Raw genomic sequence first — 54,990 nt, forward strand, 5'->3', positions numbered from 1 at the left:
TAATGTACCCCAGGATACCGCTGGGCTTCCTGGCCGCAAGGGCCTGCTGGCTCAGGGACAGCCTGTTGTCCCCCGGGCCGCCCGGGTCAGACACCCGCGGGGCTCCTGCGCGCCGCGGCCCCGGCGGCTCCGGCCTCCGCTCCCTCAGCGCCTTCCCAGCGCGGCCTCCCGCCGCCAGGGGGCGCGCCCCTCCGCCGCGGCGTGCGCGCTCCCCGCCCCGGCCCCGCCCCGCTTCCCGCCCGGCCGCGGCGCGAGCGCGGCCCCCGCGCGGCGCCCATGGCCGGCGTCATCCGGCGGCTGGATGAGGCCGTGGTGAACCGCATCGCCGCCGGCGAGGTCATCCAGAGGCCGGCCAACGCCATCAAGGAGATGATCGAGAACTGGTAACGCGGGGTGCGCCCCTCCCGCAGCCCGGCCGCGCTGCGTGGGGCGGGGGGGCTCTGCCGGGGCTGACACCGCGTCCCGGCCCCGCGTCCCGGCCCCGCGTCCCGGCGGGCAGCGAGGGGCGAGCGGGAGCCCGGGTGCCGAGGAGGGGCGGTACCTGTGTGTGCTCGTACGGAACGCGCGGGAGGGCAGCTCCGCTCGGAAAGCCGCGTTCCTGTCTGCGTTTGTGCTCCGGCTTGTTTTGTTCTTGTTTGAGAAACTTATGAATCGTTTGGTTTCGGAGCCAAGTTAGCATTCACAGAATCATTTAGGCTGGAAAAGACCCTTAAGATTGTCAAGTCCAGCCATTAACCCACCACTTCAAGTCTACCGCTAAGCCATGTCCCTAAGCACCACATCTTCAGGTCTTTTAAATACCCCCAGGGTCAGCGACTCAAACACTTCCTTGGCTGCCTGTTCTATGCTTGGCCACCCTTTCTGTGAAGACATGTATCCTAATATCCAATCGACATCTCTCCTTACGCAAGTTGAGGCGGTTTTCTCTTGACCCATCACTTGTTCCTTGGGAGAAGAGGCCAATCCCCACCTTGGTACAACCTCCTTTCAGGGAGGTGAGAGCAATAAGGTCGTTCCTGAGCCTCCTTTTTTCCAGGTTAAACACCCCCAGCTTCCTCAGCCTCTCTTCATCAGACTTGTGCTCCAGACCCTTTACCAGCTCCACTGCCCTTCTCTGGACATGCTCCAGCACCTCAGTGTCTTTCTAGCAGTGGGGGGCCCAAAGCTGAACACAGGATTTGAGGTGCGGCCTCACCAGTGCCAAGTGCAGGGGAACACTCATTGTCCTGCTGGTCACACTTTTGCTGATACAGGCCAGGATGCCTTTGGCCTTTTTGGCCACCTGGTTACACACTGGCTCATGTTCAGCCAGCTGTTAGAGCAGCACCCCCGGATCCTTTTCCATGTGGCAGCCTTCCAGCCACTCTCCCCTCAGCCTGTAGCATTGCATGGGGTTGTTGTCACGCAAGGGCAGGACCTGGCACTTCATCTTGTTGACCCTCATACCATTTGCCTCAACCTATCAATCCAGCATGACCAGATCCCTCTGCAGAGCCTTCCTACCCTCCAGCAGATCAGTGCTTCTGCCCAGCTTGGTGTTATCTGCAAACTGACTAAGGGTACACTCAATCCCATCATCCAGGTCATGGATAAAGATATTAAGCAGAACTCTGGGATTGAAATTGCTTTCTTGGTTTTTTGGTTTCTGCAGTTTGGATGCTAAATCTACGAGTATCCAGGTAATAGTTAAAGAAGGTGGTCTGAAGTTCATCCAGGTCCAAGATAATGGCTGTGGTATCAGAGTAAGTAAACAGAGTTGACAGGTATATGCTGTTGTTTAATACTACCTTTTAAAAATTATTTCAATTGGTGTTTCTGATCTTGAAAAAACTCAGAGAGTGACTATTGCTTGTCCCTTTCACATAGAAAGAAGATCTGGATATTGTATGTGAGAGATTTACTACGAGTAAACTGCAAAAATTTGAAGACTTGGCTAGTATTTCTACATACGGTTTTAGGGGCGAGGTAAGCTCTTCATCAAGGTTTTGAAACTGTTCATTGTTGTTACTCTGCTGTAGTGGGCTGTACATACTGTCTCATTCCCAGTACTTTTTACAGAAGCTTCTGTTTTCTGAGAGAGTCTGCTATGTGAATATAGTATTCAAAATACATTTCAGTGTCTTCCAAGATTAGGTGGATTCCTATAGGGAGGTATATATTCTTTTTGCTTTCTGGATTAAGATTTTTTTTTAATTGAAACAAAGCCTGTCTTCTCAAATGATGGTTCAGGAACCTACAGATAAAAGTGGAAGATTTGAGTTGAAGGTGAATCTTTGATGTCAGACATTTGTCTAAATACCACATTTAAAACGAAATGTTCAAAATGTACAGTGGTCTTCCTTTTCTTTTGCTATTAGACAAAGTTAGTATCTCTTACCCTTCAGATATACTGTTTTTTCATACTCTTATAGGCTGTATCTAAACTCTGGAAGAACAGTCAAGGATGAGCTTAACTTTCTCCTCTGGATGAACAAGATATATAAGTGTGTGTCCTGTGCTCAGATACAGAGATCCTCACATGCTCCAAAGAGTAGACTACTTGAGTCCTCTCCTCACACACTTTCAACATAGTCATCTCCACAGTCAGTGGAGTCTGGTCCTGAGGCTGGTTTCATCTGTATGGACATGTCCATTGAGTTTTCCAGGAAAACCATTATGACCTAACTTTGTAATGTTACTTGCAGTCAAGAGAAAGACTTGGGCAGGAGTGAGAAAGTAACAGCTAAAACCTTCCAACTGCTTTCTTGTTAACATGAAAAAGGCACAACTGTAATAATTTTGCAAATTTCTTTTAGTTATGCTACGTGGTTAACCACTTGCATTGTCAGTGATAATGAAATATTAGGGAAGCCAGAAGGATCTCCTGGATTAAATTCAGTATTATAGATACTAACATTTTTTTAAGCTTTACTGACCAGCAATTTCCTTGTAAGGATTTTTATTAATTACTTGCAAGTGGTATATTGAAATTTAGTGATGGTGTTTAAAGTGTGGACATGCCTCAGTGTTCTCCAGAGCAAGGTTTACAAAGATGCTTTCTCTTTTCCTAGGCTTTGGCCAGCATCAGTCACGTTGCCCATGTTACAGTAACAACTAAAACAGTTGATGCAAAGTGTGCATTCAGGTATGCTACCTATTATCCAGGTGACTTCTGCTGCATGCAGTAACAGATGTATCTATTTCAGAGCTCCTATTACGGAAGAGGGTATGGTAAGAGTAGGTACCAAAAAGGCTTGGAATATGAGAAAATGTATTTTTCCAAATTGTAAATGGAAGCTTGAGCTAAATAATGTATTTTAAAATTGGTGGAGGTAGGTTGGGGAGGCAAGAGATCTTGAAGGAACTTCTACTTCAGTAGTTAATGTAGGCTAAACATTTGTCTTTTTCTCCATTTCAGGATAAAAGGTTATACATATATATTATGGGCATTGTGTCAAGCAAATTTCGGATGTCTCAGCATAGGAACTTACAGCTTAGTTTGTTATCCTGTGGTGCTTTATCCTATCCAAAAAGAGTTTTGAATGTTCTTTTGAAAACTTAATCTAAATTATAAGCAAGCTTTTCCATTAATTTCTTAACTACTTTTAAGAAAAGGAAGTGGTAAAAAAGAGATGTTCTGAATCTTGGTTTTTCAAAAGATTGTGTGGCTGTTGTCTTTCTTGCACTAAATACACAGGGTATGTGAGACAGCACAATAAAGTCTGTCCTTTGAATTTATGCATCTGTGTAACTTGCTGAAAGACCTACGTGGGTCAGAAATCTCTTATGCTCAAAATTCTGTTAGTGTCAAAAAGGAAACAGACTAAAGTCAAGAATTTCTCATTAGCATAATTGAAGTGTAAAGTCTAGTGAGAGAATTGTTATTAGGCCATGTCTACCTATTAAAGAAAATTGCAGTAATCCTGCCTTTAGAGGAAAAGTCTCAGTAATACAATTTCAAAACACATATGCCATGACCTGCCTCCTTTCCTCTGCTATTATTCCCATCCCCCCACTGCCCCTCTGGCTCTTAAAATCAGCGAAGACAGTTTTGCTCTAGCGGAAAGGTGTAGAAAGCTAATTCTCAGGGTCCCAAATTGTTTGCTGGGAGGAGTGTGACAATGATGGGATTTCTTTTGTTTTCTTCCTTTGTTGTCATCTGTCCATGTCCGCCCTCCTGTAAATCTAGATGTCTGACAACTTTTATTTTCTGCCTAGAGCTACTTACAGTGATGGAAAAATCAAAGCCCCTCCAAAGCCCTGTGCTGGAAACCAAGGAACTCAGATCACGGTAGGTTTTAGTGCCCGTTTTCTCTTGTTCCTTTTCTGTTCCTTGCTTGTTAGGCTTGCACCAATTACGTTGTAAGGTACATGACAGTATCACCTCTGGAGCTGCAGTTTGTCAGGTGAACGTAGGGAGGCAAGGAATAAATTGAATGTTGATTCTTCATAAACTAAAGTATTCTCAGAAAATTTATATATAAAATAAAAATTAACAGGATGGATTTAGATTAATTCTATAGTAAGAGAGAATTTTAAAAATTGTTTTTAATTGTGAACTTTTTCTCTGTAGGTTGAAGATCTCTTTTACAATGTAAATACAAGGAGGAAGGCTTTAAAGAATCCAAATGAAGAATATGCAAAAATACTAGAAGTTGTTAGCAGGTAAACTGAAATAGGAGGCTCCCAATTCTGTATACTGCTATAGGGAGTACCAGGGTTTTTCAGAGGGACTGGCAAGTGTATGTTTGGTGTCATTTTGTTGGTGGTGGTGGTGATTTTGTTTGTTAAGGTTTTTTTAAGCTATTTTTTAGTGTGCACTACCAGATAACAGTCTGTCCAATTTGATGTGAAAAATCCACATAGGAAGTAGTGTATTCTATCTGTGACTATTAATTATTTCTAAGAATTCCAGCAAAGAAATGGTGATGGACTTGAACTCAAGTGAACTTTAAATGTACTTGGGCTGAATAGAATTAATGTAAAATCTGCTCAGGAACATTGAGATTTGGCTGAATACAGAAAAGTTGAATGGCGACTTAACATCCCCAAAAAGGAGTAATGTCACTTTAGCCACTAGATGTTCCTTGCCTGGGCCCCTTGGTTGCATCTTTTGCCACGTGCAGAGGCTTTGCAAGCAGGATCTGCACAATTTAAGCAAAAGAACTGCTTTAGACTTTCAGAAGACACGAAAGGTAGCAAAGAGTAGCAAGACTGTATACCAAGGTTTAGCCTACTCCCCAAATGAACTATTTAAGAGTCTTTACTGGATCAGGCAGACTTCAGCCAGGAGGTGGAAGGTCAGCTCCTGCTGCTCTGTCAAACAGAATGATCTGAAGTCTTCCTGAGTTACAGCCCTCCAGCTCATTGGTTGTTGTTTTTCATTAGGATTTTTCTGTTACTTAATTTTGGTGGTTTTTTCCACTTGAATTTTTGAGTTCACAGTCACAGCAGTCTAATCTTTGTCTGCATTTTTACATTTCTCATTGTGCAAGGTTCTGTGGTGTTTTTTTTATGCACTATGCAGTAATTTCCCTGGAAGTTTGAGCCAACATTGTGGAGCTGTAGTGTATCAGATCTCAGCTGTGGGATCACAAATAGCTGAACTGTCTGGGTAGGGGAAGTTATAAGGGTGGGCCAGCCATTATTCAGATGCTTCTCCCTAGTAGTTGAGACTTGCTTCTGTTGTACTTAGGATGTTTTGGTGTTTTTATTTAGTTAAACCTGTGCAGTGAAACTGAAAAAACAGGTCTGTAGGAGCCGATCCTTTTTTTTGAGAAATAAGCTAAGCTAATCCTTGAATTTCTTATGGTTACAGTTGAGTTATAAATAGGACACGCTTTTTTTTTTTAGCTATGCAGTCTACAAAAGCTCAGGTTGGCTCAAATTGCATTACTGTCTAACAGGAAGTGAAATTGCTTGCCCCTATTACTAGCTGCTTTTCAGCAATCGGGGGAAACAATTAACTTTTCTTCCACATACTGCAGACTTACATTTACGTGTTTTTCAGGTATGCTATCCATAACTCAGGCATCAGCTTTTCAGTTAAAAAGGTGTGTAGATAAAGTCTTTGTAACTTCACTGTGTGTCTGTATGTGCCTGTGTATATATACATAATGTGTGTATCTGAAAATGCCAGAAAATTTGCACTGCATCTTTTGGAGCAGGGACAGCACGCAGAGCCTTCCCTTGTACTGCACTGTTGGTGCAGTTTGCCTAGAAAGCACATCAGTTAGAAGTAAGCAAGACAAAAATATATTTGTCAGGAGTTTGTATGTTTCTGTGCGGTCAGTGCTGTATTTGGTTTAGCTTTATGAGCTGTTTCAGCTTCTCTGGAGAGGCTGGTTACTAAGTACTATATGAAAGAGGCTGGGGTAGATTACCCTCATTCTGTGCCGTTCTTGATAATTATTTACTGAACTGAGTGTGTTCCTCACTTTCCATGGTAGAGTTACTAGCCTCAGTGGGTCTGATGTGCTCCAGCTGATCTTGTAAATACGTGCCATTTACCATCCATTGCTTTTTGAACATAAGTAAGTAAATAAGAATACAAAACAATATAATGATGTTATGTTGTTCCCTGCCTTTGTTTTAGAAATGTTATTGTGTAGTTTAAAGTATTTCTTAAACTTTGTCCCGAAAGGTGAATTGATTGACACTCATTTCTGCCCTCTTTAGCAAGGTGACACCGTGTCAGATGTTAGAACCTTATCCAACGCCTCAACAGTGGACAACATTAGGGCCATCTTTGGAAATGCTGTTAGCAGGTATGTTGATGTCAAGTTTCCTTTTGATATTCCAGTGAATCACCCTCCCTTTTCTCTTTAAATACCATGGGCTATGATAACTTTTCTTGCTTCCTTCAAGGTTAATTTCAGAGAAGAGGGAGTGCAGCAATTAGAGAGCTCTCGCTTCTTTTCAGAATGTGTGACTTTTTTTGTGCACCGAAGGGAAGAGGAAAGTTACAAAGTTGTTCCTTTAATGTACTGAAAAGGAAACATCTGCTTGTAACTTTCCGAGTGCTCATGTAAAAACAGCAAGCTGAACCTGTGTTCTCTACAAGTTCATATTCTCTTCCTATACCATGAAAATCTTACCTCTTCTTACTGTCTGCTACCTCATAAATTTTGAAGCTACTCATATTGTTTTTTCTGAAATCTTATGGTTTCTTATTTTGACAAAAGCTACATTAGCTGAGGCTGTGTAAATCAGGTAGAAAAGTTAAAAAACTAAAAGATTGTATTTTGAAGATGTATCTGCCATTGTAGGAAAAATCCTCTTTATGAGACTTTCAGCTGTGAAGAATTCATGTTATGAATTTGTCCCATGAATAGCTGGGTGTCATTTTGATTCTGTTCTGTTACTGACTGAAGTCAAACTTCACATTTAATGAATGTAATTTCTAATTAATGAAAACACCTTTAGGAAACACAGCAAAATAGAGAGGCTACTCAGTAATAAGGTTTGCAGCTTTATGTATTTCCTTGTTAAGTATTCGTTTTTTCCTACTATGGATGCTCCTTTGGCAAGAGTTTTTCCTTTGTACAGTTCAGGATAAATTGCCCACTTCACAATAAATGTTGTGATAATTTATTTTCAAACAAAACTTTTAATTTACCCAGTTCAAGGTGGTGTTAAAAACTGAACACAAATAAAAATGGCACTTGGTATATATTTAAGTTGAATTGGAAAGAAGTTTTTACATTTTAACGACTACTCATAAGACCACCAAGACATATTAGACTGACAAAAGTGGACAAAGTAGTCCAAGAAATAATGTGCTTGTTCTTCCCTGACTGTAGACAATTTTGAAGTGTTCTTGTCAATCACTGTCAATGACTTAAACAAAGAAATGCATGTTAGAATTATCAATAGATTATAATGCTGTGGATACTGTAATATGTTGCAGTATTAAAAAGATAATGGAGGTAATTTTACAAACTCCAACCATACAACATTACCAGTTTACACTTAGTTGAGAAGAGGAAATGATACAGTTCAGGTTGAATAATTATTGTGGCCCAGCAGTCAGTGTTTGAGCTCTGAAATAATTCTAATGTTTTCATTAACTGGGATAGAAGATAGATCAGTATATGAAGTAGTGAGATTGAGGAATAGGCCCTGAGCCAAAGTTGACCTTTAGATGAACCTTCCAACCATATGTTATATGATATTTTTATCTGCTCATTAGCAAAATATGCATGATCATTAGGAAAATATGTAGTGTAATAAGAATATATTTATCTTTCCAAATTTAGAGGATGGACAAGGCAGTGAAATCAGACATCTGACCTTGTTTGGGGGTGTATGGTCAAAGCCAACTCCCTTGGTTCCTCCTTGAGCCCTGGCCAGGCTTTGGGTGGAACCCAAGAAGAGAATGAAACCAGATGTTTCTGCATTAGGGTTATGTGGGCTTTTTTAGTCAACAGTATAAAAGCTGGACCCTCTCACAGCGAAGGTGGAGTCTTCACCTACAAATGAGCTCACTGTGTAGGATTTCCCAGTTACCAGGAGTGGTTCTGCTGTCCTGCACTGTGACCAGGGCTCCCCAGCTGATGTGTGGATCTGGGTGATGGTAAAGTGTTAGGGTAACTGGTGATGTATCTTCTTAATCACTGTAGGCAATCTTCTGTAGTAATGAGTAGGTGCATTACTTAGGTTATCCCTTTGTAATTCTTTGCTGTTTTGAACTACAGGTAATTACACTCATCCCTTAGAGCTGGTGTCTGTATCTTTTGTGCTGACCCTGCCAGCTGGCGAAACAGAGTATCATGTACTGTTCAAAATTTGCAGAATTAATTTTTTGATTGTGTTTCTGTCAAACTTAATAGGGAACTGATAGAAGTGGGCTGTGAAGATGCAAATCTGGCCTTTAAAATGAAAGGTTACATCACGAATGCAAACTACTCAGTGAAGAAATGCATATTTTTACTCTTCATAAACCGTAAGTTAAAAAAAAGGCAGCATTATGTACAGTCATGTGTTGCTTACATAAACAGAAGAACAAAACTTTCTGAAGACCTACAAAGTACCTGAACGTTCTTAAAAACATTTTTAAGAATAAATATTGCAGTTAATTGTAAATCTTAAAGTGTTTTTTGATTTGTAATGTGCATCACACTTGGCACTGTATTTAGTGGAAAACAGCTAAAACTGGGCCTAAAGAAGTACCGAGGAGTATCGAGGTTATGGTTGTGTCCTGCCAGCTTACACTGAGTGATCTCTCCATTCTGTACCAACACTGGCATCGGTTGCAACAAACCTTGACTGTATGAAATAATGAAAAGGTAGTTTGGTTATTTCAGCATTTGTGGAAAAAATACTTCTGAGTATAAAACATGCTAAGAAAATATTGTCTATTCCTGGTTTTATATGAAGAATAAATAGGTCTTGGGGGAAAATGTGCTTAACAGATACCTTTTGAAGACACGAAGCATGAAGATGTCTGAAGGAGCAGCTGGGCACTGTGCAGTGTGTTTTAGCTGGGCTCTTTGAAAACAGCGCTGTGTTCTGTGTTTCAGATCGGTTGGTAGAGTCAGCCGCTATGCGCAAAGCCATAGAAACTGTGTACGCTGCTTATTTGCCAAAAAGCACGCACCCATTCCTATACTTAAGGTAAAGTAATAGGAAGATGTAGCCTTTTCATGTTGTAGGATATAACTAGGGTGAGTAGTTTAGAAGGACATTTCTGTTCCTTGTAATAGTGTTAAGCATTGCACTGAGGTAATTAATTGCGAGACAGGAGATTATTAAGTAACATCAAGGAAATCTTAAGAAGGCAGACCTTGTTTTTAGAAGTAGTGAGTATCTGTAATTTCAGCTGAAGTCCTTTCCTGTTAATTCATGAGACGCTGCAAGTAAAAGATATTTGTAAAAATGGGTTTTTGTAGTTGTACAATGACGATGTTGGTTTAAGCTTACCTATGTAAGCTTATTTTGCCGAGTGATTTTGGATTATTTTCTAATACACGAAACAAGTCTGACTGTAATACAACTTTAGCAGGTTTCAGGATCTTCTTGACTTCTTTGTATGGAATTTGTGTGGACAAATTTTGTCAAATTTGAACCAATTTTTGCTTTCTCTGCCATCCATGGGGTATTTTAGGTTAACTTCTTTTAAAATGTTTTCCAGCCTGGAAATAGCTCCCCAGAATGTAGATGTGAATGTGCATCCTACAAAACACGAGGTCCATTTTCTTCATGAAGACAGTATTCTGGAACGTGTGCAACAACAGGTAGAGAGCAAGTTACTGGGCTCTAATTCTTCGAGGATGTACTTCACTCAGGTGAGAACGTGTATGGAGTGATGGCAGTTCTGCATTATTGTCATGATCAGGGATACTTTTACTCTGTTCAATAGTGCAATCTTTGCAGATATGGCACTTAAAAGTGTTGTACTGGTACCTTAAGATATTTGCTCTATGTTTCAGGGATGAAGTCACTTTAATATACCAGTATGGCAAAAGAGAGAAAAAAAAAGTATGGAAACACTTTAAGTATATTTCTGTCAAGTACCTGTTCGGTTGTCTTGATTTTATAAGTATGTTAGCCTTCACATGTGGTAAATTGTTTTCTTATTCTGCCCTGGTTTATGTGAAGATGATGTGATTGAGGAAACTGTTCTGTGTATTTGATAACACTTTGGATTTAATCTAACCAGAAAAAAAGTCAGGAAGATATTCTACTCTCTCTTTATGTAAAGCATAGCATGAGAACTACTATAATTTTTATACAAACTAATTTCCTTGTGATTTTTTTACCTTAAAGATTTTTTTCCTTTGAGACAAAGGAATGGTAACTAATGATTTTAGCTGCCAAGATGATGACATTCCCTTTATGTGGATAGCAAGTGCAAAGATGGTGGCCTTTTAAGCAGTTGACACTGTGTTGGTGGGGTTTCAAATTTGCTCCTGAGCAGTAAGAAGTGTGATTGATCTTTCTGGGTTTTTTTAAATGTTATTCAATCTCTTCTCTTTGTTTCCCCATATCTGAATGAAGACGTTGCTTCCAGGGGCTGACTGCTCTTCCAGTGAGGTTGTAAAATCAGCAGCGAACCCTTCTGTGGTTACGAAGGGAACCAGCGATAAAGTTTACGCGCACCAGATGGTCCGCACTGATTCCCGAGAGCAGAAATTGGATGCTTTTCTTCAGCCAGTGAACAACCCCCTAAGTGCAGGCCCCACTGAAGTGACAGCAGAGGTTAATGCAGGACCTCCAGAGGGTGCAGGCAGACCCCAGGATGCTGAAATGGAAGAAGTCAGCGACCTGGTTGAAATGGCTGATGTTCAGGAGGATGCAGTGAAGCCTGGGGGGCCAAGCGAGAGTCGACACCTGTCTCCTGAGACTGTGCCTTCTAGGTGAGTCTCACCTTTCGTCAGGTGGTGCAAGGCTACCTATTCATTTCATGGCATAGCCCTGAAACTATAGATTTTTCTGATCTCTTTGGACTTCTGCTTTTCCAGAGGGGGAAAATTCTCTAGAATAACTTTTCATGACATTTTATTGAGAAATTAAAGTTAATCTGTGAACTGTGAATTATGTAATTTGTGATAAATTTTGTGACTGGAATAGGATTTCCATGCATACTGAAAGGCAGGAAGCAATATACATAATGGCATTAGTTTAGGGAGATCATACTGGTCTGTCTCTTTCTGGAAGCTTCCCTTTTGTGGAGGGATAGAAACTACATCACTGAATTTGACAGGCATTACCCTAACAAAGGTAAAAGTGCTGTTATTATTGTTAGAGCTCCTGGAAGAGCTGTTAGGAGAGGCCAAAGTCTTCTGAGGGAATCTGATTCCCTCTCCCCGGTATAACAGAAAAATGGGCATGGAAAAAAAATCATTAGAAATACCAACATATTTAGACATGTCCTTTAGAGCCCAATTTGCTTGGTGCTTAAGCAACAATTGCCTAATATTAGAGTCACAAATTCTCTTAAAATTCTGAACTACCCTTTCCTAACAAATTATTCCTCAGAAGCAAAATAAAACTGTCTTTCTGGGAAACTGTCTGCATTTCCTGTGTTAACATACAGCATGTGAATTGAGCATCCCATCTGTTGCTGTGTTTAGCCTAAGTGATAGGAGAATTGAACATAATTCCTTTTGTTTTGGTATTGCAGGAAGAGACCACGGGAAGACATGGACATAGAATTGGAGAAAGATCACACCAGAAAGGACATGACTGCTGCTTGCACCCCTAGAAGAAGAATTATCAACTTGACTAGTGTGTTGACTCTCCAGGAAGAAATTGAGAACCAGGCACATGCAAGTAAGCAAGGCTTGTTTCTCAAAATTACTGTTATTCCACCAACTAAATATGACTGTTTGAACTGGAAAAAGGTATTTAAAAGGAGGCCCAGTGAACTTACTGTGTTGCTAAGCAAGTTTTTAACAAAAGTTTTTGCTTTTCATTTTTATTTGTATCTGTCCCACTTATATGAAATGGTGAGACTTGTAAAATATTGTCTCTTTTGTAGAGAGTTGTTTTAGACAAAGGTAAATGGTTTGCGATTCTTTCTAGGGTGTTTCCCTCTTAGCTCAGTTGCCTCTGAAGGCAACTTACCCTGACTCATACCCTTATTATTCATATGTCTAAATGCTAGGAATATCACATCCTGGGGGCTCTGTTGGATTTGTTTTGATTTTTCTGCTTGTAAGAACTGGGGACACTCCACACAGACATCTGTAATAAATAACTTTATAAACTGCTAAGAATCTTAAACTTTAGAAAGCATGAACTTTTACTTTACTTGTGCTGCGGTAAATGTTTTGAAGAAGACTGGTAATTCTGAGCCAGTAATTCCATATGTGACTGTCACTGTTTAAATACTGAAATCAAAGAGTTGTCCCTGAACCATAAAATACCCAAAAATGTCTCAAAATGCGTGATAGAACTTTTGAAGCTGCCTATGGTTGTGTCTCATCTTCACATCTGTAAGAAATACCTAGAAGAGACTTTGGAAAGAGAGAAATCTTTTCTCAGACTGTTACCCTCTTTTGGAAAACATAAGAGTGGAATTAGGATAGCGTAGTGCTTTGTACATGCTGTGACTGCAGTGCCAAACATCTGTAACAAAGCTGCTACCAAGGATGGCAACTAGTGAATTTTTTTTGTTGAATGCCTAAAATGAACTCTTTTATGAAATCTGACATCTCATACCCTTCCCAGCCTTCTCATTCATATATATATATTTAAAAAAACTTTGTGAGAGAAAAACAAAGAAATTATGAAAAAAAAATTACGGACCTATTCTATCACACTTTTAGAATTTAGTTTGACAATACCTAGATTGTGCTGCAAAGCTGGTTTACATCTGCAGTTTTTGAAGTACATGTATGCTCCTCACCAATCTCCTGTGGCTGGAAATTAATCTTGGAAGGTATTCAAACACAGGGGTTTTAATTTTAATTTTTTTTTCTAATTTGCATTTGTAGTTTAAATGTTAAATAACTATTCTCCCTTATGCTTTAATAGTATGAGTATGCACAGAAGTTATTAATATTTCAAAACTTGTGAATAATTGGTCATACAGGGATATAAGAAGAAGCAGGGGTGTAGTAGGACTGAACAGTAATCTGAGACTTTCATGCTAAGAAGACACAAACCACTCAACTAAATAAATGAGGGCAGGGTTGTGTCTCGGTTTTGGAGACAAAACTTCAGGAGGAAACACTCCAGAGTGTCTGCTCCGAAGGGAAAAGGGCCTACCCTTTTCCTCCACCAATAAGACAAGTGGGTCACAGCAAGTGAAAGTGGAAAAAACAAACTGTTTATTAACACACAAACAAAACAGGGTAGAACAGGATAAAAATAAAACCTCAAAATACAACAAATTCCCGGAGAGGGAACAGACACACAGGCTCGGACCAGCCGGGGCCACCCCGCAGGCTCCCCGGACTGGCGAGGAGGGAAGGGAGGCAGTGAGGCAAGGGAGAGAGAAGGGAAAAAGAACAAGAAAAACCAACAGAACCTTTTCCCAGCTATGCGGAACACAAAAGAAACCCAAAGAGCAGCACAGCGCTCCCGGCGCACTCCCTCCGAGCCCCGCAGAGCCCCAGAGCCCCCCGAGCCCTTGGGCTGAGCCATTAAAGTGCCCCGCACTCGGTCCCACGGCCCCACCCCCCGGGCCCATCTGAAGGCACAGCGGCCTTGGGCGGTGAGCGGGCGGTTTAGGAATAAAGCGGCTTCATAACATCACCCCAGGACAGGCTGCAACTATGAAATGACTTCCTTTTGTTTCTTCCCCACCTCTCTATTGTTTCAGAACTTCAGGAGATGCTACGTGATCACTCGTTTGTTGGTTGTGTTAGTCCTCAGTGGGCTCTGGCCCAGTATCAGACAAAGCTGTACCTTCTCAATACGACAAAACTCAGGTAAAAGAGTTGTAAGACCTGTTGGCAGCTGAAATAAGTACCAGTTGTGAAGCTAATTAGAAGAAGGAAGGAAATTACAGAGAAAACAACATCGTTCTCGTTGCCTATCTGAAAAGTCATGAGGCTAAAGATTAAGCACAGTTCAGAACAGTGGAAACAAGTCTGGCACACTTGGGAAAAGTTGCAGGGAATCAGTGTAACTAAAATGCCAACTACTGTATTCTGCACTCACAGAGAGTGGGAAGGGAAAGAATTTTTCTTGCTTCATGATGCTCTATGATCATCATCATAATTTGCTGCAGGATCATCTACAGCACACTGTATAGAGCAGAGTCTTCAGAAGAGTCCCGTAAAACATTGTATCCAGCTGGGTTAAGAGTATCTGCAGGACTTGATTGTAATACAAAATGTGTAATTTTGCCTCTGCAGCCTTACAGGGCCAGCTACATAATTTTTTGTAACAAATCAGAGAATAGACTTGAGGTAGATATGTCTATTAATTTCACAGTTCCTTTGCATTTCTTACAGTGCAGTAAAGGAGTAAAGAAGTGGAAATATAAACTATCAGGGAATAAATTGATAGGGATTGGATACTTGAGTATGTAACCTTTCTGCACCAGTGTGGCTGATGAGGTCAGAAACCAAGAAATAGACTTGTAAATATCTAGATAGTGCAGGTGAACCCTTACACTCTTTAGTTAAAATAAGATCTTTATTAATAGGACTGAATATATACATCTGATGTTTCCAGGATGATACTTTCCCTTCTTAATTATGGTAACTTGTACATATGGTATCCTGTCCATATAACTAATTTTTATGCTTCAATTTAGCCAAGAACTTTTCTACCAGATACTTATTTATGACTTTGCAAACTTTGGAGTCTTAAGGTTGTCTGTAAGTATAATTTTACATTATATCCTATATAAAAAGATTTTAAAACAATGTATTTACAAAATGTCTGTCCTTTCAGACAAATGCATGGTTTTTGGTTGCACAGTCAGGTTGGCTTTTGTCCACTACAAGAGTATTGTTTTGTTTCTCAGTAAGAATGTAGAAAATTCAGTAATTTTGTAGCTCCTACTGTTAAATTGTCATCCTGGCTGCTTGTTATTAGTGTCAGTTGTAGTTGTTCACCAAGTTTTGCTGTTGCTCATTACATTGGGACAAATAATTAATTTGAATATACAAATTACAGAAATACAGTGTTTTGCCAGTGTTCGTCCTGTAAAATATCACAGTGCTCAGCAGGATTGTGGACTGCAGGGAAAGAAGAAAGAAATTCATACCTTTTTAGCCTGGTTGTGATAAACAGAACTGTTAGTTCTGCAGGCCAGATGTCGTGTATTACAATTAGTTAGTATGTGAAGGAAGAAGCTATAGATTTCCAATAGGGTGTGCTGATCATTAACCAAAGTTTTGCTTTCTTCATTTTTTAGGAGCCAGCTCCTTTATATGAGCTTTCCATGCTTGCTTTAGAGGATCCCGAAAGTGGCTGGACAGAAGAAGATGGCCCAAAAGAAGGGCTTGCTGAGTACATTGTGGAGTTTTTGAAAAAGAAGACTGAAATGTTGAAAGATTATCTTTCTCTTGAAATTGATGAGGTGACTGCAGCTATTACTTCTGACAGTAAATGAATGGTGGATTTGACAGTGTTAGGTTTATGGCTGGATTCAACCTTAAAGGTCTTTTCCAACCTAAATGATTCCATAATTCTACATTTTGGTGACAGATAACTGCAGTAGTTTGCTTGCAGTGCTTACCATCATTAAGAATTAGTTCCAGTAAGATTTTAGGTGGCATAAGCCTTTCGTTAAAAATGCTCAGCACTTACGCTGCCTCTAAGAAGGGTGCTACACAAAGTTTCTGTTTAATTAGTTACCAAGTCACAGAAGGGGTTAGGTTGGCAGGGACCACAGCGGGTCATCTGTTCCAGCCTCCTTGCTCAGGCAGGGTCATCCTGGAGCACACGGCACAGGATTGCATCCAGGTGGTTCTTGAATTTGTCCAGTGAGGGAAACTCCACAGCCTCTCTGGGCAATCCAAAATTTAGTCATTGCTTCCATAACTAATGCAGATCTCTTGACCAACAAGGTGTGAATCTTAACCAGTTTTCAAGTCAGACAGGGCTGCAGCACCACTGTGGCTCTTAATGTGTCTTTTTTGTGTGGCTTTAAGGCATCCCTTACTTTATACAAAAGTGAACAACTTCATCAAGCCCAGGCACTTCATTTGGATGTTTGCCCGGGAAGTGGTGCCTGTGTATCCTAGAGCTAGAGGAGAAGGTTGAATTCAGCCACTCCCTGAGCTGAGTGGCTTAATCCATGCCTTGTGAAATTAAACTCTGCCAATAACTCTCTTCCTTCCAGGCAATGTCTGCCTGGCATCAGGCTTTAGAAACTTGTAAGGCTCACTGAGTTTGGTAAGAAACAGTCTTACAATATGTAACAGTTTTGGTGCTTTTACTGCAAGGAAGAACTTTCTTTTTTTACTGAAGTAGCAGTGTTGCCTTGCAGGAAGGAAATCTTACGGGGTTACCACTTCTGATAGACAACTACGTCCCACCACTGGAAGGACTGCCTATGTTTATCCTGCGCTTGGCCACAGAGGTATATTCTCTTAATTATTCTAACAATGCACAATTACTTTTTTTACTTTACATTTAAGCAATTCCAGCCTTCCTTTGCAGTTTCTGGTGCAGCTTAAGTGTACTGTTACGTGTTCCAGATGCTTTTCTGTGGTTACTGATTAGTTATGCTTTGCCTCTGTATTTATAACTACTGACTGAATGAGCCTCTATTTTGATTTAAAAGCCTGCATTCCTACCCTCTTTTTTCATTCTATAATTTTACCTTACCAGGACAAAAATGGCCAATACATTAATATGAATTTTCCATGTTAAGAATCTCTATCAAGTCTCTTACTGCTACCCAGATTCTGTAAGATGACTCTTTTTTTTTTTGTAACAGGTAAACTGGGATGAAGAAAAGGAGTGTTTTGAAAGCCTAAGTAAAGAACTATCCATGTTCTACTCCATCAGAAAGCAGTATATAATAGAGGAAGCCAACCCGGCAAACTCTCAGGTACAAGAATACTGTAACTAGTCCTGTGAGCAGATAACTAACAACATACAGGAAACTGCTGCTCTTTCAGATATAGACTTATAATCCCAGCTCTTTCAGTGAACTGAGTCAAGTAGCAGTGTGGCAAGATTCTGAAAGAATGTGGCTTAAATTTTCTGAAGTATTACAGGTATTGAGGGAACCTTTTAACTTTGGGCATTGCAGTGTACTTAATATTATAACAAGCCTCCTTGGCCTCCAAGTTGGAAATGTATTTTTTATGCTATATTTCTACAGAAGAACAAGGATGCATATAAATTTAAAATACAGCCTGTGTCTAAATATCTGCCCAATCATTCAGTTAAGCTCACCCATTCTGCAAGTGACTTCACAGAGCTTAGAATTTACTGTATAGAATGAACTTTTCTAATACCAGCAGAATTTTACAATTGCTGTAGTCTTACATAGTAAAGTTTTTAAGGAGTGCTGTCCTCTAGTTAAACAGAACCTCGGTTTAATTGTTTGTACTTTTCTTCCTGTATTTCAGAATGAAGATTCTGAGTCTGGTTCAACAACATGGAAATGGACTGTGGAACATGTGCTTTACAAAGCTTTTAGGACTCATCTTTTACCTCCTAAACACTTTGCAGAAGATGGCAACATTTTGCAGCTTGCTAACCTGCCTGACCTGTATAAAGTTTTTGAAAGATGTTGAGCACATAGTTATTAAAGACTGTTTTTTTAGATAGACACCATTTATGTTACCTTCAATTTTACTTAGTAGAAGATAAAGCTGGAATCTTGATGGAAGAAAAAAAGAGGGGATTTAGTATCATACTAAACTACTAACATGGCAGCAAATGGTCTATTTTCCTTCTGTTGATCAAAGTATAAAAAGCATAATTTTTGCTTTGTCTAAACCCACCAAAATCCCTACAATAAAATCTCCACTTACACTCTGAGTTTCCCTATTAGCCAATCTGCTGACAGAATACACTTCTACTGAAGAAAATTAACTGGGTTAAGTGATTGTGGAAGAAGATAGAGCTTAATTTAGTTGAAATGTGAGTGCTTTAACTTCACTGCTTTTGGAAATCAAATTAGGTTACCTGCATTCTTTTAAGCATGACTGTTGTCTGACAGTACCTGCAATGTGAATGTACATGCAAAGCACTTAAAATCATCCATAACTGCAGGAGTTAGGCTTGTAATATTTCAGGACCCTTGCTGAAATAAGGCAAATCTCTTCCCTTTTAATCAAGGAGTCAGAGAATAGAAATGGGAATGCTCTGGCAGGTAGTAAATGAGCATGCACACATAATATTAATTGTCTCCAATTTAATGAGTAGGGCTTAGGAGATCTGTTACTTACAAGGCTGTCCCAACAGAGAAAACATTTTTCTAAGTCCAAGAGGCATCTAGCATCCAAACCAAAAAGGAAAGCAAGCTTCATTTTTTACACTGTAAAGATTTCTGTTCCATTTGAAAGCAGCTCTGGTACAAGCAGAAGCATTAATGCTCTTGGATTGCTGAGGTGCCAAACCCTGCCTTCCTTTGAGAAATACTCATGAAGGGCAGCAGTTTGATGTGAGTCCAAAAAGACAGGTCCTCTCAGATGGGCATCTGCTGGTCTCAAGTAAAGTATAACACAGGGGCTGTGTAACTTCAACTATTTCAAGGGTGCCAAGTGCAGATGCTGATAATTTCTCACCAATGATGTGCCAGCTTCAAAAGAGTGGGAGTTCTCAATAGTAGAAAACCACACTGTTCCAGAAAGCGTCTCCTTCCTTCTGCTCCCCCTCTTCGACGACAATCCTGGCGTGGGATAACTACTGGGGAATTCATGTCTTCTTGAGCCAGGCAGCCCAGCAAATGACATCTGAAGTGAGCAGAATCTGGCTTCAGCTGGCCTCAGCCCACATATTACTTCTGGCAATGAGGGGGCATGGAGAATGTGGAGAATATAGGAACTACTAATGGAAATAATATTTGTATTGTGATTCCATTGTGCTTGCCCTTGCTAGTGTGCTTGTCTTGTGATTTCAGCATACTGCTGTATCACTCTTCACATGTAATACCTAATATATCAAATAAGTAAATTTGATATTGAACATGAAAAGCTCTCTCTGTGGAACATCCAAAAGAACCTGGACTCCGACATGTACATGTGAGAAATGTCTAGAGATCACCACAGGCATACTTACAGTGTATGTTAAGTGTGGCAGCAGTCTGGTGTGCACTCACATGCCATGTAACAAATGCCAGCTCCTCATCAAACTGTTGTGCGGGTTCCTGGACCCCCACAAAACTAACAAACCCCAAAATCATATTTTGAGTTACGCTCATTTTCTTCTGGTTTTGGTATTTTTTCCCCTTTTGGGATTTAATGGAAACCTGATGACATAGTGCCAAGTTTCTGTCACAACATGAAAAATACTGATAGCTCAAATACCTTTTTTTTTCTTCTAATCTGTGTATATTTCAGAGCATTAAGCAACCTGATACAGCTTAACTGACTTCCTTTGGGTAAAAAATGTAGGAAATCTTTCTTGCAAAATATATTTTGAAGTTAAGATTGCAGTAAACCATCAATCAAAACATTCCTGTCACAGATGTATGACAGGCAGGTGATTGTACTTCGGTTAACATCTTGCTTAGGTTATTTTTCCTTTTAAATCCTTGATTCAAATCTGCTTCTTGAAACAAAACTTCTTAAACCTCATTTTCAAGCCTAATGAAAAGCAAACCCAACCCATTAAGAGCACATAGCCACACTGCTGTCACAGTCATGCCAAGCAATTCAGTCCATTACCACGGGCCTTCCCATGAACAATCACCTCACCTGTATTAAGCGAACAGCTTTTTCTAGTAAAGGCTGGTGAAAAGTTCTTCTGGAGATGTATTTGGGGCTACCCAAAGAGAAACAACATCCCTGGGGAGGGCAGGATTGAACAATAGTTTTTGCAGGTTTTACAGGTAGGTTTGAGAGGAGTGAACAAAATTAATCCAGATTGAGTTTTGACTCCTTTCTATACTGTAACTGATGCATTTTAGATTTACAGGAGATGCAGCCTCTCATGGCAGCAACTGGAACTATTTGTGGATGCACCAAAGGGAGTAACATCCTTGGCAAACTACCCATGTATGAGAACATGGCATCTCAGTTAACTCACTATGCAGAGCACCCAAACCATGCACCACAGGAAGAAAGATGCTTGTTTAGGAGAGGCTTGCAAAATCTTTACCTGACATTTGCCAAATATAACTATTCATGTTCGGTGTAACAAAATAACCCCCACCCCTTGGGCTTTCTGTCACCAGTGCATATGGCTTGTTCTGCTTTGCAGTTTTTGTATTAATTCCATTAAATTTTTTCCAAGTACTGAACTGCAGGAGGAAATAGGCACTGAGAATATGTTGAATTTCTTAGATACACAGAGGAATTTCATATGGCAGATTGAGGAAAGTGTTCAAGTAAAGTCATGGGTTGTGCACCTAGATGAAGTTCATAGCTTTAATGGAACCTTTGACCTCCTATCCCAGATGCATTTTTCTCATTGAATTTATTCACAGAATCATTAGCGTTGGATGGGACCTCGAGATCATCCTCTCCAACCCTCCTGCCAAAGCAGGGTCACCTAGAGCAGGTTACACAGGCATGCATCCAGGTGGGTTTGGAATGTCTCCAGAGAGGGAGACTCCATGAACTCCCTGGGCAGCCTGTTCAGTGCTTTGCCACCCTCAATGTGAAGAAGTTCCTCCTTGTCTTGAGGTGAAACTTCGGTGTTTTAGTTTACAGTCATTGTTCCTCCTCCTGTTGCTGGGCGCCACCAAAAATAGTCTGGCACCATCCTCTTGGCACCTGCCTTAGAGATATTTATGTGCATTAGTGAGATCCCCTCTCCTCCAGACAGGCCCAGCTCCTGCTGTCTCATCTCGTAAGAGAGATGCTTCAGACCTTTGGTTAGTAACATTCCAACATTGTTAAATGACAGGGTTGGAATTTTTTTTTTCTTCTAATGGTTTATTCTTACCTGCATCCTCTGAAACAGATATTGGCTATTCTGAAGCAATGTAAGGGATAAACTTGGCCCTGGCTTATATTTTCATTCAGCAATCACAGAAGAGAACTTTAGGAAGAGCATACTGAAGCCAATGCAACAAAGAAGTGATGTGCCACTACCACTAACATGGCCTCCCTACAGGCAAACAGCACTATAACACATTTTGCACAAAATCTTTGCAAACTGGAATCCTTATTACCCCACATATACAGGAGTGGTTTATCAGATTTTCTGATAACAGAGCAATGAAATATCATAATACATCAGTCATGTTTTAATGTTTTTATTTTAGAAAGTGAACATATCCATTAAAAAAAAAAAAAGAAAATGCATGGAGTTAAAAAAAAGTAAACATAAACTAATGAGAAATTGCAAGAACATAAAATAGTTTTATCTAGTGAGACCCAACAATTATTAAATATACTTCCACCACAGAGAAGTTTTACTTCATTATATTACCAGTCTCTTGATTAGGTACACAAGACAACACTTTCCAGTAATTACCTAGTCATTAGAAGATCAACTTCAGGAATCACTGAATAATAAAATACATCATGGACAAATACTTTCATACCACCTGGGAGGCAACCTAATATACATATGTCAACAAGGTACATCTTCATGAGGTATTACAGTACATGGGAACCCTTCCCTTTACTTTCTAATGAGCAAATTCTTCTGTCAGCAGCTCCACCAGCAGGTCAGCCACAGACTCTGTTGCCAGTTTCCAAACCCCAACAACCTCCTGCAGAGATTTTCTTTCTGCAACAGATCACACAAGCCAGGATGAATGAAGATGGGAGTAAAGAAAACAGATATTGTAAATAGGGAGGCTGAAAAGAAAAGGCCATCCACTCTTCCAGGTGAGCACTAGAAGACTTCAAATCAGTAGCTTCAGCTTCTCAAGAACATTTAATACCTCCCCTAGCTTGAGCTTTGCTGTGAGTGGTGAAGTGAAAGCATGGGGCACGATAATTCCAAAAGTAAATAAAGTCATTTCCAAAATAAGGAAGCAATCTCATATTTAACCAAAGTAGACTACAAAAATCTTAAGATGAGGCTGCTCCAATGTAACCCATTTGTAGTATTAAACAGACTGAGGAGGGGGAATACCAAAGCAGGTTTGCCCATGAAATCTTCAGGCATACATGTCCTAGACTTAAACCAGAGACAATCTCTTCCTAGCATTCCTGCGGTGCCATCTCCAAAGAAGTATCTCTCTCCGCTGCCAAAAAAAGGAGTTTTTACACATCTGGTCCACTATTGTCCTTTCCAGGAGAGCCAAAAAATAAATGTAGAGGACCCCAACTCCAGGCTCTCAAGAGCTTGGCAGGATTTCCTTCTTGAAGGCTGCTATGAGAGACAGACTGAGTTCAAAGATGATGAACTCCTAAGAGTTCACACACCATTTAATTTGTTTGGGAAGGAACTAGGAAGGTAAAACATACCTTTAAGAATATTCAGGTTCTATGCAAAGGAACTTACCTGCTTTTTTATATTTGCTATACAATTGGTTTTTCACTGTCTTGTTTTTCTTCAGAGTCTTCATCAGAACCTGAAAAGGAAGACAAGAATGCTGTAGATCGGTTGAGAGAAGTAAAAAGACACACAAAAGTGTTCAGCATTTTTTGGACAATTTACTCTGAATTTCTTTCATTTCTTGGAATAGCATATCTGCCTCCTTTTGAAGCTCAAATTGTACAGGAACTGAATAAATTTAGTCTTTCCAGGCTGATTTTCCACTTGCTACCTCCAGAATAGACTTGGTTACCAAGTAACCAATGTTGAAGAGGAAGGGTCACCCCATATGAAGAAGTGGTTTCAGGGTATGTTCCTGGACATGTGTAGCTTCAAGAAAGACAAAAAGAGACAAATATGCTGAAAATTCCTACAGAGCTCATTTTAAACATCACCTCCTAAAAGCAAAGATTTGTTTTTAGAAATGTTGCTGTGTCAGCAGAGGGCTTTATTCCCCACTGCATGATCACAGGGAATAGTTTAGCTCTAAATATTTGTCAAATCAGTATGTATGGCAAAGTGACCAAAAACTGCTCTCTTAGAACAATCCATTGTTTGTCTTCTCAGAAAGAAATGCAGATTTTTAAAGAAATATTTAAATTATGAGCTATTTTTACTCTACATTATCTAGCAGTTTCACTTTGTGACTACCAGTGTGTGCGTTTCAGTTCAAATATATTAATTTGACTGTTCCTTTTACTTCTCATACCCATAAAGGGTGCTTAAACAAATGTACTTGGCAGTCAGGGCAGACCTGGAGAAGGCACCTGAGCTGTTAGTGAATCCCACTGGACAAGCTGAAAAAAATGGCACACCTAGAGTTAACACATGCATGCTGCGACACACCACCTCACTGCACGAGCAGCACAGACACAACGTCTAGAGAAACATTAGCTCCACTTACACTCCTCTCACACTCGATATTCTGATGCTAAAAAACCCCACAAAGCCCAGGCTGAATGGCTGAGTCCGGTATAATACTTCCAACCATTATTCCTCAAAACAGACCCGCAGTTTCAGCTAAAATCCATTTTCACTTTGAATCATTGGTTAAACTCGACATTAATGCTCTGTGACCCCTAGATGGAGCTCGAAGTCATTCACTGAGCCAAGATGCTCAGCATAGAGAAACCAGAGACAAATATTAAAATGAAAAATATCACATACATGTATAACTCTATAATGCAAGATAGGCGAACGTATCTGTAGCAATTAGCAGATATTATTTTAATTACATTGCATAACACAGCACAGCTTTACAGAAGAGGTTTACATATTAGGGGAAAAAAACTGATACGGGATTTGGGGGTTCCCACTGCATTCTCGGGTAACACAAATTAATCCGATCCATAAAGAAATTACTCATTTCCTTGAAATGCTTGAAAACATATTATTAAATCTTGCCATATTTACATTTATTTTTGACTTAATCAACTCATACCTCAACTAGACCAAAGCACATGATATGCAGAGTTACGATATAATTAACATTACACACAGGTGAGCCTTTTTATACAGAGAGGGCTTTTTCTTCTTGAGAAAAGAAAAGAGCCTCTGACTGAAATTTCAGTTTGCCTTATAGCAGTTTCAGGTTCATTGTCTATCCTAAGACAGTATAAAGCTCCAAGTCCAGGCTGGACTAAATAGTGCATTACTGCATAAATGTTGGAAGGGACCTGTAAGGATCACCGACGGCAGAAGCAAACCATAACTGCCTCCTTTCAGTTGTGGTGCCATTTTCTTTCAGACTTACCTTGTTTTTAGTCAGAACGTGATTTAAAATACACTAATCACGTGCATTGTAACTCATCTGGTAGGTAGTAACTAAACTGAATTACTGAATAAAAAAGACTTGCATTTCAGGGTGGTAAATACACTTTTTATTTAAAAAGAAAAATATTTTTTTTCCCTTCCCCCTTCCCCTCTTGAAGGGGGTGAAATATGCAGGAGTGTAAAGTGAATATGAAAAATCATTCACTAAGGAAACATCATTACCTGCTACAGACTCAGGAGGAGAATAGAACTGCCCATCAGAGAGGACTCCTGGGTGAAGAAGAGCTGCTCGTTCTGAAGCATCCTGTGCTATCAAAAACCCTAAAAGAAAAAGAATACCAGAAAACAATTCCTCACTGCTAACGCATAGCATCTTAAAGATCAAATATTGATGAAGAACCTTGAAGACTGATGTATTATATTAGCATTCCTAACAAGTTACTTCTTTAAATAAATACCTTTTTAAAAAGCATCAACAATTAATTTAACACTTACGTCTTCTATTTAAATGCTGGAAGCTAAGGTGGCACACACTAGCAAAACAGACATACTGCACACATGAATTAAGGAATCTTTCCTTCTACTACGTGCAATTACACAACTAGGTTGCCATATGTAAATTCATCTCTATTCACTGGCTAACTAAAACTTCTGAAATTTATTTTTAATGATCAGTGAGGTACCATGCATAACCAAATAAATTATTTTCTCACTTTGCCACTATGACTCTTCACTAATGGCTTGCTTTCACCTATCTGTCTCAACATACTTAGTTTCTGCAACCTTCATGAACTATTTGCATGTGTATGTACGGAATACTTTCTTTGTCTATGAATGTTCAACATGAAAAAATGCAAAAGTCTCTGAACTGGTTAGATTTCTTATCTATTTAGATAACGCTGTGATGCAGCTGTATTTTGTCATCCCCTCAAAAGATAAAAAAAGTTACCCTAAGTTTCTTTTTCTCCAGACAAAACCCACTGTTCTCATTTAACCAACTTCTTTCTCAGACTGGTGAAAAAGATGAGGGAAGGGATCAAAGTAGGAAGACTGCATTCAGAGCACATAAAAATGGAGGCATCCATGCCCATGTAAAGTCTTCGGATTTACCTAGCACATAAACATGCCCTCCCAACAGAGTTTCAGACTGTACTTCAGGTAATGGTGCATAAATAACAGCTTGGCTGTATAACTACCCTCCTGCTGTTGAAACTCAAAAAGCATCGGTAAGCTTTCTTTTCCTCACCGCTCAAGCAATACTCTCTTTCAACTGTAACTGTGGGTTTTCTCCATTTAGTTGAATACACTGAGTGTCAGATGACCTAGTGTCTTATCTCAAAGGTCGAAATTCACTTGTTCTGGTCTCATTCTGCCTGTGCATGAAGCAGACTCTCCACAACACTTCTTTGCTTTTCCCTTTCCACCTCGAAAGAGGAGTTAGTGACATTGAATTAGTTATTGTGTCTGCTCTTCCTAAACGAAGAGCCAGACACTTTATGCACTACCCAAAAAATGAAATTTTACAAGCCCAGTTAAATTTTACAAGTCAGTTAAATTCTCGTATCTTAAGCATACAAAATTACATGCATTTCTAAGTGTTTGAAAAATTGCTGATCTGGCCTTTGTAACTTTTAACTTTGCCTCCCTAAATTAATTAAAAACCTCATTTCTTTGAAGGCATATGTTCCTTTCCCAAAAACGAAAAAATCATGCCATATGATTTAATTTTTTCCTCAGCTCTTCAAATTTTGAGAAGCTGAAAGAAGTATTCTTCTGCCAGCTAACATGGCATCAAATGTTGCCAACTGCAGTGATTGAGGGGAAATATCACAAGCTTACTGTTTTCTTCTTCAGCTTCTTGTGGTAACACTTTAAAGTCCAGGAACCAAGTTTCAATCCAGGCAAGTATGAAGGATATGATGGGCAGCACATAGCCAAAAGCACCCTGTGAGAACAGCTAGAAAGAAAGAAAACATTACAAAAATTACCCTGAAGAATCTTGCTTTTAAGAAAACAACAAAGGAAAACAAACATTTGATTAGAATATATACCTGTGAAATAATTACTTTTGCTAATAAAAAGGCACTGGTCACTGCTGTTGTAAACTGAAAGAGACAGAACAGATAAACTAATAAATTGATTTAGTTTTTGATTTCTGCCATTATCTATTAGTTGCAACTTTAAATATTTACTGACAACAGCAAGATCACATAGATTAATAAAATGTAACAAGCATGTTACAATTAACCTAGTGTTATTAAAATAACCTCCTTAATAAAGGTAACTTTTAATACGAGCACCTCCAAATGTTGATTTCCACATAGCAGACAGCATTTGTGTAGAATCTAAACTGCCTGAGTTACGTTAATTGTGATCTTACTGTACAATGAAGACAGTGTACTCTAGTCATCAAGTCCCTTAAAAAAATCCCAACTATTTATGTATGTGGGAAAAAAGCAAACAGCAGCTGTTCCAAATGCTTTTCACTACCATCCAAATCAAAATATCCATCTCAAACAACAAAACATCTTTGTGGGGGTAAATTGGAATAAATATTTTAATCCATGAAGTGATATTTTGAAAAATTTATTTCTTTGAAGACTTGATATTCCCTGATATATTTTTTTAAAATGGCAGGCTGGATAAAACATCTAAACAAACCCCAAAACCTGAAAAAGCAGTGAACAAGTACTGTTCACAGAAGCAAGGCATCTATATCTTCTAGTGCATTTGGGTGCAGCAATTCTTTAAGTAACAGCAGAACCTAACTAACTTCTGTCAATCACAGGTAGGATATTAAGATTAAAGGCTTTGGCAAAACCTTCAGTGAAGCTTTATGTATCTAATTACTTGCTACCATGATGGGTTCACTCTCACCACCTCACAAACAAAGGCTTAAGGATTAAGAAATATGCTAAAGCTACACAACCAAGAGCAAGGACTTCTAAGAGGCATGCATTTAAATATAAGCACAGTCAGAGCAGCAGCTATTATTATGTATGTGTTTATGCCATGCTAGTAACACAATCTATAAAAATCATGGCATGTAGTCTCAGAGTACTAAGCAAACTGCATGCTACTCACTTGAAGAAAGTTATACATGAACCTGTTCTACATGCACCTACCACAGCATAAGGGAAAAAAAAAGTCTGATTTACAAAGCACTAAGCCAGCAGCACACCTATTGTATTACAATCTATAGTACTGACTGGTGGATGCATGAATTTTACACCAAATTTTGCTTTCTTTGTCATTCCCACAGTACAGCTGCATTAAAGATATTGGTTCCAATCCACTGTGGCTGCCTACAGTTCTTGAGAACTTCCTCTTTAAGAAGGGATGCATATTCAACATTTTTTATTGGAGCATGAAGCAATACAGGTACTAGTGTTCAATGGGTGGCACCTAAAACTTTAAAAAGTAAGAATGTGGGAGTTAATGGACACCTGGATCTCTGGTACAATAATGCCAATTCTTGTTTCTGAAGAAGGTTCACTATTTCAAATGCAAATGTATTTCCAACATTAATTAACAAATCGGAGGTAACAAGCAGTTCTGACTAGCCATCCATACTGGATTAAATTGAATTTATTGATAAATTAATATATTTATTAATATATATAAATTATATGATATATTAATAAATTAAAATATAATACAAATTGATAAATCTTCCATTTGTATTAACATGATACCTAGTAAGAACCACACCCACTGTGTTAATAAATTCTTGCCTTTAGGCTGAAAATCTTTCAGAAAACAAGTTTTTAATTTGTTACTGCAGGACAAATGTTTGTATATATCATCACGATGATTCTTAACAAACAAGCGTTAAGAGGCATCTAAAATTGTGTCTGTTTGATCCAGTCTAGGGAAAACTCCATTACGCTTGGCTACTACTCACAGCTATTGCCCACCAATGGCGCAGTCTGCACATTGCATATGCCAGTATTAACACCTTAAACCGAAAGACTGCCAGTAGCTATAGAGAGAGGAAAACACATTGGTTGGTTAATTCAGAACACAGAAGAACCACAATATTCTCAGCTCACTGAAAATACAGAAATAGAAGTCAATTTCCCAATTTGTAAAGCAACATCCACACGCCTACACAGGCTCAAATATGCGAACATGTGCAATTCCACAAATTAGTTAGAAACATAAGAAAGCTACACAAAGTATGTTCATGATCATTTTACCTGACTGGAATCTAAACAGTTAAATTTGGATGCAGTTAATCCAGCAAATACCTTGAGCATCACTGCATCTCACTGATCTTAGTGGTCTGCTACTATACTTCTAGTATTTTTTGAAATATTAACATTGCAACAATCCATTATCCTTTATGTAGGTGCCTGCAATAGCAAGTCATTCTATTTTGCAGTAGAGAAAGGTAAGTTATGGTATTTCTAGGCCATAAAATTAAACCAATAGCAGACAGACAAGATCTCTGAATCAGGGACTCCGACCTTCAATTTCCCTGTTTATTTTTTGATACTAGATTGTCTCCAACTTGTTTTAAAAGATGTGTTCGGAATTGAAAAAATGGGAAAAAAATGCTTAAAAATGAAGAGAAGTCAAAGACAGCCATGGCTTAATCTTATGCAAATGTGTAGTAGAAACAGGAAATTCTGTAAAAGCCCACAAATAATTTTGCAAAATTTAATGTTCTAGTCCCTTCCCAGGGAATAAAAGTCTGTCGTTTTGCATTTGCATTTTCTTAACCCTTGGTTAAACTACGGGATAAAATAACTTCCAGAGCTTCAACATTTAGGGATAACATTTTTTGCCTTCTGCAGTATGGTTTATCATGGAGAACCTGCCAGCAAAACAATGAAAGAGGGAGAAGTAGCAGAGTTTGCTAGCTTATATAATATTTAAATCTAGTAAGTTCATTTGACACAGCAAATGTCCAATGCAGAAGTAAGGATGGGTTTTTACACCAGTTTCAAAGAGAGGTTCTGGATATGGTCATCAGTGTAAAATAACTAATATCAAACCAAGTCATCTCTGTAAGGCAAACAAGATCTGGTAGAATTAACAATCTCGCCCTTTAGAAGAACTGTAATGAAACACCTTTTACTTGGGTCATGCAGTGCAAAATGCATTGCAGCTACAGAGCTACAGCTTCACCTAAAGAAAGAAATTTCCTAATGCAATAGAGTTCCTCTTATGTGCCTAAGCTACTTATACATAGTAAAGGAGACTCCTACTTCATGCCAACTCTTTTTACTGTTGGAGTGAAAACAACTCTGAAAAAGCCTGCCCTGCGCAGGCCATCCTGGGAACAAGCCTCTCCTCGTTGCAGCCACCTTATGCCCAAGGAAGGACGAAAACATCGGTTTGAGCAAAATTATTTTAGAGCTGGCGGTCTCTGGGTCTTGTTCTCTTAATGAATTACCTTATGTTACATCAGACTCACATTCTTGACTGGGTTTTCTATCTGCTTTTCCATGCACCCCAAAGCTAAAGATGCAAATTAATTGGCCCTAAGCATTTCTATCCACAGGCTCCATGAGCCTGCTGCAAGAGCAGGACTGGGCAACCCCTAGATGGATGAAATTTGGCACAAGCCCTTCTGGTTTAAATTATCGAGAAAAGATCAACATTTTCACAAGACTCAAACTAGGAAACATCTGTGGAAGGAGGAATGGGAAAACTGTAGTTTTGCTGCTCCTTTTTCTTTTTTTAAGAACACTTACAAATATATCAAAATATGAAGAAGAGTAGTCATAATGTAGGACTTCTTTCTCTAAGGTAGTCTCAATGCCTCCTTTTACCTACAAAGGAACAACAAAACACACAGCTTCAGAAAACAAAATACACACAAATATGAAGGGTAAAACTAATAATTCCCTAATAATTCCTGCTGATATACAAAAAGATCATTAAACTAAATACAGAAGAGCTGTCTGCCAAGAATGATAGTGTCAACACTATTGTTGTTATTTGTTTTTCATGATTACATAGACTTTTCAAAGTGAAAACATTTAGGATTTTCATCCTTGCCCTAGGCAAGCTACATTTCAGACTGTCCCAAAATAAAAGCAAACAAGTTGTTGAGGGAGGAAGAAACGATTAAATGTTAAGAAGGTCTGTTACACAAACTCACAAAGCATTTTATGTCTTATAAGGAGGATCAAAACAGCTGATGAAAAAGCCAATCATAACCCGGTTCTGGTTAGTCTCATATTAGCAAATAGGAAACAGAACAGAAACTGAATTCATACTTCAGGTCGTTTCCTTATCAGCCCTCACATGATTTGTTAAGAAAGCTGAGCAAAAAGATCCACAGTAAAAAAAACAGAAGCTGCAACTATTAGACTAATCTCCCACAAAAAACTAACATTCAAATTTAATTCCTCCATTTGCTGATGAGACTCAAAATTGCACCTTCCTTAGCCACCGTGTTTCTTTCCAGTGGAAGGATTCTACTGTTCAAACAGGCCTCGCAAGAAAATAATTTAAGGTGTACTGGGTCAGAGAATGAGAGCAGTATCTATCTTAGTTGAAAATTTAAAACCTCAGTGTCCATCTCCTATTGCTTTTAATATGAAGTTCCATAATTAAGCACCGCATGAAATAGTTATGTAAAAAACCACCAGTGGAAGGCTTCAATATTGAGTTCAACTACTGTCACCTTTTCAAGGAAAGGAGCTACCAAAGCATGCCAACAACATATGCTCACCATCTCAAAGCAATGCAGTCTACACACTTGCACACTTTTCCAGCTATACTGCTGGACAGTGTTTTCCTGAGACTAGTCATTCAAACTCTGAATTTCTTCTCCTCTCCCTCCCCTCTATGGCTACCTGACAAATAACTTTATAAATACAGTTTTCCCTTGGTTGCTCTACTGCATCAGGTGCAATTATCCAGCATAAATAAGGAAGATCAACTTCCCCCACTCCAAGCTGTTCGTAACTGTGTGGCTGTGTGAGCACCATGTTAACATAAGGATAAACAGAGAACAATGAAAGTCTTGATTTTTGCTCAAAATGACAGGGAGCCACTCCCTGAAGCATTTAATGATAAAGTACACTATACCTAAGGAAACTGGATCGTGGCAACAAAGTGAAAACAATATTTACAGGAACTCTCATAGCAATTCTGACCCATTACTTATGCACCAGTAACAGACAGTCCTAACACAGTGCTATTTGACTTCCCAGTGAACAAAGCAATTCAAAGAAAAACTGAACAAAACCCTAAGCACACGTCAGATCCCAGATATCAAATTTTAGCTTCTAATATCATGACTTCTAATGACAAAAACCTGTTTTTCATTCTTGCTGACATGTGGAAGTACAGGACACCAGTTCATAATATATTGTCCTGAAAATACAGCTTTTCACAAAGAAACTGCTATGATCTTGAGGTCCCTTGATGCCGTAGCATTCAAAATAAAATATCATGAGTTGGTAGCATTTTCTATTCAGAGTCTTCAGTATTCTGAGAGCACCCATGTGAAAATCTGTACTCTGAAAGCTCAACAAGAGATATAAACCCACTCTGTTCCTCTTACTCGTACAAGCTGTTGAGAAACTGGCCTAAAAAATAGAACTGCCTCAGAACACTATGCTACAACCATTTTTCCACCTAGAGAGAAAACAAAAAGTCTAGTCCCAAAATTACATCATTCAGGCAAGCAAAATCTGCTTTCTCTAATTAAATCAGAATGAGTATTTTTCACTGCATCAACAAACTATTGAACAGTCAGCTCCTGAAGCTTCATAATGTCAAATTAATAAGCAAGGTTATTTATCTAGTAAAGGAATGCTGACAAAAAATATTTACTCAAGATCTTTCTTGTCTAGAAAAGGGATTCCTCCCTAGTGTGTCCTTTCTTAAATGCAAACTTTAGATTATAGCTTAAAACCCAGCTCAAGAACTAGGATGCTACTTATGAAATAACAACAAATGAGCTATCCTATTGCTTTCTGGAAATTTTAGGAGAACAGCCTCATTTTCCAGATTACAAATGGTGGAGTTAAAAGATGGCAGCTGTGGGAGTTTATGTTGTTTAAATGCACCCTGCCATCCATAATGTATAACACATTAAGTTTACATCAAAGAAAATACATCACAACAAAAGAAAGGTTTTGGCCATCGGAAGTCTTTTCAGGGACTAACACCTCAGTGAAATATCACTGACTTAAAGTTACTCAGAAGGCAAAGTCTTGAATCCTGTAAAAATTCACATTTCTTGCTAAATTCAAAGATGTACAGCAACATTTTCGTTTATTTGATGCCTGAAGAGTTCCCTGGATTTCCAATGTTTTTTTCAGCATGGTTCACAGACTACAGGAACATCTAAAGGTTTCATAATAAGATAAATGTGTCCTAATGAATAAAAGTAGATGCAGTTGAGTAGACACTGTGTTCATGGAAGCTTAAAGTAACAAGCAGCCTCAACTTAAATAGATACAAATAACATAATTTTGGATAGAAAGGAGCAACTTACTAACCGTCTCTGAAGTGAATAAATACTTAATATAATGTCTAAGGGTAGGTACTGAAAAGACGACTCACATTTAATTCTATTATCCACAGTAAGGTTATGAATAAGAGATCAAATGTAACAAACAAACAGAAAGTCCTTCTGACATCTGATATGCCTTTCTTCTCCCTGCCTTCATATGACTCAATCCTTGCCATCAGATGCGTGGGGTTGATGGAGTGGACATCCCGCAAGGAAGGACAAGATTCCATGCTGCTAGTGTGAGCATTTTCTGCATCAGCTGGGACCCGATTCATCCTGAGTTTGCTTAGAGTGGTCTTCTTCCAGTTTTACCATCACTAGAAGGCTGATCCATATAGGAAGAATTTCTAAACAAACAAACAAAATCAAACCACATTAGTCACCAAATGCCCATAATTCCAAGAGGTATTTTCACCTTACAGTGTCAGTTCTCTTTTTGCTAAATTGATGACTGAGAGAATTAGGCAAGCTGGCCCTAGAAATTGTTTCTAACACAGTATCTAGTTCCTCTTCATCTCTCAGGAGATTTGTGAAGCAAGAGAATTAATGTTCAATTAGACCGTTTGAAATAAGGGAGCACTGTCTAGATTTAAATGGGTCATTTCTCCATGTTGTTCGAGTGAGATCTTTGAATAGAATGAATAAAAAGCATGATGCTGTGCATCCTGAAGGTTTCCAATACTGATTTAAATGCTCTCAATAAATAGGAAGACAACTTAAACGAACTTCCACATACAATTCCTGAAAAATGGCAGTGTTAGCACATCCAGAGCTGCCACAAACAAAAGATTAAAAGTCCATTAAAATCCCCAAATAGTGTACTAATCATTCTATAAAGCATATACACTGCTATTAGCTCTGTAAATTCAGCTGCTATAGCAACTTACATTGCAAGACAGTTTCTCCATGAAAAAAATGTGTGCAACCAGTGGTTAAAGGTAATGCAATTACCCTAAGTCTCTTTTGAATACAAGGCTTTTAAAAGAAGTTTCAGGCTGAATTTCCTATAAAACTGGAGCAGCTTGATGCATGATTCACTTAAATCCTCTGTGAGAACATTTGTCCAATTAAAGCTTCTAGAAAGGGTGGACTCAGAAGGTTACAAGTTTCATGGAAACACACAGAAAATTTAATTTTATGCAAAATGCTCAGAAGATGAAACTATACATCCTCCAATACAAATCACATCAGACAAGGTTTTTTAACACTGGTGAAATAGCTTTTTGAAATTCAAGAACAAAACTTTGCTTCCTGCTGTGTGGATTGTTTTACAGTAAATGGCAAGAGATACAGAAATTCTTCCCACTCCTGTCTTTCAACAGTGTTTCAACCCCAAGGCTTCAAGAGCACAGTCAGTCAAAGCCCAACAGGGGATCTGTAACACACCACTAAGCAAACACAAGGGAGGATACAAGGACGCAGGGAAAAAGTAAAGGTGGTGTGGGGAGCTACCAGAGCACACACATCACAGCTGAGGAAGACACAGGCCAGCCAGGGAAGGTCAATGCCTACGTCAAGTCACACAGAGCAGCCTTCAGGGAGTTTAAAGCAGCAGGCAAGGGTGGACAAGCACAATGCATCCTTCAATCTTCCTCATTTATTTCAGCAGTTGCCTGAAACATGGCTGGCAAAGGCTGTAGAGGAGGGAGACATATGTGGTGTGTGTTTGGTCAGGTGTCTTGAGCACTACAGTGAATTTTGGGCCGCCTGAACCCGAGGGCGTGAGCAGAATTGCTGCACTCCAGTGCTGTGAACTGCACTTGCTTTGTACTGAAAACCCTCACACTAAAGTGCCCTGCTATGTAACAGCAGGCCATAGGAAAATGTTTGGGATGAGACATAAACCTCAGATCAGGCCATCAATGGCCATAATTAAAAAGAAAAGAAAAAGACAAGTTAACACCTGAACTTCCAAAAAAATTTCCATCTACATTGGCTAAAATATTTATTTTATTTTGATGTGGCACTCAGTGCCAATTATATAGGAAGTTGTTACTTCCAGTCTGGATTATTGCTAGATACAGCACAGTATGGGAATGCAGTTCATACAGCCAGAGCTAATTGTTTTAGGATGTGCTAGTTCAGCATCCATTTGCCTCCGCAAAGAGAAAAGCATGGCCTTAAAACGCACTGGCTACCAGTTTGTTTCCAAGCATGACTCAAAATGTCAGATTCACTTATAAATGCCATGTACTCTGAAATCCTTGCTACTGACAGACTGGTTTTTGCGTCAAAGCCCTCTGGACAGGGGATACTCACAGTAAGGGAATTTGTCTCTAGCCTTGCTCTGCCTGCTGATCCATCAGATCCATGTTTGGACACATGGCTGGGCCTCTCTCGTCACACTAAGCTGGCATCAAAATGTTGTGATTCTTTAACTGAACAGACATAGCTTGGCAGCTTTCTGCACTCATTGCAATAGCTCTGCAAGCTGATTAAGCACCAAGTGTGTGCTAGAGGATTGTTTCCCATTATCTCTTTCATTAATTAAAAGTTCCTTTGTACATGAATGACATAATCAGCCATTTCATCACACCAGCATTCTCAAATGGCTTCAGGTGGGTGCACAAAAAAATCTTAAATTCTTCCCGGCAGCTGTCTTACAGGCATGTAGGGACTATTAAAAAGCAGTGTTAGTGTTAGATGGTGACTTGGCCAGACACTTTCATACGCGTCTCAGCATTACCAGCAACAACAATTCTCCTCCCTTGCACTTCCAAAGCACCAGTCATGCCTCATCTCTCTTGCCCATTACAAGTTTGCAGCAGGAGTGAGTGAGCTCTGCTCTTCCCTTGGCTCCATTTCTCCAGGGGCTCTTGCTTGTGCAGAACAGCCCGTGCTTGGAAGGGCTCCAGGCTTGCACCCTCATGAAGAGATGTCACTTTTCAGCACTCCATGTGGGCAATACAAGCACCAGGCAGGCACAGGAGTGCTTTTCATGCATCCCTGGCCAAGCAACTCAGTGGTGGAATAAGTTTAGGAAAGGTGTGTTTGTCATTGAGATGCGTCATACTTTTAAAAATACCACACAATTCTTTTGCATGTGACTGTTACCGATCTTTATTCTTGCTCTTCAGGAAACACGGACAGCTCGACCTCTATTCATACTGCCATATTATTTGAATTTCTGTATCCAAACTGATACATGACATTGATTATTGTTCTTTCTAAAAACCAAAATAATTTTGAATCAGAGAAAAAAATAATTATAAACTGGGTGTGAGAATGTTTGGGGTTTGGGTTTTTGAAAATGCAAATTCAGCCAGAAAAAAATTCATTATCAAATAAAGAGAGAAAATCACATTCTTATAACTTGTGAGATATTTTCTAAAAAGAACCATCAGTGAGTTATCTACTTTCCTGTTTCTGATAAAGGTTATATAAAGGTTATAAAGATTTTATAGATAATTTTCAGGGGTTTTTTTCCAATATCAGTAACATATTTTCAAGACTGTTGTATCATCTGTGGGTTGACCCAGTGTCTGCCTCTGATTTGAAGGAGACTGGGTTCACCTGGCACCCCTTCTTTTGGCCTTCTCTATGGCAGGCTCCAGGAAGGATGTGTGGTCAAAACAAGTATGTCCTATGAAGGAATGATGTTTACAGACCATCATGTTCACTCTCTCCAGAGAGTGAAGGACACTCACCAGGAAGATAAACAGCCCATAATTCATAATATTCCAAGAAACTCTATGGGCAAACTTGCCTGGAGAGGTGGAGTTCATAGCAACTGTGTTGGATACAAACCGTGCCATTAACTCCTTGCCACAAGAGACACATGAGTGAGACAGAAATCTGTTTTCCCCATGCAGTCTGTATTGGTTTGGCACAGCCTGGTTTTAGCTAGCAGGGGGCCACAGAGATAGCTCCTGGGAGGAAGCTGCTGGAAGCTTCCCACCATGTCCGGCAGAGCCAATGGCTGATGGCTCTGAAGACGGACATGCTGCTGGCCAAAATTGGGCCAATGAGAGAGGCTGGTAACGCCTCTGTGATGACATATTTAAGAAAAAAATCAAAACAAAGTCACAAGATTTTGGATTCTAGTCAGAGAAGAGGAGGAGATGAGAACATGTGAGGGAAAATAACATGGAGACACCAAAGTCAGTGGAGAAGGAGGGGTGGAGGTGCTCCAGGAGCCGGAGCAGAGGTGCCTCTGCAGGCCGTGGTGCAGCCCATGGTGAAGCAGCTGTGCCCCTGCAGCCCGTGGGGATCCACGGGGGATGCAGAGATCCACCCGCAGCCCGTGGGGATCCACGGGGGATGCAGAGATCCACCCGCAGCCCGTGGGGATCCACGGGGGATGCAGAGATCCACCCGCAGCCCGTGGGGGAGGTGCCCGTGCCAGAGCGGGTGGATGCCTGGAGGAGGCTGTGATCCAGTGGGAGACCCAGTGGGGAGAGAGGGCCCCGCTTCCAGGCTGGAGCAGCCTGTCCTTGGAGCACTGCACCCCGAGGAAAGAGAGAGCCCCGGCACAGCAGTTTTGGGAGGGCTGTGTGCCCGTGGGAGGGGCTCACGCTGCAGCAGGGGCGGTGGGGCTGCTGCTCCTGAGAGTGGATCCACACCAGGAAAGTTCAGGGAGAACTGTCCCCTGTGGGAGGGACCCACGGCCTCACAGGGGAAGGACTCCTCTCCCGGAGCAGCAGAAGGAAATCTCGGTGATGGACTGACCAAACCCCCATGCCCTGTCCCCTGTGCTGTCGGTGGGAAGGAGGGAGGGGCTGGGAGGGGGAAGGTGTTCTAAGGGCTTATTTTACTTCTCATTATCCTCCTCTGATTCCCTTAGCAATAAATTCACTTTGTAACTTTAAGCTAAGCCTGTTTCACCCTTGAAGCGCTTCTCCCGGTCCTTATCTCAGCTCATGGAGCCTTTGTTAACTTTTTTTTTCCTTTCTCTCCTCTGCCCAGCTGTGGCAGGGGAGGGTGAGTGAGCAGCTCTCGTGGGTGCCTGGCGTTGGGCCTGTGTCAAACCACGACAGTCCCACTAGCAAATGGCTCTCCACAAAATGTAGGGGACTTGCAGTGCTCTGTAGCACTCTGACTTGCCTTTGCCAGACTTCAAGTGATACTTTTTCAAGCTAAACTGAGGATTGCATTAACCTGCTCCTAGCTACACCTGCACATTGTGATAATGCTTGTGAACATTTATTCTGAAACAGAGTGAGAAAAATAAAATCCTGTTTCCAGTTATATCTCTTGTGTTACATGTCTTTGAAAGTGTTTTCAAAGCTAAAAAAAACCCTGGCATTTCAGGCATATAACAGTCTTATTGTTATTTGACTCATCATGAGTGCAGAATAGAATATTCAGTTGAAAGGGACAGAAAACAGTCACCTTATCCAACTGCCTGACCTCTTCAGGGCTGACCAAAAGTTTAAGTATGGCATTAAGGGCAATGCTCAAATGCCTCTTAAACACTGACAGGCTTGGGGCATCAACCCTTTCTCAAAGAAGACTCTTCCATGGTTTGACAACCCTCTTGGTAAAGAAATGTTTCCTCATGTCAAGTCTGAACCTGCCCTGATGGATGCAGCTTTCAGCCATTTCCACATGCCCTGGTACAGGGTACCACTGGGAAGAGATCAGCAACTTCCCTCTCCACCACCTCAGGAAGCTGCAGAAAACAGTGTGGTCACCCCTCAGCCTCCTTCTCTCCAAACTAGATGAACCCTGTGTCTTCAGCTACTTCTCACAGGGCATTGCTTCTAGCCCTTTCACCAGCTTCAGTGCCCTCCTCTTGGACATATTTAAGGACCTTCACACCTTTGTTAAATTTTGGAGTCCAGACGTGCACACAGTACTCAAAATGAAGTTGCAGCAATGCTAAACAGAATGAGATGATCACCCCTTTTGACCAGCTGGTTGTGCTGTATTTGAAGGTTTGCCACTGCTGACTTTGAGCCTGCTGTCAGCCAGTATCCCCAGACCCATTTCTGTGGGGCTGCTCTCCAGCCATGCCTCTCCTAATTTGTACTTGTGGAAGGTTCTGCTGTATCCCAGGTGCAGAGTCCAGCATTTGTTCCTGTTCAGTTTCATGCCACTGATGATTGTTCAACACTCCAATCCATCCATATCCCTCTGCAAGGCCTCTTGTCCCTCAAAAATGTCAACAGCACCTCCCACTTCAGCATCATCAGCAAACTTGCTACTAGTGCACTCGACTCCTGCCTCCAAATCATTGATAAAAAATTTTGAGCAGAACTGGCCTTGGGATTGAGGTCTGAGGAACACCATTGGTGACTGGTCTCCAGCCAGGTGTAGCCCCATCCTCTACAACCCTTTGAGCCCTGCCCTTCAGCCAGTTCTTTCAGCACACCATCTACCTGCTCACTTCACAGTCAAACTAGTCCAGAAGGATGCTGGGAGGAACAATATCAAAATCCTAAACAAAATCTAGAAAAATCATATTCACCACCTTCCCTTCATCTACTAGGCAGGTGAAATGACAGAATCTGCAAGCTTATTGAAGTGTCAAAACACTTAACAGGGAAATAAAACTTCTGAAATAAGAATCCACATCAGTGTATTTGTGATATACTTTCTCCTCACTTCCCCTGATTTCAAGAGATGTAATATTTTAATGTTTTTTCTTTCTTTTCTTCATGACTGTGTTGTGGCAACCTAGAATGCAGAGAACATTTCTCTGCCTGTTTTGAAAGGTTTTACCCCCCTGGACAGTACTGGTTTTGGCCTTTGTCCATGGGAAAATTTGCCTAGCTTCTGGGAAGAACTTGAATCTACAGTGGTGTGAATTAGGTGATAGAAGATTTTAACGACAACTTATCCTCCATTATGAGGTTTTCTACTTCTATCTATTTACTATGCAAATAGACCTAAAAACTCTAAATTTTTCACCCTGTGATAATCTCACATAGTATTCTTTCTCCTTCTTCACTAACTCCATATTTTGCAGCAATAGTGGTTTGGGATGATTGGATAAAGAATTCTGCAGTTCCTGTCTACGTGATTTAGGAACTTGTTGGACATTGGTAAAAAAGTGAAAATATCTTGTGTTTTAAGTTTTCATTGGGTAATTTACCTTTAAAAAGGCTGTGAAATCTTGATAAGTTGTCTTCTTCCTGCATTCTCTGCTCTGTGCTATGTCTAGGCCATGCCAGTGGCTTGTACTCCTTAGATAAGAATTAATAAACACCTATCTGGAGACTGAGAAGCATGAAGTCCCATTCGCCTCCTTTTTTCTCCTGGCAAAAATCTGAACGTCTTCCCCATCAGGGAAGACAACAATTAATGACGCGGACAGCATTACTGCGTATATTCACTCAACTCCCACTAAAAATATTTAGCTAAATAAGTTTTCTATGCTGACATATTCAAAGTCATAGATAACAGTGGCATAATTTTCCTGGAAGGAATACCTCAAAGTTTGCATCTATTTAAATAAAAATAAAGAATTAAAATAAAGGTGTGTTTTGCTTTCTTTTTTCTTTTTTTAAACCCTTAATTGTTATGGCCATAACTCAAACTTCCAAACAGAGAATTAAATTCTCAAACTTTCTACTGAAATACGGATTTTACACTTATTAATAGTATTAGCTAGTATAATAAGTGAAAAGTAAAGGAATTAAAATTATCAAGCTTAGGACTGCAGTCCTTCCCTGCCCTCAAAGTCTAATAAAGACTTTAGCAATACAATGGTGAGAGCTTGCCCATGATTTCAGGTTACATTTACAATTAACATCATTATTTTCATTCATACTGACAGAAGCAGATGGCACACACTGCATGTGTAATTTTACACTTATCTTAAAGATGCAAGATCAGAAGGCTACTTCTCTTTTCTACCATTATTCTTCCAGTCTATTATCCTTGGTTTAAATTTTTTTTTTGGACTCTATTACTGTATCATACATGAGCAACAGCACCACATATGATACATTTTTCTTTCCAAGAAAAAAAAGACGCAGCAGAATTTAACTGAGAAGAGATAATAGATGTGATTAAAAAAGAAAAAAAAACCAAACAAAAAAGGCTTACTCAAAGGCTATCAACAGCTCAGCAAAACCAAAACTTAAAGAGTCACATGGAGGCAAGTCCGAAAAGGCAATGCTAGTTTAGGTTAAAATACCAGAGAAGTCACGTTTGCATAAAGTAACTAGGCACACAATGTAACATTGCGTCACAACTGCTGTTGAAACACACTGAATACCTATAATACTTCTGTGTCCTGACAACACTAAATATGGCCCAAAAATTACCACCATAAACAGCTTTTCTGTGAATGTTAAAAAAACCATCTGAAAATATTTCTTTTTTTCCAATGAGTAAAATAGGATGACATGGACAATATAGCAGCCAAGATGCTCAAGTACTATGAAAACTACAGGGTAGTAGAAAAGCTGACACTGAAAGAGCAGCAATTTTCACTCCTAACAAAAATAAAAAATAAAGCATTTCCTTGCTAAAAACTTTCCTCATAGGGAGACAAATAAAACATGCCAGTTCTTTACCAAAAGAGTTATTTTCTGATAAGAGGGCTTACATTTCTGCTTATACTACCTGCTATGCTGTAGGAACACACTACATGGCACAGATGAACCCAAAATTTCTCACAAGAACAGAGCTTAATACAGTAACTGGTGCAATTAGAACACTAACATTCACATATTTAAGTTATACTTAAAGACAGTTTCAGACAATTTTAACATACCTAAAAAAAAATGGTCTTGAACCACTGTTTGCTCTCTCACCATCATGAAGCCCAACTTCATTCTTTATCTAGGCATAGACACAAATTGCCCTAGCCAACACCTTGGACAGAATATGCAATTATCTGTAAAGACTGCTTTGGTACACCCCATATTGGAAGTCCAAGAAACTGAGAGTTTCTGGTATAAAGCCGTATTAACCTGCAGGAGTATTAGCAGAAGCCTCTCAGTGTATCTTCTGACAGTACCAGCACATACTCTGATTAAGAGCCAACACAGATAGAATCAATTTCTGTGAAGATGAAGTAACACTGATTATAAATCAAGGGGGAAAAAAAAAATTCCCGAAGAGCTGAAGATTGCCTCCAAAGCTTACCTGGACACATTTTTTACACTGTTTTCTACTATAAATGACCTCACTCTGCCGACATACTCTGTCCCTCTTCTGTTTATATAACTGCAAGAACTAATTTTCCTGAAATCTGCTTGTAGTGGGTACATTACTAGTGACCTCCTGATACTCATTGCTCCTGTTCCTGAAGGGCACTCAAATCCCTTCCAATCTGCACTCATTCTGTCTCTAGCTGTAACACATCATTGCCTCAGAAACATTTTAAGGTTTCAATGCCTTTAAAAACACTGTCTGAAGCACTGTTCTGTTCAAAACAAATGCTCCTTAGTGAACATGAAGGAATATTAAAAAAAGCCAACCAAAACACCACCAACAAAAAAACCCCAAACCTGGGCCAGACACTTTAATCAAAATAAGACTGAAAAATTCAAACTGATGCACACCCACAAAACTCCCCAAACATAAGCAGAAGATACTGTCGAGTGCTTTGGCAATAGTCTAGCTTTTCAATTAAGCAATACAGCAGGAATTACAAGTTACAAATATGTAATACATTTAAAGACTGGGAAGGTTTCCCACTGGAGGGGCAGGGCAAGACTTACCAGCACATAGGAGAGAGCACCTTACAAAGAGTTTGGGTTTATCTGGGTGTTCAGAACTAGAATAGCTCTGCTTTACCCTGAAGTAGCAGCTCTTACTTACATAACTTGTCCCTGTAAAAACAAAACTGAAACAATAAACCCCCAGTTTCCTTGAGAAAAATGTTTCCCCAATTTCCTGTGCTCTAATGGTGACCTAGCAAAAGTAACAGGGCAGTTGCACACATTTGTACTGAATAATATTTTTCTCGGACCACTGAAAGAAAGTGAAAAAGAGAAAGAAAAAAAAAAGGAAATACATTTTTTTAGGTTAGTAGAGCATCTGAGGAAACAGCAGTGTCACCCTTCTCCATCCCAAGAGTGAGACACGTAGATTCAGAAAGTCAAATCGAAGTGTCCCAACCTTGGACTAGTTTTCCCTGCAGCTGAAGAATCCCTGCTACTGAGCCATGTCTTGCAAAACACTATTGTCCTTTTCCAAACACTTCCTTTCTTATTCTACAAGAGCTGAGAAAAATGGCAGAGTTAACAGCTTGTAAATTTGGCATCAGCATTGTCCTTACTTTTATCTCCATCATCTCTTCCCCTCTGGACTCCTATTTAACAGCATATCCCAGACTTTTACTTTTAAAATGGACTCAAACCAGACATGTGAAAGAGCATGTGAAACAACAGCTCTTCAGAGTTATTCCCACCTGGAGCACTGCATCCAGCTCTGGGGCCCCCAGCATCAGAAGGATGTGGATCCGGTGGAGTAAATCAGCTTCAGAAGCTGAAGACAAGCTGAGTGAGTTGGGGTTGTCAGCCTGGAGAAGAGAAGGCTCCAGGAACACCTTAGAGCACTTTCCAGTACCTAAAGGGGGCCTACAGAAGAGCTGGAGAGGGGCTTTTTACAAGCGCATGGAGTGACAGGACAAGGGAGAAATGGACTTACATTGAAAGCAGGCAGGTTTAGACTAGATATTAGGAAAAAGTTGTTTACTGTGAGGGTGGTAGGACACTGGAACAGGTTGCCCAGAGAAGTCATGGCTGCCCCATCCCCAGAAGTATTCAAGGCCAGGTTGGATAGGGCTTGCAACCACCTGGTCTAGTGGAGCATGTCCCTGCCCGTGGCAGTGGGATTGGAACTAGATGGTCTCTTGAGGTCCTTCCAACCCAAACCATTCTATGGTTTTATGACTCTGAGAATATTCCATGCTGAATTCATGATACACTTGAAAACATACTTGCCAGAACTCAAAATGTGTAGAGGTCAGATTTTGTTTAATCAAGAGTATGATCTTAAATCACAGAATCATCTGAGTTGGAAGGACCCACAAGGGTCATCAAGTCCAGCTCTTAAATGAATGGCCCATACAGCGATCAAACCTGGAACCCTGGCATTATTAGAACCATGCTCTAAACAACTGAGCTAATATGCAATGATATTCTAAAAAAAAACTAACAAAAAAGGATGCACTGTAACATGTTCCAAAGGTCTGCCTCAGATCTCAGCTGCACTCAAGATAGTTAAGCATTGCAAACTCCAAAACTGAATTCTGTGCACGTTATCACTGTTAGGTCCTTAGAGAGAGAAAGTATCCCAGTTATAGAATTGACAGCATATCATCCCATTTACAACCAATAATTCCAACTGATAGCAATGACTTCATAAAATCAGAGAATGCTAAGGGATTGGGATGGACCTTGAACATCATCCAGTCCCAACTCTTATTTAATTAATTATCAAACCAAAACTATAGTCTTCTTAAAAATAACATAAGCTTTTTATTTGGTTTAAATGTTCTGGAGTAATCTTGCCAAAGACCTGAAACTACATCAGGATTTTAAGGTTTAATACAGTCAGCTCCCCACAGTTATATTAACATACGTAAACAGTATTTTTGTATGTTTTATGTATACATACACATTCCAGTCACAAGCAATACCTGCATGCAATAAAAAAAATAAAGAAAAAAAAAGATGCTAATGATTTCTTGCAAAAGCTGGGAGGGAGAGGTGGGCATAAAGGGGAAGTGATACAAAGATAGAGGAAAGACAGTTAAAAAACCTCCAACGAATCTGGTATTAACTCTTCTTCACATCTGTTACCTGCTCTCTGAAGCTGACTTTGTAGCCCACCCAACACCAGCTCACAGAAATGAAGACTTCATGGCAAACTTTCTCCACTAAGCACAAAATAAGCAATAAGGGCTTATTATTCATTCAGTTTCTCAGACTTAACTGTGGGCCAAATAAACCATTTAGATATCAAAACCATACCTATTTTATCACACCAGCATTTCTCTAAGTAGAAAACACAATTTTTTAAAGAGGCCAAACATCTCACTGATTGCTTCAAACATCAAGCTCGATACTGGTTTATAACACTGACTACTCCTACACATTTGTTGGTTTTTTCCCAGATCAACAACAAACATATGCCCCAGGGCTGCTAGCCAGATACAACTTGGACAAGAAAAGCTATTCTTTTGCTAGCACAGAATTGTGGGACTCTTCCTGAAATAGATCAGTCACTTTATGTACTAGTGAGAAACACTCAGGATTCTGTCACTCCCTCAAAAACTATTCCACAAAATGGTGCAAGTTTACTCCAGGCAAACAACCCCTGAAAATTCTTCAGAGCTCTTAAAGAAAACAGCCCTTCAAGAAACTGACATCCATTTCAGAATACAGGATAAACTTTTGTAAGATTTTTTTCACTCTTAACTCCTCTTTTATAGGTCTTGAAGGTGCTTCAAAATAAAAGGAAGTATCAGGTTTTACATTTTACCTCTATTTTTCTTCTTAAAAGAGATTGTAAGGAAACAATTACCTAGTCCAAGCAGCAGCAAGTTCTAGCAAAGACCTACATCTGAACCTTCAGAAGAAAAGACTTAGTTTAACACACCCTCACATAATTTATCTAATTTTTCTGTCAGTGCAAGATAGAAATTAACTCCTGATGTCTGAAGTGATGCTATTTTAGGGCTTCAGCTGATGACTGAGTAGCTGAACTTAATATGAAAAGCATAATGTCATTATAAGACATTCAGTTGGTTCTTTTTGGTTCTAAGATTACTTTTTTCAAATTTTCATTTTTAATTCTACTCCTAGCTGAATTTAAGTCAGCAAGGCAGAGAGGTAATGTACAAGCTGTCTTTTCACACAGTCGCTAACGATTCCAAATTAAGACCAGATATTTAGCACGTACAGTTAAATTAGAGAATGTTTAACAAGCAACAAATCTGTGATCCTTTAAAGTGACTCATCTGAGTAGCTGGATGCTGCTGTCTAACCATGAGAAATCACAGGCCCTGCTGTCACAAGTCTGATTTACCATTACCATGTCATCCATATCTTCTGCAAAATCACTGGTAATATTGTGCATGTTGACTTAATTCACCGAGTGAAATCCATTAGTCATGTTTATTAGAAACTAGGTTTGGCCCTGTAAAACATTACAACAAAGATGTTTTAATAACTGTATGTTTGACTAGGATGCTCTGACAAAGTTTAAAATGGTAAAGTCTAAATACATTCTTTCTCATGAATGATGACCTAGGACAATTGTGCTAAACTCACTTTGAAAAAATCATGGCTAAACACTTGAGAATTTATGAAAATTAGACCACATCACATCAAGATCACCACACTCAAGCCCAAATGCACAAAAAAGAATGCCTAATCCATGTGAACTGAGTTTAGTATTTCACAAATTCCAGCATTGTTAAAAGATCATATCTCTTTCTCAACATATCAAGTCTACAGAAAGCAACATTCACCCTGAAAAAGCCTAACACACGAATAACAGAAAATACTTAAAATTATGGATTTGCATCACAACAAGAGGATCACTGGTGCCTTTTATGCAGAGTATCTGGCCCTGAACACCATCAACAAACAAACAAAACCCAAATCACTCTGCATCTGGCCTACTTAAAACTTCCAAAGCTGATGAAAAACATCTACTAAAAATAGTAACACCACTATGGACTTATAAACAGAAAGGAGCCTCCTCACAATGTTGGATTCACTAACAGCACCCCAAAACACTACCAGCAAAAAATGAAAACTTTCATAGCAATTAATATTCAACACAGTTCTACATATGATATAAACCAAGATGACAAACGCGCACCATAAAATGTATTGACAACGTTGTGCAAAATACAGTGATCACCTTATGCGTTTATGCACACTAACATGATTTAAAAACAAACAAACGACAAGTTTAGTATTTGTGGTGAATATTTTCCAGGTTGAAGTCGACCACTGTGTCTGCTTACAGCTAATTGGGAACTGCTGAGTGCTAGCACTTGATCAATGAATAACATAAACTGCTGCTGGAGACCAAATGCTGCGGGTTTAACCAGCTCGCTCTGCAGACGTACAGCGTCACCCTCAACACAGATTAAAAACCCTACACTTCAGGAATGAATGATCCACTTTAAATTCGGATGCTGAACGCAGGCAGTACCTCTCCGAAGCTGTCTAAATTCAGCCCGACGCTAAGATTAACCCTCAGGACAACATTTTCCCGCGATGGAAGTCGGGGGTTCGCAGGGCCCGGCTGGCTCACCCCACTACCAGCAGGACAAACAGGTCGCCGTACCTCCGTGAGGACGGATTTGCTGGGCTAGGATCGCAAGGAGAGGGGAAAAAGCAATCCTCCGCGGGCCCGACAGCAGAAGCAGCGGCGCCGGGCATGTGGGAGAGGCGGCCGTGCCCGCTGAGCATCCGCCGAGCGCCACAAGCACTCCCTCCGCGGAGAGGGATCCCCTTCCCAGAAAAGGACCCCCGCCCCGCCCCGCCTCCCAGCACGTGATCGCCTTCCTCCTCCTTCCTCCTCTTCCTCTTCCTCTCCCTGCCCCCACCTCGCCCCAGCAGGACAGCGAGCTCCGTACCAAGGGGAACAAACCCGTACCCTCCCCGGGGAAAGCGGCGGCACCGGCACAGGAGGAAGTGGGCAAAGGGAAGGGAGAGAAAGGAAAGGAAAGGAAGGGAGGGAGGGAAGGCAGGCAGGCCGGGCCGTACCAGCGGCCCCACCGCGCCACCACCAGCAACACGCCCCGCATCCCTCTCGGCCTATTCCCCGCCGTGCTCCCCTCGCCCCCCGCTCCGGGCGAGGGGGCAGCGAGCTCACCCCGGCGCGCCGCTCCCCCCCGCAGAGACGGCCCCGCCGCACCGGGCAGCGCCGCAGGCCGCGGGGACGGGCGGGGCGGGGCCGGCGGCAGGGGGCGGGCCCGGCCCGGCCTCCCTCTCCCCTCACGGGGCGCGGGATGCGGTGGGACCGGCCCGCACCGCCACCGCGCCCGCCCCTGGCGCGAGGGACACGCGGCGCTGGGGGCAGAGCCCTGGCGGAGGCAGCGCGGGCGGCCCGTAGATAAGGCTCTTATCTTTGAGTGTCAACACTGCCAACTTGAGCCATCGGAACGAGCAGAGGGACTGGTTAGCTGTCGTTCGCCCGGATTCCACTTGTGTGGAATCATAGCACAGTCCTTGTCTTTGCCGAGATTAGCACCAGAGAATCACAGAGTATTCTGAGTTGATAGGGACCCACAAGGATCATCGCGTCCAACTCCTGGCCCCGATGGTCACACCGTGTGCCCGAGAGAATTGTCCAAACGCTTCTTGATCTCGGTCAGGCTCAGTGCTGTGACCACTTCCCCGGCGAGCTGTTCCAGTGCCCGACTCCCCTCTGGGTGAGGAGCCTTTTCTAATATCCAACCTAAACTTCCTCTAACACAACTTCAGGTCAGTCCCTTGGGTTTTGCCTCTGGTCACCACAGAGAAGAGATCCAGGCATGATTCCTGTCATCGTGAAAATAGGACACAAAATCAGTCGACCAGCCACTGTAGGAAACCATCCATTCCTTTGGGAAGCATGGTCTCCAACCTTATTGAAGCCCAGAGCTTGTCAAATGCTTACATATGTCATAAGGTTTGTCTGCCGTTCAGTGCTGCAGGCTAGATCCACAATACACATCTTTTAACAAGAAGCAGTGTAGCTGGGAAACAGAGGAAGAAGGGTTAAAAGACAGGTCCAGGACATATTGAGATAAAGGTCACTTGCTCCACCCTGCCTTGCTCACTCCACTAGACCCCAGCATCTTCAGGGAGATCAATGCACAACAGCAGCAGGAAGGTGATGCTGGGGTGTTCAACCTGGAGTTAGAACACTGCTGGAAAAAAGTAGTCTAAGAATTTATTATTTAAAAAAATTAAGATAAATAATAGCTGAGGTGAATTGCTTAATCTTTGTTCCACAAACCCAGAACTCACAATAAAATGTCCTCTTCACTATTACCTCTCATTAATGGGAAGGGAGAGCAATTTCTGTAGGTGTGAGGAAAATCTTGCAAGATACAAGATCCTTTTTCTTTTTTTTTTTTGTGCTAATAATTTTTTCTTAGTCTGAGTTTGTAAATAAAATCACTTTATGCACTTTTATGCTTTTTACTCATGTTTGTTTACTTCGATTATCCATGTTTGGTTTGTTTTGTTGCGCTTTTTGTAGTTATTGTACTAAAAATCACCTCAGGCTTTCAGCCAGGTAACTATTTTTAGGAATTACTGTTATTTTTCATGCAAATGCAAAGAGAAAGACTTTTGGATCTCAGCTGGCAATCTGTATTTTAATTACCTGTCACCTAATAAGTTTGATGTTTAACACATTGCAAACCAAAGGCAGCAATCCGTTGTCACAGCACACTTGGAAGTAAATATAGCTTGGAATAAAATGTGGTTGAAATTTAGCTGAACAGATTAGGAGCATAATTTGTGATAAGATGTGAATGGCCGCAGTTATTCAGGCCTCATCAGTAGTTACAAAATTATATGAAAATATGAATGTTATGTCTTGAAAATATAGCCAATAAATAGAGACTAGCTTTCAGATAACTAAAACCTGTGTAGGTTGTGTGTAACCATTAACATCATGAGGAAAGCAGAACCCTCAATATTCCTTCATATTCCTGATGGAATGATTTTTTTATAATCCAATTTTAAAAGTATGATATATTTGATAGTTATAACCAGCTGAGGCTCAGATCTGATAGCCATATATTTTCACAGAACCAGCCAGCTTGCTGGTTAGTGGGAAAAGGGAGATCTGACCGCAAGAAAAGGCAATTAGATTGTAGATCTTCTGTTTTGTAGTTATGCTACAATAGACACAGGATTAGAAGAAGAGCAAAAAACCCCCAAACCTAATTTCCTTAAAATCCAGGTGTTACAGAAATTTTTGACACTGGGCACTTGTGTCTATTAGATAGGTTTATTGGCACAGATCAATTATGATACCTGATAGCTTGAGCCAAGTGCCTGAAAAGAGGGACCATGGAAAAAGAAATCCCTGGGTAAATACACCCTTACAATCTAAGCTCCCCATCCCTCATGTGACAATCTGGACCAGCAGACATGTTAGGGTCTGTGGTATTGTCACCCTTCATTGGTTTTCTGTTTCATTATCGAGTGATGGCTGTGTGGTCATTTTCACATCCTCTTAGGTTGGTTTTGGTGGGGTTTTGGCCAGTTCTGTAGTCCATGCTGTAATAGTGTTGTTACAGTTCATATGCCACAATCTAGGGGCTGTCCACTCTGGCTATTAATTTTCAAATAGTAATTAAGCTGCCAGCTTTGTCTGTTCTAACTATTATTAATGTTCAGATTGTTACCTCCAGGTTTCACTATAATACATCTGTACTTATAGAACATAGCCATAGAGTTCAGCTAAAGTTCAGCTTGCAGCATAACAATTCTAGCTACTTATGTCAAGCAAGTACTTTCCTACTTTTGAATAATATAAAATTTGCAGCATCAGAAGTAAAGTACCACTGAAATCAATAGAGAAAATACCTTTTAAAAGTAATTTGTATCTGCTAGTGCAACTTGACTCTCTTCTCAATCTTCTTGTCCTCTTGACAACCCTTCTAAAATACTGGTGAGAACTGGGAGAATTTAAGATATAGAGAGGTGGAATGCTAGGGAAAGGAACCATCAGCTTTAAGAGAAAGGCATGAGGCAACTATGGAAGGGAGGGGGGATCCTAGGTCAAATCTAGCAGAGATGAGAAATATCTGTCTTCAGTTAAAGAACTGGTATTTAAAGACCTGTCAGATTAATGTTTGAGTCTCTGCCTCCTTCTGGGTGGCCTATCTCCTCTCCTCTGCTAGCTTTATCAAATCTCACTGGGGAGAAAAAAAGTGTTTGTTCTGCTTTTCCTGTTCTGCAGGGTGTATGGAGGGGATCCTGATGAGTAAAGAACTGTTTCGGTTCCTCCTGCAAGGACATCACATCTTGCATTAATCAAGGAAATTCAAGTAGGGTTTGCTGAGAAGGCTTTGTTAGGCTGTACTAAACCCAGTCAATAAAGTGCTTAGCATAATATGCTAAGGCTATGTTTTCTAATCTACTGAGAACTTTGAGAGTCAAAATATACCATTGTGTATCATACAGTGCTGGATGCCCTAATTTCAGATCATATTAGTGACCTAAACAACAACTTAATTTTGGGAGCTGGTAATCTTCTTCTGCTTTTGGAAAGGGAATTGAGAGATTTGGGGATTTACATTCCATAACCACTCAGGACATGTCTTCAGACAGATTAAATAATGTAAAAGTTGGCTTTGAAGTCCTTGTGAAGAAAATTGCACAGGTAATCTTGTGTTTGTAATGCTGTCCAAAGAGAGGACATTTAGCCGTGAGGACTTGAAAAAAAATGAGCTGAGCATGGACTAATGGACTATTTTTCCAAACTGTACAGAGGTATTTTCCTAACAGTCAGTGGATCTGAACACAGGGAAGGACAGACAAGGTTAGGTCACGTAAGGAAGGACTCTGCAGTTTCTTCAATACTGCTGTCGTGGTTTAACTCCAGCTGGCTACTATGTACCACACAGCTGCTTCTTCACTAGCCCCTCCAACCAGTGGGATGGGGAGGAGAACTGGAGAAATATAAAACCCATGGGCTGAGATGAGAACAGTTTAAGAATAGGAACAAAGTAAAATATAAAGAAAAGGAAAAGGAAGAGGAAAAGGAGAAATAAAAAACTAGAGAAAAAACTGATGCCCAATTCAATTGCTCACCACCTGTTGACTGATGCCCAGCCCATCATTGAGCAGCAAGTGGCAGCTCTCAGCCAACTCCCTTGAGTTTAAATATTAACCATGATGTTCTATAGTATGGAATATCCCTTTGGTCAGCTCAGGTCAACTGTCCTGGCCATGCTCACCTCTTAGCTTCTTGTGCACCTGAGATACTGAAAAGTCCTTGACTCAGGGTAAGCACTGCTCGGCAACAACCAAAACGTGAGTCCGTTGTCAACATTATTCTCATACTGAATCCAAACCACAGTTACTAAGAAAAAAATTAACTCTATCCCAACCAAAACCAACACAACTGCTTTTCTAGCAGAGGCATGTCTCTCTGTCCTGATGCTGAAGTTTGAATGTGAGCAACTGAATTCCATGTGCAGGTAATGGACTGCCTGCTCCACCTTCTAAAGGAGTGGAGCAGGTTGTGCCTAGGTTTCAGACAACATTCCAGCTAGATTGTTACCTTGGACTGTGTTCACGTGTGCCTATTATGGAGCATTAAGGAAAGAGTGCCTGCAATCTTCTGGAGCAAGAAAAATGGAAAGAGAAGCACAGTAACAGTACTCATCATTTACATCCTAAAGCCTTCCTCATTTGGTTTTCCTCTGCTTGTATTTAGGTTAGTATTTTTCAGTCTTTGACTCTGCTGCCTCTGTAAAAAGTGTGTGTCAATAATAGGTTCCTTGGCAGAATAAGTAGCTAGCAACCAGTACAGGTTAATATTTCAGTCTTGTTCTCGATATGCTTATTCTCAGGTTTATATTCCTTCTTTCTGGAGAAAGACAATCAGGATTCATTTTGAGGCTGAGTACTTCTTTGAGGCTGAAGGAAATGTAATTTCCTATTCAAAAGTGCTATTGGTACTTGACAGATAATAAGTAAAATCTTATAAAGCCACATGATGTAAATTACTTTCTAAAGATTCCTCAGCCTCCTACTGTGGCAGGAGGAGGGCAAGAGGGATGCCAAATGGAGGCAAATGTGCCTGAGAGCTTATTAATGCTGTTCTTTGGAAAGAGAATGTGTCAGTCTTCAATACTTGTGGAAGGGATTTTGGGAAGGAACAAGAATAATTTCTTGTATCTTGGTTTTCTGGGGATGGGTTGTGATACAGAGCTTCCTAAACTGTGCTAGGGCTGAAAGGTGGGTGATTGTTTCAGTGTGATCCCTCACCCGAGCAGTGAGGACGTCTAAAGGCAGAGTGTCTCACTTAAGGCAGGTCACAGGTCTTTGGTGTTCGCCCCGGCTTTGGGACATCAGCTAATTGTTCTCACAGCAGCTACTGCTCTAAGGTGGAGTGTGGGCACTGCAACAGTTATCTCCAGTGTGACTCATTACATCAAGTAGCTGGAGGTAAGGTGAGCCACTTTCTGATACAAGTGTCTCAAGTGTTTCCTCCCGTCTTTTCATGCTGTGGCAAACAGTCGAAATGCGTATGTTGGTTCCTGCAACAGAATATACACACACATTCCAGTAGTTACACATAGTGCCTGAAGATAGACACTAAGATGTTCAAAGACATTACACCCCCAGATCTCCTTTGAAATCAAAGGAACTGCTTAAATACATGTCAGGATGTGATGGAGGTTCATATTCCTGTGCATGAGGGGTTCTCAAATCTCAAGGTGCAAATCCACAGCCAAAGATATCCCTGGCTAGCTGAGCCAATACCTCAGCTTCTCTAGTTTGTGAGCTCTTAATGTCTATTCCTCCTTCAAGAAGAGTGAAGCAGCTTGCAATGCAGGTGGTCAGTTTGCCTCCAAATAGATAATATGGATAGGATGAGATTAAGTATTTCAATAATAGGACAGGAAGAAAAAAATCACTCGACTAAGAAATTGCAAGGCAAGTATACAGTTAGGGTTGTCACATAACTTAGCTACCCCACTCCAGTGTTAAAGCTGTTGTTAATTCTTTCTTCTGTGACATGGTTCAGTTTAAGTGAATGAACCCCCACTGTATGAACTTTAAGCTCACCCTGCAGCAAGAAAATGATAACATGAAACCAGAAGCCAAGCTCCAAACATTTGTCAGGTATTGAAATAAAGCACATTATTTTTAGAGGTGGCTTTTTTTTTTCCTAGGATAATGTGATGGCGTTAGTGCAAGCTGTAATTGCTGCTTAATAATCACTGCAGCGGCTGAACAGCGCTGTTCAGCATATTTCGTAACAACCATAGTAACCATATTAACAGGCTGACATGCTGCTTTTGAAGGCATTATTTTTGTTCCATGAAATTAGCTAACTCCCTCCTACACGTGTTTTATCAAATGATAAAAGTCTCCAAATTTCTAACATGCACATGAATCATTATTTTATGATCCTATGCTCTAAGGAGAACCTCTCCTTCCCTGGAAAAGAAACAGTCCAAAAATCCCCCTGTCTCTGATGTTAATGGGAACTTTATTAGACTGTAACCCACAGCAGTTCACTAGTCAGGTCAGTGACAGAAATGTTCTTCTCTGAGCTCTTGCCTGTCATCAACACAAGACAAATTCTATCTTAAAGATAAGAGCTTATTCACTTGGGAAGAAGAAAGAAACGCTGTACTTTACTTTTAAACAAAAGACCATTTTGAATTTCTGTTGGCTTTTGGAAAGTGCTTTGAGGACACAGAATGCTTCTGGGCTGTTTATGAGCCAATTTCTTATTTTTTGGCCATTCACACTCACATTTATCTCTCTGCAAACCCTGTCTCTTCCATTTCTACTGCCTTATATTTCTAATGAATAGTATTATTTTTGAATAATTTTCCCCCCATCAATTCCTCTCTGTTCCATTTACAGATGACCTGTTTGACACATGAAAAAATTACTTTTTCCGATTGTGCTTCTTTTTTGTTTCATAACAAGTCTCTCTGTCCCAGGAAAAGTGCTTTCACCCACAGTTAGAGTTTGTGAGTTTAATGAGAGGGGAAAATAAGCTATTTCAAACATTTAATGAAGTTTTTTACAGTTAATTTTTGCTAGAAACTGATGATAAACACAATACCTGTAGCTAAAAGTATCTGTTTGTCTTTCCTGAAAAACTTCTATTTGCAA

The 54,990-nt window shown here is 40.3% G+C and overlaps 2 protein-coding genes across 9 annotated transcripts; one reads left to right on the forward strand and one right to left on the reverse strand.

Annotated features, from left to right (window-relative positions):
• Positions 1–233: 233 nt before the first annotated feature.
• MLH1 (mutL homolog 1) lies at positions 234–18,381 on the forward strand. Its single transcript, XM_032104800.1, has 19 exons — positions 234–383; positions 1,652–1,742; positions 1,867–1,965; positions 3,051–3,124; positions 4,198–4,270; positions 4,553–4,644; positions 5,990–6,032; positions 6,658–6,746; positions 8,811–8,923; positions 9,501–9,594; positions 10,112–10,265; positions 10,978–11,336; positions 12,104–12,252; positions 14,249–14,357; positions 15,191–15,254; positions 15,797–15,961; positions 16,874–16,966; positions 17,327–17,440; positions 17,967–18,381. The coding sequence occupies exons 1-19, from the start codon at positions 277–279 to the stop codon at positions 18,132–18,134; spliced, it is 2,250 nt and encodes a 749-aa protein (XP_031960691.1). The 5' UTR covers positions 234–276; the 3' UTR covers positions 18,135–18,381.
• Positions 18,382–22,968: 4,587 nt separating this feature from the next.
• Positions 22,969–48,077, reverse strand: STARD3NL (STARD3 N-terminal like). Of its 8 annotated transcripts, none has more exons than XM_032104816.1 (8): positions 47,996–48,077; positions 33,307–33,603; positions 30,477–30,554; positions 28,679–28,756; positions 26,826–26,879; positions 26,614–26,731; positions 24,997–25,095; positions 22,969–23,038 (listed from the first exon to the last, which is right to left on the reverse strand). In XM_032104816.1, exons 2-8 carry the CDS (start codon positions 33,529–33,531, stop codon positions 22,986–22,988), a joined length of 705 nt encoding a protein of 234 aa, XP_031960707.1. In that variant the 5' UTR covers positions 33,532–33,603; positions 47,996–48,077; the 3' UTR covers positions 22,969–22,985. The 8 variants fall into 8 exon arrangements, with proteins under 8 accessions (XP_031960707.1, XP_031960714.1, XP_031960722.1 ...); XM_032104823.1 differs by lacking the exon at positions 47,996–48,077 and adding an exon at positions 47,465–47,650; XM_032104831.1 differs by lacking the exon at positions 47,996–48,077 and adding an exon at positions 43,566–43,897.
• Between the last annotated feature and the right edge of the window lie 6,913 nt (positions 48,078–54,990).

The sequence above is a fragment of the Corvus moneduloides genome, chromosome 1 (genome assembly GCF_009650955.1).
Source record: "Corvus moneduloides isolate bCorMon1 chromosome 1, bCorMon1.pri, whole genome shotgun sequence".
Taxonomy (NCBI): Eukaryota; Metazoa; Chordata; class Aves; order Passeriformes; family Corvidae; genus Corvus; species Corvus moneduloides.

Excerpts from the sequence above, each read along its gene's own strand:
- MLH1 (XM_032104800.1), top strand. The coding sequence starts at position 277 with ATGGCCGGCGTCATCCGGCGGCTGGATGAGGCCGTGGTGAACCGCATC. Across the intron at positions 1,743-1,866 it reads ATAATGGCTGTGGTATCAGA|AAAGAAGATCTGGATATTGT; the intron begins GTAAGTAAACAG and ends CCTTTCACATAG. Across the intron at positions 11,337-12,103 it reads CCTGAGACTGTGCCTTCTAG|GAAGAGACCACGGGAAGACA; the intron begins GTGAGTCTCACC and ends TTGGTATTGCAG.
- STARD3NL (XM_032104816.1), bottom strand. The coding sequence starts at position 33,531 with ATGAATCGGGTCCCAGCTGATGCAGAAAATGCTCACACTAGCAGCATG. Across the intron at positions 30,555-33,306 it reads TGTGGATAATAGAATTAAAT|GTAAAAGGAGGCATTGAGAC; the intron begins GTGAGTCGTCTT and ends GTTCCTTTGTAG. Across the intron at positions 25,096-26,613 it reads AGAAGCTGAAGAAGAAAACA|GGTTTTTGATAGCACAGGAT; the intron begins GTAAGCTTGTGA and ends TTTTTCTTTTAG.